General features: G+C 37.6%; 4 protein-coding genes across 9 annotated transcripts; 2 read left to right on the forward strand and 2 right to left on the reverse strand.

Moving 5' to 3' along the window:
- The first annotated feature begins 28,061 nt into the window (after nucleotides 1-28,061).
- On the forward strand, nucleotides 28,062-28,919 carry LOC121973805 (protein HEADING DATE 3A-like). The gene is made up of 4 exons (XM_042525157.1): nucleotides 28,062-28,308; nucleotides 28,415-28,476; nucleotides 28,558-28,598; nucleotides 28,687-28,919. The coding sequence occupies exons 1-4, from the start codon at nucleotides 28,111-28,113 to the stop codon at nucleotides 28,917-28,919; spliced, it is 534 nt and encodes a 177-aa protein (XP_042381091.1). The 5' UTR covers nucleotides 28,062-28,110.
- Nucleotides 28,920-31,619: 2,700 nt separating this feature from the next.
- Nucleotides 31,620-45,392, reverse strand: LOC121971730 (probable protein phosphatase 2C 55). Of its 6 annotated transcripts, XM_042523141.1 has the most exons (6): nucleotides 45,245-45,392; nucleotides 44,642-44,808; nucleotides 44,150-44,525; nucleotides 43,115-43,436; nucleotides 34,038-34,187; nucleotides 31,620-32,145 (listed from the first exon to the last, which is right to left on the reverse strand). In XM_042523141.1, coding segments are annotated over exons 1-6 (1,311 nt in total). In that variant the 5' UTR covers nucleotides 45,247-45,392; the 3' UTR covers nucleotides 31,620-31,851. The 6 variants fall into 6 exon arrangements, with proteins under 6 accessions (XP_042379075.1, XP_042379071.1, XP_042379072.1 ...); XM_042523137.1 differs by having other exon boundaries at nucleotides 44,150-44,808; nucleotides 45,263-45,392; XM_042523138.1 differs by having other exon boundaries at nucleotides 44,150-44,808.
- A 119-nt stretch (nucleotides 45,393-45,511) lies between these two features.
- On the forward strand, nucleotides 45,512-53,986 carry LOC121971729 (serine--tRNA ligase-like). The gene is made up of 10 exons (XM_042523136.1): nucleotides 45,512-45,719; nucleotides 45,804-45,874; nucleotides 45,976-46,137; nucleotides 46,208-46,313; nucleotides 47,278-47,471; nucleotides 52,570-52,673; nucleotides 52,766-52,949; nucleotides 53,028-53,207; nucleotides 53,334-53,537; nucleotides 53,629-53,986. Exons 1-10 carry the CDS (start codon nucleotides 45,587-45,589, stop codon nucleotides 53,656-53,658), a joined length of 1,368 nt encoding a protein of 455 aa, XP_042379070.1. The 5' UTR covers nucleotides 45,512-45,586; the 3' UTR covers nucleotides 53,659-53,986.
- Nucleotides 53,987-54,404: 418 nt separating this feature from the next.
- Nucleotides 54,405-55,445, reverse strand: LOC121973806 (homeobox-leucine zipper protein HOX14-like). The gene is made up of 2 exons (XM_042525158.1): nucleotides 54,927-55,445; nucleotides 54,405-54,846 (listed from the first exon to the last, which is right to left on the reverse strand). The coding sequence occupies exons 1-2, from the start codon at nucleotides 55,308-55,310 to the stop codon at nucleotides 54,607-54,609; spliced, it is 624 nt and encodes a 207-aa protein (XP_042381092.1). The 5' UTR covers nucleotides 55,311-55,445; the 3' UTR covers nucleotides 54,405-54,606.
- Between the last annotated feature and the right edge of the window lie 16,644 nt (nucleotides 55,446-72,089).

The raw sequence follows: 72,089 nt of genomic DNA on the forward strand, positions 1-72,089 counted from the left end.
CCGTGAATTTTGCATGCCACGTTAGTGTGGACGTATACAAATTCAACATTTGTAAAAGGAGGGTTTTAACCCATTAATTTTATTATCTTGTCAACCTAACTTTTTGACAAATAAAATTAATAGTTGGTATCATTTGGTCACACAAATAATAGCAGTGACTCCGATGGGGAGGATACTATTAGATGTGTCTAAGTGTATACCATTACTTGACACTAAGTCCATTAATAAGATTATGCTCCTTCCGTTGGGGAAGATCACATGCTCTTAATTAACTTCCTATAGTCATCCAAAAATAGAAGTCTGTTCTAGTGATCCACAAACAAGCTCATCCGTTATGGAGGAAGGCACTCAGAGCCAACGCGCAAGCTTGTCTGCATCACTTACAAACCAGTAATGGAGACCATGGGATTTACTTAAAAATCCCTCTCCCACTTAGTTATTTATAAATGAGGAATTTTAACTATGCTAGCCTACTAAATATGTAAACTAACATGCACACACAACACAATATAAAAGTAATAAATAGAAAATCTAATTTTCAACTATTATGGTTTTTATCTCTTGTTGTCCTCCGTGTGTTGTCATCCCAAGCTGCTGCCATATTTGGCCACTGCCAGTTGTCATCCATCTTGCTCCATATTGCGCCTCTGGTCCTTAGAAGGTTCCACGCTTTGCAAGATTCGATCCGCGACATAAATAGAATTTTACATTTTGATCCTATATTCCTCGAAGGAATGTACATGTAAACTAGATCGAACATAAAATAAAATTTACATTCATCGATCCTATATTCCATAAAAGGAATGTACATGTAACTAGATCAAAAATAAAATCCTAATAAAACTAAATACAGCTCCTGCTGTATTTTATAATATAATCATGCACACACAATAAATGCCCTTGACATGTCCAAGGGTCCAATCACACACATAATTACTATAAGCCATAATAGTTGGATCCTGCATCCACAAAGTTAGCACATCCTACTATTAACCTGCCTAAATTATGTATGACATGTGCATAATTAAACTAATACCAAATACACAGAGGCAAAACCTAGCTCTGATACCAATTGTTGGTTGCTACTCGGAAAACCTAGAGGTTCCATTGTACAAAAATTTTGTACAAAGGTCTGAACCTTTTCCTAGCTACCATGTGTTCTTTTAAATTAAATTTTGGATCGCCTGCGGAACTTAACACGTTTGATCCAAAACTTAATCTATTTGTTCTTTTAGGTTTTGACTTGGATCTCCTGCGGAACTTAACACGTTTGATCCAAATCACCTAAGTTATTAATTCCATTAAATATTAATTTCCAAAATTGGTTCCCAGTACTGACGTGGCGAGGCACATGTCCTTCTTGGATATGGGAGCAACCACCACCGACTAGACAAAACCTTTAAAGGAAAGCTAATATTTAATTTCCTAAAATAACTTTAGGTCAACGAAAAAAACAATCAAATCACAAGGAAAAGAAAATAAAAGAACACTATATCGAAAACAAATTCGAAACACTAGAATCGTATGCCTCTTGTATTTAGTATTATTTCCAAAAATAACTAGTATGATGCGGAAAAAAAAATTACTAGTTATACCTTTTAGAAAGACCTCTTGATCTTCTACCGTATTCCTCTTCTAACCTCGGAAGTTGTGTGGGCAACGATCTTCCGAGATGAGAATCACCTAGCACCTTCTTCTTCCTTACAAGTTTCGTCCATCAAAACTTCTCCTAGGATGAAGAGGTTCGGCCACCACCACCATGCTCCAAGGGATGCTAGAAAAGAGGCTTCTTTTCTCTCCTTCTTCTCCTTCTTAGTTCTGGCCACCAAAGCTATCTCCACCATGAGAAAATTTCGGCCACACAAAGGAGAGGAGAGGAAAGAAAGGGCCGGCCACACCAAAAAGAGGGAGGAAAAATAATAGAGTTGTTCACCCATGAAGGCACCTCTACCCCCTATTTTATAATCCTTGGTCTTGGCAAATAAGGAAATTTAAATAAAAACTTCCTTAATTCTTTTGCCATGAAAAGGAAAATTTATTTAATTAAAAATAATTTTTCTCTTCTCAATTTACAATGGCCGACCATTATACAAATCTCCAAGCAAATAAAATTTTAAACACAAATTAAAACTTCCTTATTTGCTTCCGGAAATTTATAAAATTTTTTCAATAATTTTATCCCTTCATGATTGGTTAATAAAAAGAAATTTTATAAATTAAAATATTTCTTTTAAACATGTGGATAAAAGAAAGTTATCTCTAAAAATTAAAATCTCTTTCAATCTACAAATAAGGAAAGATATCAAATCTTTTCTTAATCTTTTGTAGAAAATTATAAAAGAGATTATTTAATTTTTAAACTCTCTTTTAAATAATGAATATGTTTAAAAAGTAAAGTTTTCTTAAAATTTAAAATCCACCTTTTAATCAATAAATAAGGAAAGATTTTAAATTTTTAAACTCTCTTTTAAACATGTGGATGATTTACAAATAAGAAAAGTTTTTAATTAAAACCATCCTTTTAATCTACAAATAAGGAAAGAGATTAATCTCTTCTCTTAATCTTTTGTAGAAAGCTATAAAAGGAAATTTTAATTTTTAAACTCTCTTTTAAATCATGATATCCATATAAGAAATAATTTTAATAAAAAAAAACCCTTTTAATATTCTAGTGGTCGGCCACCTAAGCTTGGGACCCAAGCTTTGGCCGGCCACCTACATGGCTCATCCACTTGGTCTTAGCCGACCCTAGCTTGGGTTTCAAGCTAGCTTGGCCGGCCCCATTGGATGGGTAAGAAGGTGGGTATGCAGTGGGTATAAATTTCTATATACTAGAGGCTACGATAGGGGCCGAGAGGAGGAATTGGTTTTGGTCTCCTGATAAAATTAAGCATTCCGTGTTCGCCCCGAACACACAACTTAATTTTATCAATAATAATTCATTCCACTAAAGAACTATTATTGAACTACCGCACCAATCCCAAATTACATTTTTGGCTCCTTCTTATTATGAGTGTGTTAGTCTCCCTGTGTTTAAGATAACAAATGTCCACTAATTAAGTAAGTTACTGACAACTCACTTAATTAATATCTAGCTCCAAGAGTAGTACCACTCAACTTCATCGTCATGTCGGACTAAGTCCACCTGCAGGGTTTAACATGACAATCCTTATGAGCTCCTCTTGGGGGCATTCTCAACCTAGATTACTAGGACATAGTTTCCTTCTATAATCAACAACACACACTATAAGTGATATCATTTCCCAACTTATCGGGCTTATTGATTCATCGAACTAAATCTCACCCATTGATAAATTAAAGAAATAAATATCAAATATATGTGCTTGTTATTATATTAGGATTAAGAGCACATACTTCCATAATAACTGAGGTCTTTGTTCCTTTATAAATCAGTATAAAAGAAATGACCTCTAATGATCCTACTCAATACACTCTTAGTGTACTAATGTAATTATATAGTTAAGATAAACTAACACCTAATTACACTTTGACCTTCCAATGGTTTGTTCCTTTCCATCATGGTCGTGAGCTACTGTTTATAATTTATAAGGTACTGATAACATGATCTTCTGTGTGTGACACCACACACCATGTTATCTACAATATAAATTAATTGAGCAACTACATTTATCATAAATGTAGACATTTGACCAATGTGATTCTTATTTCTAGATAAATGTTTATACCAAAAGCTAGGCTTTTAGTATACACTCTAACAGCGTTCTCCGGGCTCACATTAATGGCAAGTCATCAAGACGACGACTGTGAGTCAAGCTCTTCCGAAATGAGCATCGAGAGCATCAATGAAGGGGGAGCCACGTCAGAAGATAGCAGCAACTCAGGGGGAGACACAGACAACGAGATCGACAAGGTAAGTCAGGTACGATCTCTTCCTCCCGATAAACTCTTTAAATTCGTTAAATTATTAACAAAAGATTACTGCAAATTAGAAAAATAAAATAAAAATTTAAAAGTAATACTAACTAAATCTTGTCCTCTAGAAGATTAGACAAATCAAAATTAGAAAATGAAAAATTGAAATAAGAAAATAATAATTTGAAAATGCAAATGATAGTCTAAAAAATCATGCAAGTTCAAATAAAACATATTTTAGAAAATACAACAATTTAAATTGGTATTTTCGATATCATAAGGGACAGATTAGAAATATTTCTAAGAAAAATATCCTTAAGAAATTCCTAGTCAATCCAGTATGCTGGAACCTATATTGGATTCCAAAGTCCTGTCTGACTTGAACTAATTAGATTTAGAGTTTTCAGCGAGAATATTAGACATTAAAATTGTTGGTGCAGTAAGCATCCGACGATCGAACCTCAGTTTTGATAATGGCAAAGGGATTCAAAGTTAAGGTTCCTTGTTATCTAACGTGGTTAAATAAGGTTTCAGGAAAGTCCTAACTGCGGTTAGGCAAGGGAAAATCCTAACGGGGGGTAACCTTAGGTCCTAGGGGGTGGTAACCCTAGGTGAAGGAAAATCCTAAGGGGAGGGGGGGGGTAACCTTAGGTCCTAGGGGGCGGTAACCCTAGGTGAAGGAAAATCCTAAGGGGGGGCAACCTTAGGTCCTAGGGGGTGGTAACCCTAGGTGGAGGAAAACCCTAAGGGGCGGCAACCTTAGGTCCTAGGGGGCGGTAACCCTAGGTGGAGGAAAACCCTAAGGGGCAGCAACCTTAGGTCTTAGGGGATGGTAACCCTAGGTGGAGAAAAACCCTAGGGGGCGGTAACCCTAGGTCTTAGGGGGTGGTAACCCTAGGCAGAAAGTCTCGTCGGTCTGGAGGACCGGACTGGCATCAGGTAATCTCTCCTGAGGGGAGTAGGTGAGGGCGCGTTCCCCATAGAAGGAACAGTAGGCGTCGGGTCGACCTAAGGTTTCCGGTTGGAAATCCGAAGTCAGACCCGGACAGTCCGGAGACTGTCATAAACATTCTTTTATTATTCATACTGTTATTTTGTGCTAATTTTGTGTTGCAGGATATTGTTTGGGACTAACAAGTCTTGCAGGTACAAAATAAGGTAGTTTTCCCTCGGATGAACAGTGTCCGAGGCGCCTCCATGGAGCTTGGAGGCGCCTCGGGTGCAAAGGATGAGCTGGCTGCGAAGCACCAAGGCGCCTTGGAAGGCGCCTTGAGTGAGGTTTAAGGCGCCTTGAATGGATGAAGTTCGACCAGATCAGATTTGATCCACGCGGAAGACCAGGCAGCATGGAGGCGCCTTGAACAGCCTTCAAGGCGTCTTGAACATCCTTTATAAGGGGGTTTCGACCAGCACTTTAAAACCACGAATATCAAGTGATCTCTCATCAACGTGCTGCTCCAAAAGACACTCTGAAGTGCTGCTACAAGTGCCCGACGACCCGAAGCTTCAGATTTAGCATTTCTTGTTGTCGGTATAATACTTATAGCTTTTAATTGTACTCATAATTGTAATCTTTTAACGAGCTTATAGTTGTTGCCCACCGGAAGCGATCAAGGATCGCGGGCCTTCGAGTAGGAGTCGTCACAGGCTCCGAACGAAGTAAATCTCTGTGTCCTTCTGTTTGTGTTTGTTTGTTTTTAATTCCGCTGCTTTAATTACTCTAACGCTATTTTCGATTCCGATACGTACAAAATAGCCACGAGCGCTATTCACCCCCCTCTGGCGCGGTCTCGATCCAACAATTGGTATCAGAGCGGGGTCGCTTTGAACTGGTGCAACCACCATTCAAGCATTTTTCGTGGCTTTGTCGTTTGTATAGGTTAAAAATAAAACCTTACGCCTTTCGTTTTTTCCCTCCAAAACTGTTTTTGAAAAATTAATTTTCATTTTTTCACCATTGGTTGGAATTAGCGAAACATTGTGTTTTCAAAAATTTGTGGTAATATTATTTTAATAATATTTTATTATTTTTTTCTCGAAATTCCTGAATTACTATCTTTATTTCTCTCCCGCACTACTAATGCAAGACTAAGTCTTGGAACAAGCTTTATTGTGTTTATTTTGCGAGATTGTGTTTCTAAATTGGCCCATCAAGAAGGCTACAACACTGCTCGCCCACCGCTCTTCTCCAGAGATGATTTCGGAGACCGGAAGGGTCGGATGGAGGCGTATCTCCAGACTCACTTTGAAGTCTGGATGATCGTCAAAACCGGGCTTCACCTGCCAACTGACGGTGTCGGCAAGCCACTACCGTACAAGAACTGGGACGCAAACCTTATCAAAAAGGTAGAAGCAAACGCAAAAGCAACGTATACACTTCAGTGCGGCTTAACGAATAAGGAGCTGAATCGTGCCGGCCCATTCTCAAGCGCCAAGGAGCTGTGGGAGAATCTGATTGAGCTTCACGAAGGTATGTCAAACACAAGTAAGCATGATTTAAATGATTTATTTGAATTGGATGAGCAGAATGATATTACTTCGGCCGAGGAAGGTATTACGATGGTTGTAGGTACAAGTAAGACACAGAAACATATGTTGAAAGCAACCTGGTCTGAGTCATCAGATGAATCCGGATCCGTTGAAGAGCAACCGAGCCTTCTCGCTCTACCAGTACTAGCGAACATTATCGACACCGAGTCCGAGTTCGAGTCCGATTCAGAGACCGAGAGCGAATCATACACCGAGTCCGAGCGAAGCCACGGATCCGCATCCGTTTCCGAAGGACCAAAACCCACAGTAAGTGCTTTAATGTCTAGTATTAACTTAGATGACTCGCAAAATTTAATTCCATACTTGCTTAAAAAATTGGCTAAATCCAACGTCCGGGTTAAGTCGCTCCAAAAGGAGGTAACAACCCTTAAGGAAGCGACTGACTCGAGTTCTTTAACTGAGTCAGTTCAAATTGGAAGTTCAACTCAAGTCCAACAACTTGAGGAAGAAAATTCCAATCTGAAAGCTCAAATTAAAGAACTCAAGAACACATTGGAACGGTTCACCTTGGGTTCCAAGAATCTGGATCTGATTCTTGGAAAACAGCGAGCCGTTTACAACAAAGCCGGACTTGGATTTAAGACCAAAATGAAATACAAATCGTATTTATCATTAGTTAATAGAAATAATATAAAGGTAGTCCAATCATGGGTACCTAAGTCCAACTTGGTCAATCAAGTTGGACTTGGTCAATATTGGGTCCTGAAGGATCAAATACACTACCTCGATAGACCATATCGAGGCTATGATCCAGGGGAGAAAAAAAAAACAATCTTAAAAATTTTAAAAATTAATTAAAAATTTGAAATTAAATTCAAAATTCAAAATTTGAAATTCAAAATTAAATTTAAAATTCGAAATTAAATTTAAAATTCAAAATTTGAAATTCAAAATCAAATTAAAAATTTGAAATTAAATTATAAATTCAAAATTCAAAAATCAAAATCAAATTAAAAATTTGAAATTAAATCATAGATGGAGGATCCAGAATAGCTGGCACCCCCACTGAACTATCCGACAGGGTAACTGAACTTAATCTACCCGAAATGGGTAAAACAAGAGTAGATTACCCGGCAGGGTAATTAAGGCTAGTTTAAAAAGCGAGCTAAGTTTAACTTGAACCACAGTACCGGTGAAATTTTTGGATGATAGTACGTTAGGGAAACTTGGGCATCGCATGTCTAGGAAGATATGTCTTCGACCTGGTGCATTTGGCCAAGTGGAACTGACCGAAGCTACCCTTAAATGGATCCTAACTAGTTAGACCAAGGTTTAGTATTAAGCTCAATGGGTAGGACTATTTGGGAAACCTCGAAGGCATGGTTACTTTAATGAGTACCTTGTGACTCACCATAGCCCAGAAGTTTATCCAAGAATGCTTATTTGTTGAACCCAAAGCTAAACCTGAATCTAACACAAAGTTAAACCAAACCCTTAAATTGAACCTCAATTCATCTCACAAAAATTATAGGATTCCCTGATTGAAAATTTAGATCGGGTGAGATGACTAGGAAATTAAATTATTAAAATTGACTTAACTTAAATCAAGTTAATTAACAATTAAATTATTTTAACTTGAATTATTTTCAAATCTAAATTATTTTAAAACTCAGTTTCTAAATCATTCTAAATTGGCTAAAATTATTTTTCAAAGATTAATTAACTTTAAAATTATTTTTTTTTGATTAATTAACTTTAAAATTATCTTTCAAAAATTATCTTGCAAATTTAATTAACTTTAAAATTATTTTCAAAATTACTTCAAAAATCTTTAAAAATCTTTTCAAAATCAATTTCAAAATTATTTGAAAAATCTTTTCAAAATCATTTCAAAATCCTTTAAAATTCTTTTAAAATTTATTTGAAAAATCTTTTCAAAATCATTTTAAAATTTAAAAATTATTTTAAAAATCTTTTCAAAATCATTTCAAAATCCTTTAAAATTCTTTTAAAATTTATTTGAAAAATCTTTTCAAAATCATTTTAAATTTTAAAAATTCTTTTAAAAATTATTTAAAAAATCTTTCAAGATTTTAAAACTTCATTTTAAAAATTATTTGAAAAATCTTTTCAAAATCATTTCAAAATCCTTTAAAATTCTTTTAAAATTTATTTGAAAAATCTTTTCAAAATCATTTCAAAATCCTTTAAAATTCTTTTAAAATTTATTTGAAAAATCTTTTCTGAATCATTTCAAAATCTTTAAACTTAATTTCAAAACTTAATCATTTCAAAATTATTTTAAAACTTAATTTGAAAAATGATCATTTCAAAATCTTTTGAAAAATCCCTTGAAAAATTAATTTCAAAACTACTTAAAAATTATTTAAAATATCCTCTTAAAAATTAATTTCAAAACCCCTTTCAGAAGTTATTAAATTCTTTGAAATTCTAAACTCAATTAATTTTTAAATCTTCAAAATAATGGTCACTTATTTGGAAATCTAACTGATATTTTCAATGTTGTAAATTAAAGTAAACTTCATCTTAGTGAGATGGAAAATTAGGAAAATAATTTTTTAACCTCTTATGCTTGAACTCCTGAACTCAAAAATTTATTAAGGCATTAATTAAAGGGGAGTGATTTTGAGTCGGTTTTAAAATTAGTTTTTCTTTAAAAAATTTTGACTTGACCTTAAAATAAAAAACTATTTTTGGCATATCTTCGAAAATTCAAGCTATTTTTAACTTAACTTTAAAATTAAAATTATTTATGACCTGACTTTTAAATTATAACTCCTCTATAAGCTAAATGTTTTCAAAGCTAAGTACTTAATTAAGTTTTCTCTAACTAAACTTAGTTAAATTATTTTCTAAACTTAGCTACTTGGCAAGATATTTTCTCAACGCAATCAATTTTAAGCTAAAAACATAGCTAAGTATGTTCAAATTTAGCTAAATATTTTTTTTTTACTAAGTTACTGTGTAAACGCAATCACAAAAATATATTTCTCAATGCAATCACAAAAATTTGCTAAGTTATTGTTTAAAGACAAAATACTTTATCTCAGCTAAAAGTATCTCTCAAACTAAAGGAAGAATTTTACTTTCAAAATTATGATTTCACCTAGCTAAAAGTCTTACAAGAAAAACTAAGTGTTTATCAAAAGTATGCTTAACCCTCTATTTTTCTCTTTGAAAGATACGATTGAAAATTATCTTTGAAAGTTAAGCTAAGGCCTAGATTTTCTTCACTCTCTTGGGTATTTTTGATATATGGCAAAGGGGGAGAGTAGGAAGAAATTCAAAGAAAATTAAAACGAAAGAAAATTAAAACGAAAATTTTATTGTGAATGTGCCTATGCTTTATTTATGCATGTGTTTATTTATGCGTATCTTTTTTGCATTTTTACTTAACTTTGAATTTTAGTTGCCATAATCAAAAAGGGGGAGATTGTTGGTGCAGTAAGCATCCGACGATCGAACCTCAGTTTTGATAATGGCAAAGGGATTCAAAGTTAAGGTTCCTTGTTATCTAACGTGGTTAAATAAGGTTTCAGGAAAGTCCTAACTGCGGTTAAGCAAGGGAAAATGCTAAGGGGGGGGGGGGGGGGGGTAACCTTAGGTCCTAGGAGGTGGTAACCTTAGGTGAAGGAAAATCCTAAGGGGGGGGGGGGGTAACTTTAGGTCCTAGGGGGCGGTAACCCTAGGTGAAGGAAAATCCTAAGGGGGGCAACCTTAGGTCTAACCCTAGGTGGAGGAAAATCCTAAGGGGCGGCAACCTTAGGTCCTAGGGGGCGGTAACCTTAGGTAGAGGAAAACCCTAAGGGGCGGCAACCTTAGGTCCTAGGGGGTGGTAACCCTAGGTGGAGAAAAACCCTAGGGGGCGGTAACCCTAGGTCTTAGGGGGTGGTAACCCTAGGTGGAGAAAAACCCTAGGGGGCGGTAACCCTAGGTCTTAGGGGGTGGTAACCCTAGACAGAAAGTCCAGTCGGTCTGGAGGAACGGACTAGCATCAGGTAATCTCTCCTGAGGGAAGTAGGTGAGGACGCGTTCCCCATAGAGGGAACAGTAGGCGTCGGGTCGACCTAGGGTTTCCGGTTGGAAATCCGAAGTCAGACCCGGACAGTCCGGAGACTGTCATAAACATTCTTTTATTATTCATACTATTATTTTGTGCTAATTTTGTGTTGCAGGATATTGTTTGGGACAACAAGTCTTTCAGGTACAAAATAAAGTAGTTTTCCCTCGGATGAACAGTGTCCGAGGCGCCTCCATGGAGCTTGGAGGCGCCTCGGGTGCAAAGGATGAGCTGGTTGCGAAGCACCATTGAAGGCACCTTGAAGAAGCCAGAAGGCGCCTTGAGTGAGGTTTAAGGCGCCTTGAATGGATGAAGTTCGACCAGATCAGATTTGATCCACGCGGAAGACCAGGTAGCATGGAGGCGCCTTGAACACCCTTTATAAAGGGGTTTCGACCAACACTTTAAAACAACGAATATCAAGTGATCTCTCATCAAAGTGCTGCTCCAAAAGACACTCCGAAGTGCTGCTACAAGTGCCCGACGACCCGAAGCTTCAGATTTAGCATTTCTTGTTGTCGGTATAATACTTATAGCTTTTAATTGTACTCATAATTGTAATCTTTTAACGAGCTTATAGTTGTTGCCCACCGAAAGCGATCAAGGATCGCCGGCCTTCGAGTAGGAGTCGTCACAGGCTCCGAACGAAGTAAATCTCTGTGTCCTTCTGTTTGTGTTTGTTTGTTTTTAATTCCGCTGCTTTAATTACTCTAACGCTGTTTTCGATTCCGATACGTACAAAATAACCACGAGCGCTATTCACCCCCCTCTAGTGCGGTCTCGATCCAACAAAAATTTCTTTATGAGGTTTTGTCTAAGGAAGTGGTTGTTGCTCCAATAACCAAGAAGGCCTAGTGCCTCACCACGACCTGGAAGCCAAAATATTGAAATAAAAATGTTTAATTAACTTTCTGATAAAAGCATTAAGGTGGAAATTTAATAATACTTTAAAAAGTTTTTAAATATTTTTTTTTAAATTTTACAAATTGTTTTTCTTAGAAACTTATTTTTACGTAAAAATTTTACTTAAAAGTTAAAAGTTTTTCTGAAATTAGAAATTTCTGCTTAAAATATTTATTTATAAAAAATTTTCAAAAATTTTTTGCAAAAATTTCTTAAGTAAGATTTTTTTTTTTTAAATTCTCTTACTTAAAGCTTTACTTAAAAATTTTCCTTAGAAAATTTTCTTACCTAAAAAGTTTTACTTAGAAATTGTTTAACTTAGAATATTTTTTACTGAAAATTATTGCAAATTCTCTAACTTAGAATTTATTGAACTTAATTTTTTTTAAGAAAGTTAGAATTTTTTTTAACCCTTAGATTTTTTTCGGAATCCCAATTTTTTATGTGATCAAAGGGGGAGAAGGAAAAGTATAAGTCTAGGGGGAGGTAGACAAATTTTGTTTTATCTTTTTGCACTTAATTGCAAAATTAGGTAGTTATTATGAAAAGTATAAGTCTAGGGGGTGGTAGACAAATTTTTTTTTTATCTTTTTGCACTTAATTGCAAAATTAGTTAATTATTATGTTTATTTTTACCCTAGCATAACTTGGGTTGCTCACATCAAAAAGGGTGAGATTGTTGGAACTCCAATGTTATTTTGTTGTGATTAACAAGTTAAGTTAAGTCCTGTGTGTTGGAACCCCAAGGTGTTTTGATGTGATCAAACAAGTTAAGTTAGGTCCTGCTTTGTCTAACCCTTGTGTCTAAGTGTGCAGGAGCTTAGAAACACAAGAAGTCGAGCGGAAGACGTGGCTAGCGAGAAAGACGGCACGAGAGAGAGCCGACGGGCTCGGTATGTCCGAGGGACGAGGTGACTGCAGAAGAGTACACCGGTGGACGAGAAGAACGCGCACGGCGTTCGAGGGACGAGAAACCGAGAAGGAAGGCTGCTCGAGGAGAAGGCTGGAACTTAGGTTCGGGTGAGCCCTATTCCGGATGATCGAGATCGCCCAAGCTAGTGGAGCTGGAGCGAAAGACCCAGACCGAGACGAGCTGAACCGGAGCAGAGGTCCCGGACCGAGAAAAGTCAACTTTGTTGACTTTCCTGGTCCGGGCGCCCGGAACCATTTCGGGCGCCCGGCCCCGGATTTTGACCAGGATTGCATCAAACGCTATCTGATCATTGGGGAATAAAATTTTATCCCCCCCAGGGTGCCCGGAACCCCTTTGGGGCGCCTCGACCAGTGCTATAAATATAGCACTGATCTGCACAGTTAAATGATCTCACTTGTAATTAGTTTTCTCTGTGCTTTCATTTCTGTTCTTCTTACTTGTGCTGTCAACACTGTAAAGAGGCTACTCTGCCCGAAGGAGATCATCAGATAGTGCGCTTACTTTCCTTGGATTAGCAATCCCTTGATTGCAAACCAAGTAAACTTCTGTGTCTGATTTGCATTTTATTAGTCTCTCTATTTTGATTACAAGTTCTTTTAAATTAGTTGAATATCCGAGAAAGGTTTGTGATTTTTTTTATAAGGAAATTCATCCCTCCCCTCTTGCCGGCCTTCAAAGGGACCAACAAGTGGTATCAGAGCAAGGCGCTTCAGGAGGACTAACCGTCGATCGAAGCAACGAGATGGTCGGACCAAGCATCGTTCCACCAAAATTCGAGGGGGACTTCGCAGATTGGAAGCGACGTATGGAGGTATTTCTAAAAACTGATTTCGAAATTCGATTTATTATGAAGTATGGTTTGTAGCTCCGATGAATCAAGATGGAGAAGAAAAAGAAGAGAGCCATTGGACAAAGAAGGAGAAGAATGAGTCTGTAGCGAACAGCCGTGCGAAATATCACCTGTTGAGCGTGTTGTCGCCTCAAGAGGTCAACCGCATCGGAAGCTATTCATCTGTCAAAGAACTCTGGGAGAAGTTCCTTGAACTCCACGAAGGCACGTCCGAAGCGAAGCTCGCTAGAAGAGACATCCTCCGGAACAAGCTGATGAACATCCGTCTGGAAAAAGGTGAGAAGGTAGCTAGTTTACACGCGAAGGTAAAAGAACTGATTACTGGTCTCGAGAACCTCGGAGAAACGGTAACAAATCAGGACACAATACGCTACGCACTCAACGCGTTTCCCAGATCTTTAGAATGGACATCAATTGTCAACGCCTACTATATTCGAAAGACCTGGAGGTAAGTACTTTAGAAGAACTATTCTCCACTCTTGAATTGCATGAAACCAGGTGTGTCGGGACAACAAAGGAAGCAAGCCAGATGATTGCACTAAACGCAACCAAGAAGGATGAACCCGAGTCAGATTCAGAAGACGATCAGGAAGCATACATGGTAAGAAACTTTAAAAAGTTTTTTAGATCTAATAAATTCAAAGAAATGCAGAATAAAAAGAATCCAAGAAATAGAAGAAGGATGCGTTGCTACCAGTGTCAAAAGGAAGGACACCTAAAAGAGGATTGCCCAGAACTAAAAAAGGACAAAGGCAAAATTCCCAAGAAGCACAAGAACCGAAAAACTACTTGGGACGACACTTTATCATCTGAGTCCGAGATTCAAGAATATGTCGGGCTAGCACTGATGGCAAGCTACGAGGGGCAAAGCACATCAGAACCTAGTATCGATGAAGGGGGAGCGACCTCAGATGAAAACAGCGAAGCAGGGGGAGATTCAGGCTTCAAGTCTGATATGGTAAGTGAGGTATGCCTCTTACCCCCTGATCAACTTTACTTTGGTATTAAGGCAATGGCTAAATCTATGTATAAATTAGAAAATAAAAATACCAAATTAGAAAATGAAATTTTAGAAACAAAAAGAATTTTGGCAAAATCATGTCTTATAGAGGATTTAGATAAATTGAAAATTGAAAATAAAAAAACTAAAAGAAGAAATAGAAAGATTGAAAAAGTCTAATGGTTCAAATATTTTTATTTTTAGAAATTATAGAGGACTAAACTGGTATTATAGATTTCACCAAAATCAAATTAGAAAAATATCAAAGGCCTATGTACCTAGAAAATATTTAATTAACCCTGTAGGAAGGAACCTCTATTAGGTTCCAAAAACCTGTTTAATTTAAAATTAAAATTAGACTTAGCATTTTCAGCAAGGAAATTAAACAACTAATTTCTTTATGAGGCTTTGTTTAAGGAAGTGGTTGTTGCTCCAATAACCAAGAAGGCTTAGCTAGTGCCTCGCCACGACCTGGAAGCCAAGTATCGAAATGAAAAGTTTAATTGACTAACTGAAAAAACATTAATTTAATTTACTTAATGCTTTAAAAGAGTTATTCAATTTGTGTTAGAAAATATTTAAAATTGATCTAGAAATTTTTACCTTAGAAATTTTTTATTATGAAAATTGACTTAGAAATTTTTTATTACCTTAGGATTTTTTTTATATATAAAAATTGCCTTAAAATTTTTTAAAAACTTGACTAAGAATTTTTTTTTTATGATAACTACCTTCGAAATTTTTTATGAAAATTAGAAATTTTTTTTAAGATTTGCCATAGAAATTTTTTTCCTTAGACTTGTTTAAGAACCCCTATTTTTTATGTGATCAAAGGGGGAGAAGGATGTTAAGTCTAGGGGAGGTAATATATTTTTTTAATTGAAATATCTTTAGACTTATTTTCAAATTAATTGCTAATTAACTGTTTTTATTGCATCTTTTTTACCCTAACTTAACTTGGGTTACTCACATCAAAAAGGGGGAGATTGTTGGAATCCCAAGGTATTTTGATGTGATCAAACAAGTTAAGTTAGGTCCTACTTTGTCTAACCCTTGTGTCTAAGTGTGCAGGAGCTTAGGAACACAGGAAGTCGAGTGGAAGACGCGGCTAGCGAGAAGGACGACATGGGAGAGAGCCGACGGGCTTGGTGCGTCCGAGGGACGAGGTGACCGCGGAAGAGTACACCGATGGACGAGAAAAACATGCACGGCGTTCGAGGGACGAGAAACCGGGAAGGAAGGCTGCTCGAGGAGAAGACCGGAACTTGGGTTCGAGTGAGCCTTATTCCGGATGACCGAGATCACCCAAGCTAGCGGAGTTGGAGCTAAAGACCCGGACCGAGACGAGCTGAACCGGAGCAGAGGTCTCGGACCGAGAAAAGTCAACTTTGTTGACTTTCCTGGTCCGGGCGCCCGGACCCGAATTTTGACCAGGATCGCGTCAAACGCGATCTGAACGTTGGGGGATAAAATTTTATCCTCCCCAAGGCGCCCGGAACCCCTTCGGGGTGCCCCGACCAGTGCTATAAATATAGCACTGATCTGCACAGTTAAATGATCTCACTTGTAATCAGTTTTCTCTGTGCTTCATTTCTGTTCTTCTTACTTGTGCTGTCAACGCTGTAAAGAGGCTACTCCGCCCGAAGGAGATCATCAGATAGTGCGCTTACTTTCCTAGGATTAGCAATCCCCTGATTACAAATCAAGCAAACATCTGTGTTTGATTTGCATTTTATTAGTCTCTCTATTTTGATTACAAGTTCTTTTAAATTAGTTAAATATCCGAGAAAGGTTTGTGGTTTTTTTTTGTAGGGCAATTCACCCCTCCCCTCTTGCCGGCCTTCAAAGGGACCAACAGTGTGTATTTTTAACTATGTGTCTAAGTGTGCAGGAGCTTAGGAGCACAGGTAGTCGAGCGGAAGACGCAACTAGCGAGAAGGACGACATGCAGTGAGTCCGAGGGACGAGGCGCTGCGAAAGAGTACGTCGGTGGATGAGAAGGAAGCGTGCGGTGGTTTCAAGGGATGAGAAGCCGGAGCGGAAGACTGCTCGAGGAGCAAGAGACGCAGCTAGCGAGAAGGTCGGTACGGGGTGCGACCGAGGGACGAAGACTGCAGATGAGTACGTTGGTGGACAAGAAGGAAGCACGTGGTGATTCCGAGGGACGAGAAGTCGGAACGAAAGCCTGCTCGAGAAGACCGGAAGTTGAGTTCAGATGAGCCCTATTCCGGATGGCAGAGATCACCCAAGTGAACAGAAGACTCGATCTGAGGCGAACTGAGCCAAAGCAGAAGACCCGGGCTGGAAAAAGTCAATGAGGTTGACTTTTCCAGCCGGGGCGCCCGGAACAGTCCGAGGCGCTCGGAACCCTTCCAGGCGCCCGAAGTTGACTTTTTGACTAGATCACGTCAATCGCGATCTGAACGTTGGGGGATAAAGTTTTATCCCCCCCCCAGGGCGCCTCGACCAAGGCTATAAATATAGCCTTGGTCCAGAAACTTTTAAACAACTCAAGCAATTCATTCTTTTTACACTTGTACACTTTCTCTGTAGTTAAGCTTCTGTTTTCTGTGCTTCATAGTTGTAAGAGGCTTCTCCGCCTAAAGGAGTTTTTAGTCTGATCATCTTTCTTGGATTAACAACCTCCCCGGTTGTAACCAAGTCAAATCCGGTGCCTCGTCCTTTATGTTTTATTTAGCTACTTTTTATATACAAGTGTTAGTCTAAGAAAGTTCGAGAAAGGTTTTGGTTTTTATTTTTTCAGGCTATTCAACCCCCTTCTAGCCGACCGTCGTGATCCAACAGAAACAACTCGTTTATTTTTATTATCTACCAATGTTCATAGTACCTTTTGGGAGGAAGCAATCCTTACCGCTTCTCACGTGATTAATAGAATTCCAACCTCATATAATTTAGGCTTGTCACCTTTTGTAAAATTATATGGGCATGCTCTTCTCTATTTCTCTTTACGTATTTTTGGTTGTACTTGCTTTGTCCTTCGTCCACATGTTGAGAGTAATAAATTAACCTCTCAGTCTGCTCTTTGTGTCTTTTTAGGTTATGATATTACTCAAAAAGGATATCGTTACTTTGATCCTGTTAGTAAAAAATTGTATGTCTCTCGTCATGTTGTGTTTCTTGAGTATATTTCATTCTTTTCTATTCCAGCTAGTTCACATAATATGGCAAAGTCAGATCTACTTTGTATTGATTCTTTCAATACCAACACTGAAGATGTTTCACCCACAGCTCCTACTGGTAGCTCAACTGAATCTGGTACTTCGGTTCCTGAGATATCCGGTCTACATGCTTCTCCTTCTACCACTACCCAGTCATCTCCTAAGGTTGCGGATGATGCTGTTGGTGCAACATCCCTCAGGTCAAGGTTGACCTGGGTGACCAAGCTGAGTCTTGGTTTGAGTTTAGATGTTTGACAATAAGAAATTGATTGAAGAAGAGTCAAGTAGGTCAAGGCTGACCGGATACTTGACAGGGAAGTCCTAGTGAGTGAAGCTAGGTGAAAGTCCTGGTGAGTGAAGTCAGGCAGAAGGAAAACCCTAGTGAGTGAAGCTAGGTGAAAGTCCTGGTGAGTGAAGCCAGGTGAAAGCCCTAGTGAGTGAAGCTAGGCAGATGGAAAACCCTAGTGAGTGAAGCTAGGTGAAAGTCCTGGTGAGTGAAGCCAGGCAAGGGAAAATCCAGATGGATCAAGGATGATCGGACATCTGGTGTTGGGAAGTCCAAGTAGGTCAAGGGAGTGACCAGATACTTGGCATGGATAGAAAAGTCTAAGTGGGTCAAAGGGATTGACCAGACACTTGGTGGGAAGTCCTAGCAGGTCAAAGGAGTGACCAGATGCTAGGCATGATGTACCAACAGGTCAAGGTTGACCGGATGTTGGTTTGAGAGGCTTGGAACTTGGTTTTGGGCAAAAACCAAGTGTTGGATCGATCAGTGGATCGATCCAGGAGCTGGATCGATCAGTGGATCGATCCAGGCTTCTCCTAAGCGAACAGAGAGCCTCTGGATCGATCCGTGGATCGATCCAGATGTTCCAATCGATCGGTGGATCGATTGGGACGCGGCTGCTTCGCGCGATAATCCAGGCATTTTTCCAGAGCACGAGGCTCTCTGGATCGAGCCGTGGATCGATCCAAAGCCTCCCGTTCGATTGGGAACATTCGAATCGATCGGGATCCGACCGTTGGCGTCGATAAAGGCCGCAGGCGTTCATTTCCTTCAGCATCTCTTCTCCGATTCACTCCAGATTTCTCGCCAGCTCCTCCACAGCACTCACAAAGCTCAGATCGCCAGTTCTTGAAGGATCTTGGAAGTTTTCCAAGTCAAGAGGCGGATCAAAGCCAAGAAGAGAAGCTAGGGTTAGGGTTTATACTCATTGTAAGCTTGTAAGCTTGTATTTCTTGTATCCTTTCCCTCTCTTCTTGTATTGAGTCTTGTAGGGCTTCTCCGCCCTTGGTAGTTACCATAAAGGAGAGTTTTATTTAGTGGAGGGTGTGTATGTTGGTGTGGATCCTTGGATTAGTCACCTCTTGTGAGGTGGATACCAAGTAAACCAACCGTGTTAGCGTGGTTGTATTTGTTTCTGTATTTTCCGCTGCATATTCTTGAAGAAACAAGCAACGCCAAGCACCGAGCGCACGTGATGAGCTATTCACCCCCCCTCCCCTCTAGCTACTTTTGGTCCTAACAAGTGGTATCAGAGCAAGGCCGCTCTTCACCGGAATCATCGCCGGAAGGGTCAAGCATAACAAGAAAAGCTAGAGGGGTGAAGAAGTTGGAGCAAATTCTTCAAGTTCAAGATTTTATCAAGCTCAACTTCAAGATGCAATTCCAAGATGGACTTGGATTTGACACAAGGGTGGCTCCACCATATTCATCTACAAGCTTCGATTCTTGGAAATCAAGAATCGAAAATTTTCTTATAATGGAGATAGAGCAATGGTTTGCTCTCATGGAAGGTTTTGAAGCTCCCACAAATTCCAAGGGCAAAGTACTCAAAAGGAGCAAGTGGAGCAAAGACCAAATCCAAAGATGTGAGGCCAATGACAAAGTGACCAAGCTTTTGGTCAATTTATTGCCAAGCAACATCTTGGAACAAATTGGAGAGTTTGAAGATGCCAAGGAGCTTTGGAGCAAATTGGCAAGAATTCATGAGATCCCCTCCACTGTACCAGATCAAGGAGAATCCAAAGAGGGCGACTCATTGGATCAAGACCAAGAGGAGGACTCCGAGGTTGAGAGATGCTCAACCTCCGAAGAAGAAGTTCAAGAAGAAGCTTCATCTTCAAGGGAATGCAACGAAGGGAACAAGGAGGGAGCATACTCCTTGTTTCATATTCAAGATGATGAAGCCTCCACCTCTAGGATTGAGGGGGAGCAATCCTTGGTGACACCGGATCAAGAAGAAGGAGAAGCTTCTACATCCGGGTCAAGAGATGAAGAGATTGAAGAAGCTTCTACCTCCACGAGTCAAGAAAAATCAAATGGAGGAGAATCAAGATCGGATCAAGAGGAAGCTTCTACCTCCGGATCCAAAGGGAAAGATGCCACCCCTACAAGCAAAGGTATAAATATTTCAATTAAAAATAAAAATCATATTATATGCTTTGAGTGTAGGGAACATGGGCACTACAAGAGCAAGTGCCCTAAATTGGCCAAGAAGAAGGGCCAAGTGGCACAAAAGGGCAAGGCGAAGCCCAAGGAGATCATTCCCAACACAAAGAAGAGCAAGGAGCATATTATATGCTTCTCTTGCAATCAAAAGGGGCATTACCGAAGTCAATGCCCCAAGGGGAAGAAGGTGGTCAAGGCTCAAGGAGGCACTAGTCAAGGGGGAGCCTCCAAGGTAAAGAAGAAGGTAACATTTATTGAGCCTACCCCTTTACATTATGGTAAAAAGCATGATAGTTCTAACTTTTATCATTTTAATGCAATTTACCATAAGAATAGAAAGCATGAGGGCTTTAAGGAAAAACATGTGGCCCTACATGCCAAAACTACCCAACCTAAGGTTAGGAAGGTAGATAGACACTTGGGCAATAACTCTAAAGATTTTAGATACAAGCCCAAGAACAAATATGCTCATGAATCAAATGAAAAATCTAAAACTAAGGACTTAGTGTTAGAAAATCAAGTCTTGAGATCAAGGCTTGATAAAATGGAAAAGACCCTAAAAAGGATGGAAAATATCCTATTAGGGCAAAATGAGCAATACCTAGGGCTAGGCGCACAAAGGTCATCCAATGGCTATAGAGGTTTGGGATACAAACCCAAAGCTAAAAAGGATGTGCCTAGTTATCATAGGGTTCCATATAGCTATGGAACAAACCCTAAGTCTAGAGGTCAAGTCAAAGATACAAGGGAAGATATCCCTAGAAGTATCTTTGCAACCAAAGTGACTAAGACTTCTAAGAAGTCTAAGAAAGTCACTAACAAGGTCACAAGGGAGGCTATCCCTAGAGTTGACCTAGAAAGTGTGACCAAGGCTTCTAAGAAGCCCAACAAGGTCACTAGGAAGGTATCTAGGGAAGTTATCCCTAGTAAGTACCTAGAGCATCCAAGGAGCATCAATAGGTGTTGGGTTCCTAGGAGCATCTTCTCTACCCCATAGATGGGTTAGAGAGTGTCAACTCTGATTAGAAGGGTAGTTAACCCAACTTTGAGGAAATTGACACTCAAGGAGCATTTTCAAGGTTTTAGTTAACCTTTGAAAATGAAATGGAATTATTGATTACTCCTTGAAAGAGTAAAATGTGCCTAATGGTGAAAAATTGTTTTTATCTTAAAATGACACAAATTGGGAAAACCTTGAGAAATACCAAGTTGGGATTTTGGTATGTTCTTAGGCAATTTAAGGTAATCCGGGCCTTAATTTAAAAGTGCTACTCTTGAGGAAAAATGGAATATGCCAACATTTGAGGACATGTTTATTTTCAATTGGCATACATTAAATCAAGGAAATTAGAAATGCCAATTTAGGCTTTGGCATTCTCTTGTAGCACTTTAGGACAATCTAGGTTTAAGGTGTAAGTTTAGCTAAGACTTTAAGGATACTTAGATAGGTAATCTAAGTATATTTTATTTATGCTAAACCTTGCCATGATTATTTGCCCATCATATGTCATGACATCATGTCTATTTTTACATTCATACCTTACTATGAAAATACAAAAATACCATGTCATGACATTCATACATCATATAGTAATAGGATATTTTCTTTTGAAAATTATTTTCTTTTGATGTATGCCATAACATAATCATGCATTAAGTTTAATTCCTTGTAATTAAGGACGAATGACATTTAACGACACTTATTGACAAGTGACATCCTAGGTGGATGTCTAATATCTCTAGAATGCCTAGATAGATATGCATGATCCCTAGATTAGGGCAAAAACCAAAATCTACATCTCACAAAGACTATAAGGTGACTTGTATGTGATTAGTGCACATTAGATACAAGTGAGATGTTAGGATGATGAACAAAGCTCAAGATGTTGATTTAGTGCATTCTTTTGAGTTTTTAGGTTCATCAAAACACATAGTTATGTGTTTTCCCATCATTGGGAAAGCTAATGTACAAGTCATGTGCATTATGCCCAAGGAACATGATGGGATATTGGTTTTGAAAATGTTTTTAAAATGTTTTTGGAAAACCTTGGTGAAGGCTATCTTTTGATAGTAATCACCATTGAATAGTTAGACACAAACTTGAAGAAAAATACTAAAGTTTTGCAAGTTTTCAAGTTTGTGTCAATCTTTGAAAATATGATGTATTTTCATAGAAAGCTATTTTTCCATGATTAAGTATGCCCTAAATAATGTCTACACGAAATTTCATGATTTTTAGATTTTTGTAGAATTTTCTAGGGGTTTCTGAAGTTGACTGAAATGGAATTTCAGCAACTATCAGAGCTCCGATCGATCCATGGATCGATTGGAGTGCCCGAATCGATCCGTGGATCGATTCAGAAGGCAACTCCCGCGAGCAGAAGCTCGCTGGATCGATCCAGGTAGTCTGAATCGATCAGTGGATCGATTCAGAAAGGTTCAATCGATTGGAACCCAACTCCAATCGATCCAAGTTGCTGATTTTGGCTGGGAAGGCTTGATTTCAGCATCTTTGAACCTCTTTGAGTCTAGGTAACCATTCCAAACCCCTGAAATACATTTGTATACATACAAAGGGTGTTTTCATGTTGAAAACAAGGATGGATTGGTTAACGAAGGCTTCATTGAAGTTTAGGTTGAGGTTTGTTTCAAATTTTGAGTATTTGAACCTCAAAACTTCTAAATTTGGGTTTCCTAAAGGTTTAGGGATTCCAAGTCATTGTTGGTGCAATGACAGAAGTCACCACCATATCTTTAGGGGGAGGGACTCTTTAAAGACATGAAAAATTACTTTTCATGAACCTTGGAAGGTGGTTAACCTTCTTTAAAGAAAATGCTCATGTATGAGCTTTTGAACTTGAAATGGGGAGTGGATATCCTCATTATTTCAAGTGGGAACTCAAGTGGTTAGATAATGCTCAAGGTTGGGTATTTGTCTACATTGAGGGAGAAGTTAAGGATAAATGAAGGGTATGGGACCTTCATTATCGTGTTGATCACAACGAGTGATGTTGTGAACAATGATGAGTAACTCTTCAGGGGGAGAGTTGTCAACAAATGGATTTGTTGATGTGTACCCAAAATTGGGGCATGGGTTGATGTGTGCCCAAAGATGGGTTGATGTGTGCCCAAAGATGGGTTGATGTGTGCCAATAGGGGGAGAATGAAAGGACCTATGAATGGGTGTAAGTTAGGCTTTAATTACCTAGAGGGAGTGTGCCCTCGTAGGGGGAGAATGAAGAGCTTAATTTATATGTTCATTACCTAGTGGCATGAAGATTGAGGCTATAGGATTAGCCTAACTTACATGTGGTATTGTAAGTGTTATTGTGGTATTGTCAAACATCAAAAAGGGGGAGATTGTTGGTGCAACATCCCTCAGGTCAAGGTTGACCTGGGTGACCAAGCTGAGTCTTGGTTTGAGTTTAGATGTTTGACAATAAGAAATTGATTGAAGAAGAGTCAAGTAGGTCAAGGCTGACCGGATACTTGACAGGGAAGTCCTAGTGAGTGAAGCTAGGTGAAAGTCCTGGTGAGTGAAGCTAGGCAGAAGAAAAACCCTAGTGAGTGAAGGTAGGTGAAAGTCCTGGTGAGTGAAGCCAGGCAGAAGGAAAACCCTAGTGAGTGAAGCTAGGTGAGTGAAGCCAGGCAAATGGAAAGTCCTAGTGAGTGAAGCTAGGCAGAAGGGAAGATCTCGTGAGTGAAGCCAGGCACGTGGAAATCCAGGTGGATCAAGGTTGACCGAACACCTGGTATTGAGAAGTCCAAGTAGGTCAAAGGATTGACCGGATACTTGGCACGAGGAGAAAAGTTCAAGTGGGTCAAAGGGATTGACTGGACATTTGGTGAGGAAGTCCTAGTAAGTCGAGGGTGACTGGATGCTAGACATGATGTCCCAACAGGTCATGGTTGACCGGATGTTGGTTTTAGGGACTTTGGACGTGATTTGGAAAGTCACAAGTGAGTCTAATCGATCGATTGACTCATGTCAAATCAATCGGTTGATCGATTGGGTGAGTCCCACGACAATTACTTCCTCCCGATCGATTGGGATGGAATCAACGTCGCACAGAACGCCTCCCAATCGATCACCGGATCGATCGGGATCTCCGATCGATTCAGAGCACAGAGGCGCTCTGGATCGATCCGTGGATCGATCCAAAGCCTCCCGATCGATTGGGAACATTCGAATCGATCGGGATCCGACCGTTGGCGTCGATAAAGGTCGCAGGCATTGCATCTCTTCTCCGATTCACTCCAGATTTCTCGCCAGCTCCTCCACAGCACTCACAAAGCTCAGATCGCCAGTTCTTGAAGGATCTTGGAAGTTTTCCAAGTCTAGAGGCGGATCAAAGCCAAGAAGAGAAGCTAGGGTTAGGGTTTATACTCATTGTAAGCTTGTAAGCTTGTATTTCTTATATCCTTTCCCTCTCTTCTTGTATTGAGTCTTGTAGGGCTTCTCCGCCCTTGGTAGTTACCATAAAGGAGAGTTTTATTTAGTGGAGGGTGTGTGTGTTGGTGTGGATCCTTGGATTAGTCACCTCTTGTGAGGTGGATACCAAGTAAACCAACCGTGTTAGCGTGGTTGTATTTGTTTCTGTATTTTCCGCTGCATATTCTTGAAGAAACAAGCAACGCCAAGCACCGAGCGCACGCGACGAGCTATTCACCCCCCTCTAGCTACTTTTGGTCCTAACAGATGCTTCTCTCCACCGTCGTCAATCCACTCGTGTTTGTAAGTCTACTAAACTGCCAGATTTTAATTACTCTTGTTATTCTCATTCTTTTGCTTCATTTGTTGCATCTATTCATTGTCTTTCTGAGCTTATATCCTATAGAGAAGTTGTTTGTAACCTACTTTGGCAGAGTGTTATGACTGAGGAACTAACTGCTTTGCATCAGACTCATACATGAGATTTGGTTCCATTGCCAACAGGAAAACACACTATTGGTTCTCGTTGGGTATATAAGATCAAAACTAAATCTGATGGATCTATCAATTGATCCAAAGCTCGTCTTGTTGCTAAAGGTTATTCTCAGGAGTATGACATGGATTATGAGGAAACATTTGCTGTTGTTGTAAAAATGACGACTGTTCGTACTCTGATTGTTGTTGCTTCTGTTCGTCGATGGAGAATATCTCAGATGGATATGAAGAATGAATTTCTAAATGGTGATCTTCATGAAGAAGTTTATATGACACCTCCTCCTGGTATTTCACACCAACCTGTTGAAGTTTGTAGGCTTCGTAAAGCGCTTTATGGTCTCAAACAAACACCTCGTGCTTGGTTTGAGAAATTCTCTACAGTGATTACTTCGCTTGGTTTTCATCATAGTAATCATGATTCAGCAGTGTTTGTTAGATGTACAAGTGCAGGTCATATTCTTTTATCATTATATGTTGATGACATGACTATTACTGGTGATGATTCTGATGGAATTACTTTCCTGAAGTATCAGTTGGCTCATTATTTTTCTATGAAAGACTTGGGTATACTATGCTACTTTCTAGGCATTGAGATTGCTTATTCCCCGAAAGGTTATCTTTTATTCCAGTCAAATCATATATCTGATATGTTTGAGCGTGCTCGTCTTACTTATAATAGAGTCGTTGATACTCCTATTGAGACTAATGCTCGATATTCTTTATCTGATGGCTCACCTTTGTCGGATCCTAGTTTGTACAGAACTATTGTTGGAAGCTTGGTTTATCTCACTGTGGCTCGTCCAGATATTACGTATGCTGTTTATGTGGCTAGTCAATTTGTCGCTGCACCAACTATAATTCATTGGGCTGCTGTTTTTCATATTTTCAGATATCTTAATTTTAAAGCCTTTTATTTCCTTCTAATTCATCTTTTGAACTGCATGCATACTCTGATGTGGATTGGGCTAGTGATCCTACGGATAGTAAATCTACCACTGACTTCTGTGTTTTTCTTGGTGATTCCCTCATTTCTTGGAAGAGTAAGAAACAAGATGTTATATCTAGATCTTCCACAGAAGCTGAGTATCATGTCATGGCGTCAACTACTTGTGAGATAGTTTGGTTATATTGGTTGCTTGTGGATATATGTATTTCTCTTCATCAACCTACTTCATTATATTGTGATAATCAAAGTGTTATTCAAATTACACGTAATTCAATTTTTTATGAGCAGACGAAATATATTGAAATTGATTGTCACGTTACTTGTCACCATCTTCAGATTGACACCATCACATTGTCTTTTGTTCTTTCAAAGCTACAGATTGCTTATATGTTTTCCAAGTCATATTCTGCTTCACGCTTTCATTTCTTATCTGACAAATTCTCAATGTTTCTAGCTGTAGCATCTTGAGTTTGAGAGGGGATGTTAGATTATATATATTTATTTGTTTATAGCTTTTAGGGTAATTTGATCTTTTTCCCTTTTATATTTAGAATTTAAGGTTTCTTAACTAAACTATATAAAAACCTTATACTCTGTATTTCTGATCATTAATTTTGGATTCAATAATATGGTTAATTTTTTTTTTCTTAATTTCTACATGTGATTCACTAGACCTTACTACTTTTACTTCTTCTTCTTCAACTCGTTTTTTCTCTAGATCTGATTTGAGCGTTAGAAGGGTCAAGCTCGTTATTGGCTCCCTTCTAATTGACCTTTCTTTTTTAATCCCTATAGTAGTTGACATTGACAATCTTAGCCAAAAAACAACCCATTAGAAGTCGAACCGACAGACAACCTGCCATACATCAACTCGCCAGAGGCTGATCCACAAGAAACCAATCCGGCAGACGTCGAATTGGCAGGAGATGATTAGCCAAAAACCAAATTGACAAAAGCTGAACCAGCAAGAGGTAACCTGACCTGTCATAGGCCACCCCACCATAGGGTGACCCATGAGAAATTGACTCACTAGGGGATGACCAACTTGTGCTCAACCTGACAAGAGACGAGTTGACATGAGTCAATTCATCCTTTGATCTTGGACCGGTTTAGAGATGTTTTCAAAGTAAGTACATTGTTACGAGGTGTTCCCAATTAGCGATATTCCCAAAATAAATAATCAGCTATGGGAATATTTCTGATCGAGGATGTTATTAAAGTGAAACTCTATTACGAAGATGTTCTCGATCAAGGATATTCTCAAAATGTATAACTTGCTACGAAGATATTTCCTATAAAGAATATTTGCAAAAAGTGCTTAGCAGGTTAATCCAATTAGTGTGAGCTAATTATACAAAACTACATATACCTCAGCTAGCGAGTCTCCCCGAATATATCAACTTTTCAAAGCTTTCCACTATTCCCAATATTGATCAACAGCAGCTTTGGAGGATTCCTATCCTCTTTCAGGAAAGGATATCTATTCATCTCTTTTGGTCTGCTTCATGACAACCTACATTCTTTTTTTCTCCCTCTCTCTTAGCCCCAAAAAAATGAATATACTTTTAATTTTAAATTGCATAAAAAATATATTCGTGGGTGATGTTGCTCTCAATCTTCCTATACCACTCGTTCAAAGTTGGTGTATATACCGAAAGGAACTTCACATCAGAATCAGAGTTTAAACTCATACGAAAGAAAGAAAAACAAAATCAAATCAACCTAAAGACAAACATTCAAGCTGTTTAAACGATGCCTTAATAAATCGTTAATTAATTATTTGTGTTTTTTTTTTAAGTTGACCAAGGTCAAACTAAAGCAAACCCGGGAAGCGATAAAAAGATGAATAAGAGAGAAGAGGGAAAGTGAAATAGACAGACAGACATGCGATAACTTAACAAGATAAACTGCACGTGGCATTATCTTATTAATAATAATAATAATAATAATTTTGATCAAAATTAATACGAGATAAAAAAATATATATCTTTTGATCAAAAGGATGGATCATTTGGGATTTTATGAATCCCACCTATTATACAGATAGGATTTATAAAATTTCATCTATTAATAACCTTTGGTCCAGAAATAAATCAAGATTTACAATCCAGAGGATCAAACCGCTAGTCCCGGGGAAAACAAATCTATTACACATCACAGCTAGTGCTAGTGCTTAAAAATTGCTGCATTAATGAAGGGCAGCTGCCCTCGTTTGTTGGACTCCCTTGGAGGGCTACACAAGGAGTTGGGAATAGAACCTTCACTTTGTGTCCTCATTTTTCTTCAAAAACTTTACAAAAAGTAAATGGATTCATTCGCGGATAGCACGCCACAGGGCGCTATATATAGTGCTCGATCATCGCCTAGCTCCTCCACAGAAGTGTACGCAAACAAAGGGTTTGCGAATTGCTCTTCGCTAGCTAGCCGCGAGCAAACTCGCATTAATTGCAAGCCATGAGCAGAGCGCGAGACTCGCTGGTGGTGGGCCGGGTGATCGGCGACGTCCTCGAGCCCTTCGTCAAGAGAGTCTCTCTCCGAATCAACTACGCCGGGAAGGAGATCACCAACGGCCGCGAGTTCAAGCCATCTGAGGTGGTCAACCAACCTCGCGTCGAGGTCGGTGGCAATGACCTCAGGACCTTTTACACGCTCGTACGTGAGCCTGGCCTACTTAATTCTTCTTTAAACCTCAAATATTCTTAAACCCTAAACACTATTAATCAATCAACTACCTCGCACGACGCACGCATGCATGCAGGTGATGGTGGACCCCGATGCTCCCAGCCCTAGTAACCCTCACCTGAGAGAGTACCTCCAGTGGTAAACCTAAACTCTCTGTTTAATTTCTTCAAATATTGACTGACTAGCTCGTTAATTATGCGTACGTTACTGCTAATGCAGGCTGGTGGTCGACATCCCTGGCACTACGGACGCGACCTTCGGTGAGTGTATCGATCATTCATCGATCGAAAGGCATGCATGATTAATTGCATGCATTGATTTAAGATATATACTGAATTTCATTTCCAGGAAGAGAGCTGATGTGCTACGAGCCCCCACGGCCCACAATGGGGATCCACCGCATGGTGCTCGTGTTGTTCCAGCAGCTGGGTCGTGAGACGGTGTATCCACCCGGGTGGCGCCAGAACTTCAACACCAAGGACTTTGCCGAGATTTACAACCTCGGGCAGCCGGTGGCCGCCGTCTACTTCAACTGCCAGAGGGAGTCCGGCTCTGGTGGCCGGAGGATGTACCCCATATAGAATTCTCTAGCTGCCACTGCTACTTAAATAAATAAATAAATAAATATATATATATATATATATATATATATATATATATATATATATATATATACACACACACAAACACTTATAAGTTGATGCAGCTATATATCTATATATATGAATTCAGATGGTGATAATAACGTATTAGTATGATGCAAGAGTGAGAGTGCATGAAATACAACTGTATACGGTCTGCTGATATAATCTATGGCTGGGAACCTTAATGTCATTCTAATTCTCGTGATAAATAAAAGAGGTATTTGAAGGTAATTTAGGAGAAATCTAGGTAAGGCAATGGATATATATGATGCCGCCGTCACTTTCAGAGGGCACCTGTCGAGATTTATGCCTGACAAAAGGACGCCACAAGATCAAATGTGCATGGAAAAAGGATTATTCTTTATACAAGGAATGGATGTCAAAAATTAATGGATCTTGGAAAATGAATGGATGGATTAATTAATTATCATGGTGGTAAAAAGATAAATACACTCATCCTCCTCAGTACCTCTTGTCAATTCGTCCCTGTAAGGTCAATATGAAAGAGGTAAATCACGGACGGCTATTAGTTTTTGGAATAATGACTAGCACATAAGGGAGACATTATCTCGACTTTATCGAGATTCGAATTTCAAATCTCATGACGATAACATCTCATGTGCTAATCACTAAGTTATCCCGAGAGGATTAATTAATTACCATTGTGACAAAAGACGAATACGTTCGTCCCCAATGCCTCCGTCAACCCGTCCCAAGACCAACACGGAGGAGGTAAATCACGAGCGGCTACTAGCCTTTGGAATAGTGACTAGCACATAAGGGAGATATTTACCTCGATTTTGCCGAAATTTGAACCTAAGATCTCATTATGATAATACCTTATATACTAATCATTAGATCCATCCGAGAAAAATAAAAAAAAATTGGCTGAGTACATAGCACCTTGTGGCGGTTGTGATTTGAAAACGAAAACTGACTGAAATTTCACGTGCATGTACAAGAGCAGGAACCAATTAGGGGGTTCTCATGTACTACTGAGTTGCAGAACTTTAACGTCTGTGAAACTACTACTCAAAAGTTGTGGTGGGAAATAGCAGAGACAGATTCTCATGTAAATCTTGTGGAACAATATTGGAAGTCAAAGCAGTGATACTAACCTCCTTAGATTCGTGTTACTATAATTAGAGAAATCATAAACTATAAGAATCTAGACAAACCGTCTTATATGTGATAAATTAGACTATTTGATGGCTACTTGGGCCGTGATTTCCTTAAGGAGAAAGAGAAAAAAAAATAAAAGAAAAAAATAATAGGAGGTTATCCGGGTGACTCCACACTCATGGCCCACAGCCCGAATAGATCATCCGGGTTGGCTCACCAATATCTCCTATCCCGTCAAGGCGGAGGTAACTTACCTAGGTATGAAAGAAGCCCGTAAATTTAAGAATTTTTTCATAATTACAAATCTCCCAATCAAATTCTGCGATCAACTCGGAGTTCGTTTCTTTTTATATACAACTTCCCTGAGTCTTGATAAAGTATAATTAATTATAATTTCTGACTCCGCTACTGTATCCTGTATAGGCTCCACTTCTCTCTCTCGCAACTTCTAATGAGCTGGACCCTCGGTCTTCTTTTCCCTCATATCCCCAACGAGAGTCTCTTCTTTTGAAAATTAATTTTTGCAACCAATAAGTTGAACGAGAGTGTTTAGAATATTCAATACTTGCATAGCATAGAGCATAGAGGGGTAAATAACTAACCATACACCTTTCACAAGGTTTCTTTTTCATTATCTTTTCACTCTTTCGTAGAAATCTTCAATAATCTCTCTTTTACAACCATAATAATAATCAAAATTTATTTTATTTTATTTTATATAACTAAGTATTTTTTTTTTGTTATTGTTTTCTTTGTATTTATTATAATTTCACATCTTTTTAAGACACCTCTTTAAAAAAATTTAAAATTTAAAATTTAAAATTCTAAAAATATAAATAGATTTTAAAGATAACACACATTTATTATAATTCAAATTAAATTTATTTTTTTTTAAAAAAAATGCATATAATAATAGTAATAATAAAAAAAATATTGTGGGAGAGGGAAGAATCGTGTGAATCCCTTTCAAGGAATAAACTTTTCATACACTTGTAACTTTTTGCTAGCTTTGCGGCATCCGTAAGCTGAGCATATATCTTCAAAAACTTTTAATCAGATTCGAGCTGTCTCTCATGTACGTCCTCCTCACCTTTCATTTCCTCTCATGAATAAGTTTAACATTAACACATGCAAAGTAGCAAGTCAACTTCTACATGCATCAATTACTCACTGCCTGCCTTACCTTACCTTGTGGCTGCCATGGACTAAGGTTCAATTCCACATACATTTAGCAGACCCATCAACAAAGGAATCTCACTCACAAAGTAACATCCATGGAGATGGTCACAATCCAGCTGCTCTTCTAAGAAAAGCTAGCAGTATGTAAAATGCGGTCGAGGCTAGAGATAGATTGACATTGGAGTCCCCTCCTAGATGAACATTTCTAAGGGGATAATCTTGCCTAATGGGATCGAGGTCGCGAGTTGTTGTGGAGAAGGAAGTAGATGAAGCGAAGGCAGAGCAAGTAACAAAGTAGGGAGGGTATTAGAATTAAAAATGAAGAGAAAGAAAATAGAATACTAACAAGTTTTATACTTGACGCCAGGCATCTTCAAGTGGTTGAGTTTTACACAACAACTAAAGCTCAGGAAATGAAATCACAGAAAGACAGGTAACCAGAATCCACTAGTTCAGGAATATGACTAGCTAAGAATAATCGAAATGGTTCGCTCATCATCATATAAACACGTGAAACAAAAAAAAATCTGGAAAGTTAATAAGTAGCAAGGCAATAGGGGGTACGATTTTAAGCGCCGAAGGCAGTAATGAAGGATACAAGAACAGTAATGTCATCTAGCTTGCCTCCGTAGTATCGGTATCCAGCGTGTTGAGCTGCAGTCGAGAATGGTGTTTGCCTGTTCTTATCCTGAGCTCGTTGGCGAGCCAATGCGGCAATCTTCTGGGCCATCACTTGAGGTTCCAAACCAGCTCGAATCCCATGAACCACCACGGCAGTGATCTCGTTGTTGTACAGGTTATCGAAGAGACCATCTGTCCCTGTGACAATCACGTCGCCTGATTCGACTGGGACAGTGAACACCTGCTCACAAGTTTTGAGAGGACCAATGGTTATCCATTTCATCAAACCAAAAAGAATATCAGCAGAGATTGGGTTATTAAGTGCAGCCAGACGCCAGCATGAGCTAGCTAAGAAACAGGGTTGGGTCAGCTCAACTCTAAGCAATAACAGTCATGAATAAATCAGGCTGGGGATTGAAGTCCGGAGCATATTTTGTTCGAGTTTTCAGAGGTTATCTAGGCGAAGGTACAAGCACAAAAACGTAATTGATAAATAATTTAGTGATCAACTGATGAGAAAGGAACCCAATAGGTGAATTTAAATTATTGAGGTAAACTTGTTGGAAACGCTTTTGAGGTGATGAACTGCATCCAAACAATCAAAAATGATCATGAACAAGTTGGTAATTTAACTCGAAAAGAACCATTTACGTTTATTTGGAAAAGTAGGTGACCAAGTTTAAGCATTCTCTTCAAACTCAATATATGAACAATTCAAAGATTAATATTATTAATCTCAATTAATATGATCCATCCAGCCGACTCCAAATAGGTGGGACACATCAACATAATGTGATGAAATGATCATGAATCAAGCTCATGAACGTTATTAACAAAACCCACAAACTATTCGTAAACAACATCCAAAAGTATTTATTGTAAGGTATAATGTATACTTAAAGTTCTTCAAGTAAATTGAAAATGAATTTTTTGATAGTATTAACATGTAAATTAAATATTTACTAATATTCAATTGACGATATGTTTTCTTTTAATAAATGGAATCATCATCATCAGGTCTCTTAGTTCCAAGTATTTTAGATTGACACCACACGGATCATATCTCTCTATTATACTCCATTTAAGGCTATATTGCATGTAGATCTCTTAACTTGTTATATCTCCAAATCCTAACACCTTCAACTCTAGCCCAATTAATTTGTATAACAATAGATTGAGTGAATTTGAGCATGTCGATAGCATCTTAATTTATTTTCCCATTTTATCATCCTTAGAACTACTATCAACATAGCAATATTTTTAATTTTCCCCCATAATCTCACAGAACGATCTTATTAATTCATCTCAACTCAATCAACGTTAGTTACATAATGTTTCCCAATTGTTCAAGAGTCTAACCATAAAGCATAGCATCACACACATACAAATATACCTTGTAGCTTAAAGGGCACACAATGATCATTGATCATACAAAAATCCAAATACTCCTATCCATTTTAACCACCATTAGTGATATTTTCAACAATCTTTCTTTCGCCACTTGAGGTGGTGGTAAGTGGAATCTTCAACCCCCACGGGCATAGCTGAGGTGGTAAGTGGATGGAGGTTTGCGACTTGAGGTTGAGGGGTCGAATCTCAAGGTTAGCAGGGCGTAAATCCCTACACCCTGTGTAACTCACCCCCTCATACACTTGCCTTCTCATTCACCGTGATTTACCTCCTCCTTGTTGGTCCTGGCGGAGGCGCTGGAGGTAAGCGTTTCGTCCTTTTGCCACTTCAACAATCTTTCTTTCGCGAGTAATAGATGTAAGATATTAAAAACTCTTATAGAAAATATATCTTCGTCCACATTAACTATTTTCTTGTTTTATTATTCCAAAACAAAAAAAAAGTTTAGCAGCTTTCTAAATGACTACCTAATAATTAATTGAGCTCCATAAAAACTAGAGCTTCATTAAAACTCGATAAGCTTTTTAATAAACAAATTTAATCGCAAATAAATGAGCATGGTTAAAAATTGAGCAAACTTGAGCTTGTTTAATTTTTGTTAAACAAGCTTGGAACATTCAACCTCAACTTGTTAGAACTCTAGTGCATTACAATTGATTAGAGAAAGTGTAACAACTAATTACAAGCTAAGAGTAATATAGTGCAGGAGGAGTAACAACTAACCTGGGCAGAACTAGGAAGATCACTCGCATTGCTACTCTCCAGTTGATAAGTAAAGTTGAAATCATGTTGCTGCACTGGTGATTTGAATACAGTGCAACCATCTCTAACTATTATGAAACCACTGTCACCAAGGTTGACTGCATGAATCCCCTAGAAAACAAAATAGAACAAGAGGGCATGTTACTGATGATATTACAAGAAACTGTTGTCATGAGCCGAGGGGCTCTATTCCTATACAAGAGACAACTTACTAGTAACAATGTTTATCATTGCATCATAACCACAAAATAGATATACCAAAAGAATAGTCAAAGCTGAATCAATAATAAATGCTGAAATTTAGCATTCCAAATTATGTTGATGCAAATGCCTGAACTCATGCTGACAACAGAAGTAGAGGTTTTTTGATACTCATTTTTAATTTCATTGTCTAGTAATTTGTCAAACTGTTTTATAATTTAGGTAGTCATATTTTTCTCTTTTGGTGAATGTGTGAGGATCGCCCGCATATTCATCTCCTGTGCTATCAGTTTTGCAAAATGAATTGAAATATATTGTATATCATTTAATTTAACTTTATTACTATTTTTAGTTTTAAATCATTAATTTTTTGATTTCAAAATCACGATCTAATATAATTGATATTGAAATTCTAGAGTAGTGGCAATTTTAATAAAAGAAATTGTTTCCACAAAATTTGTACTATGCTCATGGAAAAGAAGTTGCAAAACCAAGGAAAAGAAAAATACTACTTAAGTACTCACACTATTAGAGCATCCATATCAGCTTCCCTAAATACAGAATTTACTTCAAATTTTATATATTATGTAAAAAAAAATTCTTATATGAATAATACTTCTCTAAATTTAGGGAATGACATGCATTCTCTAAACATTAAAATATCATTTAATTTGGGAGAGAGAAAAAAAAGGGAGCTGATTGGGTAATGAAAAATAAATATTACATAGGAGAGAGAAAAATAATTAAAAAAATGGAAGAGAGAGAAGAAAACAATAAAAAATAAAGATAATGAAAATTTTGGGTTACTGATGTAGTGTGTAGTGAAAAATGATCGTCTAAATTTAATAAAGTGGATGATTTACATCAAATTTTAGGGATATTATAAAAAAACTGATGTGGATACTCGTAACTACATAAACTAGCAATTTTGTAAAATATGAGAAGATTAGAAGGCAAATGTTTTATCGGAATTGGAACCAAGAGAACAATGAAACAGACTCCCGTTAAAGTTCACTAAAAAAAACATTGATTTAGGGACGAATTTTAGCAATGAAATTAATTCGTCGCAAATCAACAACAAATATAACAACAATGAAATTAACAAAAAAAAAGTTTTCGCCACAAAATTAACAAAACAATTTGTCACAAAATTCGTCGCAAATATTAAATTCAACACTAATTTGAGACGAATTTAATATTCGTCGTAAATTAAAGACGAATTTTGCGACAAACTATGGATTCAATTAGAAATTTAGCCACGAATTGTATATTCATTGCTAAATTTGCGACTAAGTGCTAAATTTTGTGACAAATATACAATTCATTGCTACATTTAGACTAAATTGCGGATCGGAATATTAGATTTAGCGACGAATCCTGGATTCGTCGCTGAATTTAGGAATCTAAATCCCTCCTAACCCTAAATTTTCTAACTTGAATCGGTTCTCTCCAACTTGTGAAGCACGCCGAGCATAACTAGTAATCTTCGATCCTTTCTCCCCTCCCCTGCACACCACTCGCAACCGGCCACGAACGCAGCCGACCACATGACCTCACGACTAAGGGCAAGCGGTCTTTGCTTTCCCCTCATTGAAAAGTAGCCACAACGTTCGGTCTTCTACAGATCTGGACAATGGCATCTTCATCTTCTTTGAACTCCAATCGGCCATCATCCGCAAGCTTGGTTGATTTCCTTGATGTGTGATTTGATCATTTGATTTCTTGTATGAATTTACCGTTGATTGAATATATTAGACTCCTCTTCCATGAATGTCCCCAAACACTATGAATTGATTAGATCCGGGTTGGTTTATTTGTGTGATATGTTGATTGTCTGCTTGATGTGTTGATTGTTTGCATAGATTCTTGTTGAATGCTTGTAATAGATTCAATGTTCGATATAGAATGATATGCATTTGGTTTTGATTGAATGTTGCTGGTTACGTGTCCGATTAAATGTTTCTTACATGTTTGTTACTTAGTTAATGCAATTCTTAGTGTGTGTTCTCTTGCCATGCTATTCTGTTTAGTGCTTTATGTTTGAATCATTCATTTGGATGCAATACAATTGAATTAGATTTAGATTCCCCAAAAATCTAAATGATGTAGTATTTTGTATGAAATTTAAAGACTATAAAAGTTGTTTGTGACCCTTATATTAGATTGTTGACTTCGTAATGTTGCACAAATATTGTTCATGCAGGTCTCTATTTGGCATGGACTTAAAGTAGTTGGAGACAATACTTATTTATTGATAGTTATATCTACAACAATAGTCATTTATTGATAGTCGATGTTATTTATCTAGGTTACTTTAATATTAATTATTGTTATACCAATTTAACAGTAATTAATTATTGGGTTGGAAAAAATTTTTGATTTTGCTTCCAAAGTTTATGGATGTGAATAAGTTAAGGTGTTCGTGCAAAAAGTGTCCTAATGAAAAATTTTTACAGATCAAGTTTGAGAACATCTTTATAGATTTGGTTTTACCCCAAATTACTATAATTGGACATATGATGGTGAATCGTTCACATCTGATGAGGATTATGGACGAAACATACAAGTGTTAGTTAGTGGAGATCAGAATTATTATGATCAATTAAATCCATAGAGGGTGGTAATTGATGCAGCCGGTCATCATTTTATTCCAAAACTGAGTGCTACAAGTTCTAGTTTTCCTTCAACATTTGCACAAATGTTTACTAATTATGCATCACCGTTGGAGAAAATAACGTCGTCAGTTGTTGACGAAAATGAGAATAATGAGCCATATCTCTAATTTCAAGAAGTGTTGAGTGCTGCAGATGAAGCTATGTGGGCTGGTTGTGATAGTTATACTAAATTATACTGTTGAATGTCAATGTGTTTGAAGATTGTTTTAATGATTTTGTTCAAAGATGTATTGTCATGTGATCACATAATGCCAAATGATGTAAAAAACTTGTGAAAGAATTAGATCATCTGGTGGAAATAATTGATGTTTGCAGAGATAGGATGTATTCTATATTCAATAGATTATGCAAATGTAGATGTCTGCAAATTCTATAATCAATGCATATACAAGAGTATCAGGAGGTCGGGTCGTAATTCGTGATGTAAATCATTCAATCAATTGCTTTATTTACCCTAACTCTTAGGTACAAAAGCTTTATGCATCAAAGATCACTGATGAATACATGACTTAACATGCAAATCATCAAACAGAAGAGGGACTAATGTGTTATCCATAAGATGCAGAGGCGCAGAAAATTTATGATAAAGCATATCTTGAATTTGTGAAGGAGACTCAAAACATTAGGTTAGGTCATGTGCTGATGATTTTGCCCCATTTGACAAATCAGGAAGAAATTATTCTGACCAGTTATCTTAACTTCATATAATCTTCCACTTAGAATGCGCATAAAAACACCATATAACATTAGTCGTGCATGACCCGCAAAATCTGAAGAAGTTAATATGTGTTTACATGCAACCACTGATTGCGGAGCTGAAACAACTATAAGATGTTTGTAATAAAGGTTGTTATTCTTTAGACCTTAAATGACTTTCCGGCTTATGGTATTTTATTGGAATGGAGCATCGCTGGGATCTTAGAATGTCCAATATGTATGGAGAGATCAAAGTCAAAACATAGGAAGAAGACGAGTTATTTTGATTGTCCAATTTTTACCACCAAACAATAAATTCAGACCAAATAAAGAAGAATTTATTAAGAATAAACTTGAAAGAACACCTCGGTCATTGAGATTAATAGGTGAATAAATTTGATATAGATGCCTAACTTTCTATCTGTTATTGAAAAGTCACATGATACAACATATAAATATGGAAACACATATAAATGAACTAAAAGGAGTATATTTTGGGATTTATTGTATTGGAAAAGTCATTTGATTCATCAAAATCTCGATGTAATGCATATTGAGAAGAATGTTTTTGATAGTCTAATAAATACAATTATGGATATCATTGGAAAAACGAAAGGCAATCTGAATACAAGAAAAGATACATGACTCCTTTATAAACGACCTACTCTTAATGTCAATAGAAGTAATAAAGGACCAAAGCAAAAGGCAATTTATACATTGAATAAAGATTAGAGACAGATTGCTTGTGAATGATTGAAATCAAATTGTTTGATTAGAGATGTGTCAACATAAAGGAATGCAAATTGATTGATTTCATGATTGTCATATATTCATGGAAAGGTTAGTTCCTATTGCTTTTAAAGAACTTTTATCAAATTTTATATGGGGTGTCATTCCGGAAGTAGACATTTGCTTTCATTATATTTGCTCAACAGTGCCGAGACATTCACGCATGGAGACGTTAGAGAGAGACATTCTAATCATTTTGTGTAATTTAAAAAGGATATTTCCATCATCATTTTTTGATTTAATGGAACATCTTTTGATTCACTTGCCATATGAGACCAAAATTAGAGATTCTATCTAATTTTGATGGATGTATCCATTTGAAAGGTAAAATTTCCACCTTCTATACTTCATTATCAATGCAGATAAAATGACTCAATTGATTATTTTCTAATTCATTTTGTGTTATTAGAATTAGCTAGATATCATTTGAAAAAAAAAATGAAAAATAAGGCACAGGTTAAATCTTCTATTGTTAATGCATACATTATCGAAGAAGTAACAAATTTTGCAAAAGGCGGAGAATGAGAAGAAATGATGAAGGTTTAGGATTTTCATCCCAATTTGAAGTTATTCTCAATTTTTTCACCAACCATATACGTGTAGATACTTAACGGGCCAAGAATGGCGGATAGCCCACACATATATTTTACTAAATTGTCCAGAAGTAACGACATATTTCGAATAAGTACAAATTTGATATTTTATGTATTTCTTATATCATAAATTATTTGTGTTATAATTTGTTTTTTTCTATGATAGGATTTTTCCAAAATTTATATTCCGATCTTTCAATACATGAGTTTGATCGCTTCAGCGATAAAGAATTTACACCATGGTTCAAAATTATGTAAGTAAACTATAAATTATTTGTACACATATCTTGACTTAATCATGATATATTTGTTTGACTTTAGGTTCATGATAATCAAGCTCACGTTGAGCAAAAATTGCTAATCCATCTGTTATGGGGTCTAAAATCAATGGTACAAATTTGGCCAGCATATTTCATAAACCGATATAATTTTCATACTCAAGATTATGGAATGGGAAAAACTAGTATTCAAACATCAAATGATGGAAGTGTAAGAAAAGTTTTTATGAGTTGTTGGATGCAATTATAGAGGTAAAGAACCCTGAACCAGAAGTGTGAGTTGTTTTATTTATGTGTCGCTGACTTGACCCTGTTAGAGGGATAAAGGTGCATCCACAGTTTAATTTGGTTGAAATAAATCATAAGAAATTTTATAAAAAATATGAACCACTTATGTTGAGACAACAAGCGATTTAAGTATTTTATACTTCATATCCTAGTTTGAAACGTGACAAAATTGATTAATGAGTTTATAAAACGAAAGCACGGAAGAAAATTGAGGAGCGTTGGGAAGACATAACATATCAACAAGAGGAAGTTGCAAACACAATTCAAACCGAGAAATATAATAATCCAATATTAAGAGATCCGGCGTAATGATAGATGTGGATGTAAGTGAAATTCATGAGGATGACAATGATGAATCTAATTTTGGGACTGATAATGATGACGACAACGAGAATGAGGACTTTGATTTTCAATGATATGACAATGTAAATTTAGTTTTAATTTATGGTATTGTTTATTTTATGTGAATAAATTTAGTTTTAATTTGCAATTTTATAAATCTCGTAACTCAATTAGTTGTATATTTAGTGTCTCATTCTTAAATCTATATATTTATTTGTTAATGAACTTTTTTTCTATAGGTTGTTAGATATTAGAGGTGGCATATTGGTGTCTTGTTTCACGCATTTAAATATGGTAAGTTTTTTCGTGTTTTCAGTGTTTTTCATTATGCATTTGATGAATATCTAATTTTTTATACTTTATCCTAACAATTATGGTTGATGGCATCGACGTGGCGGCCATCGACGAAATACCGTCTACTTTAGCACCATCACAATCTCAATCCCTTGCTAGCAATGTACCTCCGCCCCCTCCCCCCTTTCAGTTGTAGGACCTTCCCATTCTCAACAAATCCTTTTGGGAGACGATTGCGAGTTCATGAATATCTAATTTTTATACTTTATCCAATTATGGTTGATAGCATCGACGTGGCAGCCATCGACGAAATACCGTCTACTTTAGCACCGTCACAATCTCAATCCCTTGCTAGCAATGTACCTCCGCCCCCTCCCCCCTTTTAGTTGTAGGACCTTCCCATTCTCAACAAATCCTTTCGGGAGACGGCCGCGATTTGATAGCCCCTTGCGGAGATTCATAAGTACTAAAGATTAAATTTTTACATGTATTTTATTTATTTATTTTCCATGTTTTATTTTTTCAACTAGCTAAATTTATTTAACGTTGCTTGTTTGTAACTTTACGATAGATTTACAAATTTTGTCCATGTTATTCATGAGCATAGTGAATAACCATTGGCGAAAAGATTCAATGACTTATACAAGCACTCCAACTCCAACAAAAGAGTTATGGTGGAACGAGTTTAAGGTAAGCTATATGCCCCAATCAGTTTATATATGAAATTTAAGTTTCTAATACATGCTTTTTTTCCATTGCAACGAGCATTCACTGAATAAGATTGAAGAGTTGGAAATAAGGAGGATTTTTTTTTAAAAAAAAATGTGATGATCACATCCGCCGTACACTAAATCCTGCAAAGACTAAGGGAAAAAAGCTTCCTTGCATCACCGAGGATAATTGGGACAAGATTGTGCATTTTTGGGAATCGGAGGAGAGTAAACAAAGAAGTCAACAGAATAGAATAAATCAAGTTTATAATTCTGGAGAATCGTATGCAACATATGCGGGAGGTTCGAGCAATATCGGTGAACATAGTCAAAGAATGGTAATTTTTTAGAACACTAATTATTTAATTTAATTTTGACTATTTCATTATTTCTAACACAGTATTTTTAGCTAAAGAAATGGGGACCAAGCCATTATTTATTGACACTTTCACGTGCACCTTTCAAAAAAAAAAAAAAGACAAGACATGGAGCAGAAAGAGGGATAGAGCAATTAAGGTTTGTAATTTTAAAACTTATAATTATTTAATGGATATTATCAATGTTGATTTGAATATATTATATTAAATATACCATGACAATGTAGTAAGATTAATTTATTAGGTTAGTCTCTCCAAAATTTATTTTTATTGCTAACTAGTTTATTTGATTTCTAATGAATCACTTGATAGAGATTAGCTTATTTTTTTTCATTAATTTCAACTTTTTCAATGTTAATATGAATGTTCAAAATTTAGATCCTATATAGTCTGATCCTATATATGTAATTAAGATTATATGCGTTTCTCTATTATATTGCTATTTTAATTGTTCTCATTACAATACATAATAAAGATGATGAGCTAGCATAGAGAAACTTAGGTGCAAGTGATGATAATGATGGTTAAAAAGAGTTTATGGCTCGAGGCGAGTGGTGAACTGGAAGGGAAAAGAATATTTTGATTGGGTTCTTTGAGCAGAAATTGTAGAGTCACTGCTTCTTCCACCCCACCAACAGAAATAAATCAATTGACCGAAGAGGTTAGCAATTCAAAGGAGCAATTAGTGCAAAGGCATCATGAAATGAGGTAAAGGGATCGAGAAATTAGCGATTTGTGCCAACAACATAACTTCATCATGCAGCATCTTCATTTAGCTTCCGCTCAAGTTAGATTCCTCCCTTAGACGGTGATGATGATGACGATGATGATGGTTGTGACTGAAATTGCTGTGTATGAATGTTATTTGTCACATATTTAGTGTTTTTGAACATTTGTTACTTGATTAAGTTTGTGAATTTTTGATTGGTGTTAATTTGTTTCAAACAAAGTCATCAAGGAAGGCGGTGACAAAATGGAAATCCATGTTGGAAGAAGTGAGCATTTACATTAGTTTTATGTTAGTTTGTGTACATTCATACTCTCTGTATTTTCATCTTAACTATCTTACTTTTTGTTTGTTTGTTTGTTTCTGATGCAAGAAAAGAAGAAGAATATCAAGAAAAAAAAGAAGAGGAAGTACGTGATGTTATGGGATCTTTTGTTACATTGTCTAGTTTGACTCGAACAATGTTGGAACAATGTATGTGATGATTAGATTAACTTTGTTTTGGAATTTGTACGTGTACAATGTATCAAATTTTGTATTGGATCTTTGATTTGTCATTTTGTTATATGGGATGTTTGATTTTGTTACGTGGGATCTTTGTTGTTTATGTTGATTGTAACAAATTTAGGTTTCGTTGGAAAAATTAGGATGTTGCGACAACAAAATTCATCACAAAATCTACCAAATCAGCGACGAAAATGTTTTCGTCGCAAATTAGTGACGAAATCGTTCGGCGCTGATTTGCGATTTGCAACGAATTTCTATTTTTTGTCACAAAATTTGATGACGACCTATTTGCAACAAAAAAAAAAATGTCCTGAAGAACTTTTGCGATGAGTTTTTTAAATTCGTCACAAATCAGGGTTTTTTTTAGTGGTTTAAAGTCCATGCTCAGGACTAAGAATTAATAAAGATGGCTTAAGTAGAATTCCTATTATCAACATGATACCATTTTCTTTTAGAATTTTAATGTTAGTTAACCAAGTTCACTTCATAATTGCAGTAGAAACTGTAGTGCAACGTAGTTGCATAAAGTAATGCAAAGAGTAAAGAAAGATGAATAGGTACCTGATCTGTAAGTGCGATAATGCAAGCTGTTGATGATCCTTTCTCTTTAGTTCTTGCATAGGCTTTCTCTAACACCTTTAATGGATTAATGGACCCTTTCGGCTCTTCTTCAATTGCATCTACTGAATGTAACATAAGTGATCTAGAATATTGTCCTGAATCAACCCCTTGATCCGCCCAGCCACCAACACCATCTGCTACACCTATCGCTTGCTCATCCCATATGAAATGAGCATCCTCACCACCAGTTTCCTCCTTATCTGGGTGTGGCAGATAACATGATCCAGACAGTAGTTTCAACACTCTATTACTTGGCTTTTTCCTGTGTATACAAAAGAAAATTCTGTAAGCTGACCAATCACAACTTATATGGAACCATTGAAGATATTCCAAGTGAAAACTACTATGAACAAAACTTATCTATTCCAGCAAACTCATAGTTCCAAACCCAAGAAGAGTTTGCATCTGGCGCACAGCCTAATTATGATGCTGAAACAAACATCTATTTTCAGTAAAAGTACTACTATATTCCCTCATGAAATACAATCATCAAACTATTCTTACCAAATCATCATCATCAAGTTGTATTTGCCCCAAACATTTGAGATCCACTACATAGTTATTATCCCTCTATTGTTTTAACAATATTCCCATGCAATGTTATCCCAAAACTTACTATATAGTAGTAATTTTTAAGTCAGTCACATCATTTTTTAATACACTAACCCCATGAAGTAATAATTTGGCTTAACCAACAAATAACCATTTTTTAAAGTGACAAATGGTGCAAGAGACCCATAAATGTGTCAAAACAGAATATATTATTTTCTAATACTGCCAAATGGCTGTTTTCAGCGTTATGCAACTAAATGATTTGAATGATAAACTATTGTTATAAAATCTATCACATATCATAAATCTGTGCTTATTCCTAAACTCATGGGAGTACAACAGATGCAGTAAGAATAAGATGTCAATTTGTTGTAAGTTAAAAGTAATAATAATAAAAACAAAAAGAGATGTGAAGAGTCATACTGGTCTGCCTCAGATGAACTTGAAGGACTATCAAGTAGTTCTTCCCGTGGAGAACCATCAAGGGGTATGTCAGTAGCTACTCCATTAGGGCAGGATGAGAAGAGTAATGAAGCTAACCGACTAATCCCATTTACCGAAGGAGGTTTACAACTCAAAACATTCAGTGAATCTCTGAACCAGAAAGGTTTACGATCCACTGTAGAACCCCAACCACTCTGATTATTGGCGATCAATTCAGGTTCATGAGACAAAGCATTTCCTACTGATGTCGTACTCCTCTGGGATATATGAGAGGAAGAACTATGAGCAGACACGGAGACAAGGTAAGCAGTGCTAAGATAAGCAGTGCTATCTATGCATGACCGATAAGATTGACCTGTCAAAGAAGGAACAAAAATAATACGTGATAGTGCCCTGACGACAGACTGGGTAGTGAATCGATCAATATTTTGAAATGCTCGAAGGCTGCCAGCAAGAGCAGAGTAGGAATACGATTGAAATAAGCTCGACTGGCTGCATCTGAGTAGAAATTTTGCAGATGATCGAAGTGCTTTGTTGCTTGGAAAATATGCTGCTGGCATCTTACAGTTAAGAACAAACTATAGATATGGAATAGATAGGCGACGGTGTCAACTTCTTCCCTAATAGCGGTGGAAAACCTGAAAAAGCACACATTTAAGCAGGTTCATTTTAAAGCAAGGGAAAAAAAAAAGAAGGAACCTTAACCTAAATAAAATATATATCCAGAACGAAAACCCTAACCAGTTGATCAAGATTCCATACTCCAAGAAAAAAAAACGACCGGAGATCTTCGCATAAAAAGAACGGAGACAGTGGAAAACTTTTTCATTTGCAATTACAAAAATAGAAACAGCGACGATATGCAATTTCTCTATAGGGAAAGAAAGCACAAAGAAAGGAATCAAAATTTTAACTTTGAAAGACACAGAAAAACAAAGAAACCTTCATAGAAATCTAGGGTATCACACAGAAAGCAAAAGACGAACAGGAATCATAAGGAAACCTCCGCTAGGATTGGAAGAGACGACCAAAAAGACAAGAATGATCCACAATTGTTGGAAGAAACGAACGAACATTCAGAGAGTCGAAGACCTAGCGTCGGCTTCGGCAACGAGCTGAAACTAACTTGCAGGCTCATCCATGAGCCTGGGTTCAGAAGCGCGTCGATTGGGCATGGGATGGAAGAACGCTGCCTGCCGAAGGATTGATTCCAGACCTGGAAGGAGCAGAATAAGTGGGCCGATTTCTTGGCCCGCAGTTTAGTTAAAAAGGGCTGCACCGACTGTCCGTTTAGGCCCAATTTCTTTCACCTATAAAAGGCCCGCGGTGTAAGACCTAGGGCTCGGTACTGCGCTGCTACTTCGGCGGCAAACGAATTTTGTCCGGTTGAGTTCTGCTCGGAGTCTCTCGGTCGTCATGTTGGACGTCAATCTTTTCCGATCGGAGAAAGGATTCGATCCTGAGATCATACGCGAGTCCCAGCGCCGCCGGTTTGCGAGCGTGGAAGTCGTGGACGAGGTCATCAACCTCGACAAGGAATGGCGCCAACGTACTTAGCTCGAGTCCCTTTATGCTTCTTCATTTGTTTTCTCTGTCCATGGTTGAAGTTGCAATTTTGATTTGCTGCATATAGGTCAATTTGAGCTTGATGCCCTAAGAAGAGACGCCAATCGGCTTACGAAGGAGATCAAAAATCTCAAAATAGTGAGTTCCCTCGAGACATTGTGTTTTGAAGTACTATCTGCGGTTTTGGATCAATCGGAATAGTGAAGATAATTATTTTTCATGAATCGTGTCTGGCGTAGGCAGGAAAAGATGCAACGGAGGTGATTAGCAGCACCGAGGAGACAAAGAAGTTGATAGCGGCGAAGGAATTGGAAGTCCAGGAGGCAAAGTCTACATTGGACTTGAAACTTGAGAGTATCGGCAACCTCATCCATGACTCTGTTCCAGTTAGCAATGATGAGGTCGAACTACAGCACAGTGGTGTTTCTGTATTCCTCTTTTTTTTATCGAAGTATAAAATCTCGTTTGCAGGCAAATAATGCTGTGATTCGAACTTGGGGAGATAGGCGGGTGGAAACCAATTTGAGAAATCATGTAGAACTTGTTAAGCGCCTTGACATTGCGGACTTGGAGAAGGGTATTCTCATCTGACTCTAATGTTTAAGTCCTTGTGATTCTAGGTTACTGCAATGAAGCTTTAGACATGAATGCTAAATGCATTGTGTAGGTAACCTCTAGATGTATTTTACTAGGCTTGGCTAGTGGAAATCACTTCTATTACTTGAGCCATTTATGAAACACGTGTGTGTGTTGGAAGTATTGGCTATGGGTATGAAATAGCTCGCAAATCATAATGTGTGCTGAAAATATGCACGCAAGTGTCTTGTAGGCAAATAATCAGTTATGTTATGTCTCAGAATAATGTATTTGATCCATTAACACAATGACTTGACTCAACCTAAAACACAATTAATAGAGAAAATCTGGAAGTGACATGCCATGGTTCAAATCCATGAATCATTGACATGAATTGATCTATTTACTTAGTAAATTAATTTTTATAAGCTTTAATAAGCTGTTATGTCATATATGTTATTTTTTTTAGCGAGCTTTATTAATTCTAGGCATTAATTTTATATTGGCACAAACAACAATATCTGTGTATGATATAATTAGCAGGGTGTCACATGAATTGACACATCGACTTCATGTTCACCAGACATGTTTACTAAACATGTGAAACAAATTGATTTTTTTATCAATTAAATTATTTTTTAAAAAAATACTCTAAACATTTTTAGATAGTTTAATTAATTATTGACCATTTGATTTTTTATTTTTGAAAAAATATTTAGTTAGTTTTATATTATTTCATATAGTTTTATTTTGGGATGAGTAACACAATCCATTTATAATACAATTAGCACATACTTGACACAAACTGGCACCCCTACTTGTTAACCAGAGTATTGCAATCCCAGCTCCTGAAGGAAATAACAATGGCATACTGCTATGACTACAGTCTACTAAAAAAATTTTCAAAACAAAAATGAACTGGCTAGATACATTATTTACACTTGTCATGCTTCTGATGCATCTAGGTGCTGATGTTGCTGGTGGAAGAGGTTTCTATCTAAAAGGGGATGGTGTCCTGTTGAACTTGGCGTTGATTAACTATGGCCTGGCATTTCTAACAAAAAGAATGTACCAACCAATGCAGACTCCATTTTTTATGAGAAAAGATGTAATGGCAAAATGTGCTCAGTTGGCTCAATTTGATGAAGAGTTGTACAAGGCAAGTGGTCAATCACTAATCTTTTTCTTTATATTCTTAAATTTTTCTTCTTCTATTCTTCAATTGCCAATTTTTCTAGGGTAAAAATAACAAAAATAAAAAGGTGCCCCTTTTATTGGAATCGTCAAAGAGGTGCCCTTTTTGATTTATTATTAAAAGGGCACCATATCCCATGCCAATACATTTTTATTTTCAAAACTTCTTTATTTTTGGCATTGTTTTAGCGGCTATGGGTTCCTAGCTGTTACAACATAAACACTTTAACTCTAATCAACACAAATAAATTGTGTTGTAATATAGTTCATAGCTGCTACAATATAGATACTTCAACTCTGGTCAACATTGGACAACATAGGTCAACATTATGTTATAGTAGCTACTGATAGTCAACATTATGTTGTAGCAGCTATAAGACCATAGCTGTTGTAACTGCGTAGTTGTAGTATCTATAGAATCATAGTTGTTACAATTGTGTAGCAACTGCAAATCATACCTGCTATAATTGCGTAGTAGCTATGATCCTTTAGCTGCTACAATAGCATTCAAATATAAGGACAATTTTGGAAAATAATATGTGCAGAGGTGGGATGGGATGTCCTTTTGATAATAGATGAAAAAAGGGTGCCCTTTTGACGATTCTAATAAAAAGGATCATCCTTTTGAGTTTTGCCCACTTTCCTAATTAATCTATGCCTTAAGAATTTGCAACTTCCTAGTGTTGATATTTCCATTGATCATTCAGGAATGCTGATTTACCGTTTTCCATAAACCTAATATAGTGAGATAGCCTTGATTAAATTACTTAATGTCTGATTGTCTGACATGGTCAATGTGTAGTCATGATAGCTTCTTCAGCATTGTTTCTGTCGGTTGTTGGTCCATGTGGCTAGGCCATTATAAAACACATGCAACATGATAGAAGCTATAGCTAGTTACTAGCATAGAGCACATAAACGCAAGAAATGAGTGGAGGAATATAATTGAATAGCTAGAAGAAAATGTTCAAAAGTACATATTAAAAATTTAAAAACAAATTAACAGTATACTAAAATAAAATTGTAACTAACAGAAAATAAAAATGAAACAAACTACCAATTCTCAACTAAAAGATCCTAATGACATGAATTGACACCCTCAATTCTCAACTCAAGAGAATTTAGAGAAAAGGACCAAAGGGATGCCAGGTGGGAGGCAAGCTTGTAGGAATTCAATAATATGATATGTGTGACAGCAAAAGGTAATGCTATATGGAAATATGGAACAAGTAAAATACATAGACAATAGCAAATCATGCAGGGAAAAACTTTTGTGATGCTAAAGCTAGTATATCACCTTGTTATGTTATTTTGATTTGTTATATGTCTCTGTGCTCTAAGCAAGATTGAGATTGGACCTGCGAGTTTCCCTATATACTTCAACACAATGGAGAAGCACTTCCTACTTGCTCAAGTACAACTGTGCCACTTATGCATAGTGGTCTGCACACTCATTGATAACTGGTTTCGTTATACTAAGAAAAGAATGCTCATTGTTGTGCCATCGAGTTGGCTAGAGGTCCATAATAATCAATAATTCTAACATTATGTTGAATTCAGGTCATAGTCATATCTAATAATATTTGTTCTATTTTTATACATAGCATGTTGCACAATATATGTTTCAGAACATGTATCAATGGTAAAGTATTAATATTAAAGCAATTAAGTCTAAGTGTATGGCATGTTTACAAAAGCAAGTAACAAGCTTAAGCATATATGCTTTAGTGATATATCAGTGCACAGGAACATCACACAGTGCTAAGCCAAGAAATAAGGAAGCAAGTCATGCAATCCATTGAAATCCTTTAGCTTATGGGTATTCTCATACCCACAATGTCTATGAACTTGCATGCCAAGGGATATATTGGCTTAGCATAACATTTTGGTATGCATAAGTATTGGAGCGATTTAACCTCTCTTTTTTCAAGGAAAGAACCTTGTAAAATTCAACCACAGTACAAATTTTAATATCAATGGATAGAAGGTTTTGTTTCTTACCTCTTAAGACTCTAGAACCAAAGAAACAACCACTTGGACCCTGATGCCCCCTTTTGGTGCAGTAACTAAGGGCCTTGATTAAGCCATGATAACTACCTTATTTCAACTCAATTTGTCACACCAGAGCATAGGAACATCTCCTAATTTGGCCTTTCTTTGGAGCTCTATTCAACTCTGATTCTCACAATTTAAGGCTATATTTTTTTAGGGATGCATGAAGCAGAACACTTTGAAGCAATCCAACTCTAGAATCACCATGACATCTCAATTCGATGGAGAATAGCCCAAAGTTGGTGTAAGAATCTCACCCCTTTGAAAAATTAGCAACCATCGACAGCTCTCAGGGAATCATAGTTTGCCTCTTTGAAAAGTTAGCAACCATCAAAAGCTCTCCTGGGATCATAGTTCACAAGTTGAAACCCCTGAATGAGTCTCCATTTTCTTCTGTGTCTCAAACCAAGAATAATAAGAGATTTGAGGCAAAATTTAAAATAAAAGGAAGGTACCACTCAAGGTCTTATTGCTTCTACACAACATATGACTCACCCAATAATCTACGCAATCTTCTAGTTGCAACTACTGTTCAAGATCCAGATGTAAAAGCATTGAAGGATGAACTTGAAATAAGGGGAGAAGAGGAATAACAAATGACCTCACTGTTCCTCACCTTGCTGGAATCACGTGGTAGTAGTAGCAGCAGTGTTGCAATTGCTCTCACACACATGGAAGGGGCACACACCATCTGTTTGCTGCAATGAAGCCACACTTGAATTGCATGGGGAGGAAGGATTCATTGACGAGGCAGTAGGCAGTAGATGAGGCACTAGAATGAAAGGATCAGCTGCCTATATGTGCCTCTCTGCGTGCCCTTGATTGATTGAAGAAATAGAAGAGTGAGCAAGGTTGCTACGGCTTGGCGCTTGTGCAATCTGCCACTAGGTCATGGGGGTTGGGTTCGTCAGAAAGACGTAGTTGCATGGTGGGTTCTGGTCCATGATTTGCTCATTCCTCCCCACTTGTTAACACCCTGACTAGCCTTACTCCCCATCATTAAGATTTTGGGTTAGCATTGGTTTGTTACAAGAACTTGATACTGGTGGGATCAAATGGATAACCAAAGAAAATTTGGAGGAGACTTAAAAATAAAAGAAAGAAGAAAATTATAGAAAAATTTGCAGAAGCACAAAATAAATGTCATATTATAAATTTTTGTTATTGTTCAACAGCATGAATTCTTGACGAGCATTCTCAACCCTGACCGATTGTTCAACTGAATCATTTGAATTTCAAATTCTTAGTTTCTCATTCCGCACATTGATGTTTTATGTTCCTTGAGTTCTCTGGTTCATTCAGTTTTCAATTCGATCAGCCAATTTATTCAGTGCTGAGAACACAGGTTTATAATATATTACATTTTGCATAGTTGAATATCAACCTGATTATTTTCATTAGCCTAATCTTTAATTTTTTGATGTTTTAAGTTATACCTGTCTCTCAATAGGTTTGTTTGACTGATAGATTATAGAGTGTGTTGTTTTTTAAAAAAAAATTGTTGATCATAATTCAGTGTTGCTTAAGGGTAGTAATCAAAAGAAATTTGAGAATTTTAGGATACATTGCATTTTTTGTCCTATGATTCACTTTTTTCAATCTGAACCGTATGGCTTTTGGTTTCCTTTTATTTCACAATTGTTGCAGTCCGCTCTAATATAGAAAGTGTATTGGGTAGAAGAGGACTTAGAAAATTTTATATAAACTAGTAAACAATATTTTAAGTCTATTTAAATACTATCAGTTTATCACTAACCCTTGTATAGTGCTCAATGGATGATGGCAATCAGTCTGTCCTTGAACAATTTAGTAACAGATAGTGGTCATCTTTCATACAAATGGCTCATATACACTGCACATGAGATAATCTCGAGTGTAAAGTTAATAATACAATCAATAGACAGCTACATGTTTTTTCAACTGTATTGATGCTTGAGAAAAAAGGTAATGCCTAACAACACACTTTTGAGGTGTTAATCATACTTTTGGATTTTTTTATGATGATTTGTTGATTTATTTAATTTAATGTCTTATACTTCATGTTACTATCAATGGGTGATTCACTCCCATTTTGAAAATCTACTATTATTATGCAATTCTGATGGTTGGCACATGAAAATGATAATAAAGGCAAATGTTTCAACCATCATTTTGCAAAATTTTCTTGGGCTTTAGAAATCAATATACATTGTTGAAAGGAAAGTGATCTCAGAGTAACCGCCTAACCGGTACAAGTGCACATGTATACTTTTTGTAATGTTACTTCTTTATAGTCTGGAAGGGGTCAAATTTTCAGGGTATAGCTCCACATGGTCCTTTTTAAATTATTCAGGATACAAGGTCATACTTCCGTTTTTTAATAAATTGTGACAAATAAAAACTGACTCAACAGAACTGTTGGAATTAGTAGACCATGGATTTAATAATTTAAAGAGTCTGAGGTAGATAAAGATTTTGAAACACTAATGTAGTACAGAGCGGCATCAGTAATGGTGGTGTACAACATTGGTGGAGATGGTGTGGTGAAGGTAGAGGTGGATGGTTTTTTTACTGGGATTTTCATGGTCACGTGCAGAAGAGATTCTCTTTGCTTCCTAAGTGGTGGGTCTCCAGTGAGATGGTGGGTTGAACTATTGGCTGGTGATGTTGGTATTAAGCTGTGTGCTATGGCTGACAGTAGTTAATACTAGATTTATCTACCTAATTTGAGAATGATGACATATCTGAATGTCAGCTTTCTTTATGTATAACAGACAACATCACTCTATTAAAGAATGCAAATTGATTACTTGGTTTCCCATGAGACTAGTAAATGATGGTGAAATTGCAACTTAATCATTTAGTAAATAATGGTATTGAGATGTTTGTTTCCCATGAGACTAGTAAATAATGGTTGATTTAAGATTTCTTTTTTTTTAGATCAGTGTATTTCATGTTTTCCCTTGCTGCTTGCATTTGCTAACATGATCTGATATCATCATAATGTACGTTGCATTGTGAACTTTTACCAGGTGACAGGTGAAGGGGATGATAAATATCTAATTGCTACTGCTGAACAGCCACTGTGTGCTTATCATCTAAATGATAGACTTTATCCACAAGATCTTCCTATTCGGTATGAACTATGAAGAGTTTTTGCCCAGCAGATTAGTGAAATTTACAACTAAATTCTTCAATTGGTTAATAATTATCCTTTCATGTCACTAGATATGCTGGATACTCAACATGCTTCAGAAAGGAAGCTGGTTCACATGGTCGAGACACATTGGGAATTTTCAGGGTGCACCAGTTTGAAAAAATAGAACAGTTTTGCATCACCTCTCCAAATGATAATGACTCTTGGGAAATGCATGAAGAAATGTTAAAGAATTCAGAGGATTTCTACAAGGAGGTATACTTCTTTCAACTTCCTGATCATTATATGTTTTCCTGTCAGGCATATTGAAGTTCTTTTCAAACTTTGTTACAGCTGAAAATCCCCTATCAAGTTGTGGCCATAGTTTCTGGTGCATTGAATGATGCGGCAGCCAAGAAGTATGATCTGGAAGGATGGTTTCCTGCATCAAGCACTTACAGAGAGTTAGTTTCTTGTTCAAATTGCACTGATTATCAATCAAGAAGATTAGGAATCGGTTATGGGCAAAAGAAGGCAAGAAAATTTCTATTTCTATTATTTTTCTCTGTTGTATCATATCCTTGTCAAAATATTGTCATTCTGTTATATACCAGTCATTTGGGAAAAATTGTAACTAATTTTTGTTGCTGTTCTTGGCAGAACGACGAACAAGCAAAGCAGTATGTTCATATGCTGAATTCTACTTTAACAGCAACAGAAAGGACAGTATGTTGTATTCTTGAAAACTATCAGACTGAAGATGGAGTTATAGTTCCTGAAGTTTTACGACCGTTTATGGGCGGCAAAGAATTCCTCCATTTCAAGCCAGAACCTGAAGCCAAATCAAAGAAGTCTAAAGCTAAGGTGTAAATTTGCAACAGAGAGCGATGAGTTCTAGCCAAATTTGCTAGTTCTATTTTTGAAATTAAATTTTCATCTATTTTATGTTTAACAGGAAGGCTCTGGAGCTCAAGCAAGCAGATGAGAGTCTACAATGCTGACAAAGTAACATCATGAATTATGTTTCTTTGCAGAAAGTGTTGCAACCTTCAACTTCAGAAATACATTGTTTAATATTTATTGCATGAAATTATAACATAGTGGCGTGGTTATCTTTAATGCAAATGGCTTCATCAGCAAATATGTATTTTTGACATTAATATATTGTTGATTGGACGATTAGAACATGATTGTTAATCCCCTTTTTTTCAATTAAGCCTGAAATTTATTTTTGCTTAGTCAAGTTCAGGCTTAAATTGTATATTAAATACTTGTTTGCTTGAACACAAAAATCGAATTGCAGTCTTTATGAATGCGTGAGTTGGTAGACTTGTATTCAGTCCTGTCTCATATTTTTCTTGATGTCTGAGCGTTGATTGCTGAATGCGGTGTAATGCACTGTTGATCGAATAATTGCTGAATGCGGTTTAATGCACTGTTGGTCGAATTTTAAGGACCCCGCCGCCCGCCCGCTCCCAAATCGAACCAACTACAGTTTGTTCATTCTAATTCAGATGTTGTCCTTTCAAGGAAAGTGTACCCCACCAAAGCGCAGTTGTTTCTTTCAGTTGTGAATGAATGCACAATGACTTCTCCAAGCACAACAAATCTGAAAGGAATAAACTATTGCCAGCAGCCTGAATGAATCCCAGGTATGAATTTATATTCCCATATAGTGCTGCTGACTAAGTAATGAACATATGCATCATCTGAGCGCAAGTTTCAACGCAAACAGAACTTCCAGTGCAATGAAGGATTACATTTACAGCTTCTAATTTTACACCTTTGAACAGCTAGTGAACAGCAAGCGAATTAAGTACACTCCCCAAAACTTGATACGATAGTCATTGTTAGTCGGAGAATAGGATTTGCTGGAAGGGACTTGAGTAATTTACAATGTTTGATCACATGGAAGAGAATATAGCAGCAATCTTCACATACCATAGAAATTGTATTCCCATTCCATCAGGCAATCATACTCGTATAGGTACCTCAGTTCGGCTTCTTCCTCTATGCCTCCAAACTCTGATACTGCGGGCTGGCAAGTCGAAGTCGATGAGTTTGGACTTCCGACTGGGTCGCCGCCACCATTTCCACCGCCGGTGGTGGCGCTGAGGGAGAATCTCTTAAGTTCTTCTTCAGCTGCAAGAAGCTTGTCATTCAACTTCAGCACCTGTTGATTTCAGAGCAATTGAAGTTAGTGAGTTTCGGCCTCCTTAAAAAAAAGCATCATCAGTTATTCCAGTAGTGCACCTCGTTCTCGAGGTGGGACTTTTCGAGGAGCGTGGCGTCGTGGATGGCCTTGAGCTCGAGGTAGGCCTCCTCCACCTGCTTGTTCTTGTGCCGCGCCCGGCGGTTCTGGAACCAGACGGCGACCTGCTTGGGGTCGAGCCCGAGCTCGGCGGCGAGGTGCAGCTTCCGGCCGAACTCCAGCTTCGTCTCCTCCCCGAAACGCGTCTCCAACAACTTCACCTGCTCGTCGCTCAGCCGCCGCTTCTTCGCGTCGACGGCGGCGCGCGGCCTCTTCCTCCTCCGTCGCGGCGCCTCGCCGGCGACGCCTCCCGCTGCGACCACCGCAGCTCGAGAGACGTGACCGTCGACAGAGGAGAAGAGCAAAGCGTCTAGCCGGTGGCTCATGGCGGCCTTGGCGACGAGTGAATTGAATAGTGGCAGTCGACGGCGATGCTCGCGTTAAAATATATAGCGCCTCCTGCGAGACCGACGACCGGGGGGCGGGGCGGGGCCGGGCTCGGCTCAGTGCTCGATACAATAAGAAAGATTTGTGTCTTTCCATGTAAAGCGTATATTGAATTTGAAGCAAGGTGTCGCCATGGTTCACCTCCCAAGGACACCTCACAGCAGGAGACCTCATACGTGCCCTTAAATTTAAAGATGGATAAGGTACTTCCTGTCACATGAGCTGAGTCGGACTCTAAGAAGGTCACTCGGAGCACATGGGCAGCACATTATACATCTCCAACCAAACACCCTCCGCCACTTGTCGCTATGCCATTTGCTGGGCCCCTTCCACCTGTCGCCCTCTCATTGATTCTTGCAGGGCGATCATCAGCGTAGCCAGAGATCTGGTAACGGGTTCGTGCAGCTCAGTATCATGCAGGCAGGCATAACGCAGTCCATGCAGCATTATCTCTGAAACTTGCACCCGATCGCCCTTCACAGTTGATCTCGTGTTTAAGGTGGCCTAGAACTTATTAATTCTTACGATGGAATTTGGGTGTTGCCCAAAGTCATGTAGTGTGGATGCTGATCTTAACCGGACATGACTCCTTTGCTTAAGTGAGATTTTGAAAGATAAAATATAGAAAAATAATGAAATATATTAGAAGATGACCTTATGAAATTAGCCTATCTCATCCTTTCATTATCACCCTTCTTTTATAGTTCTTAATTATTATTGAAAGACTATTGATGTAATCGTGTATTAATTTAACTAAGCTTGAGTAGATTCGAGTTTAAATTTTAATGTTTAGACAATATATTTAGAAAATATTTGAAAAAAGGTCAAGTCGTAGGTCAAGATTGACCGGATACTTGGGGATATATGAGAAAAGTTAAGTAGGTCATGGACTGACAAAATCCTAACTCGAGGGTTAAGTAAGGTAAAGTCCTAATTGGAAGTTATATAAAGTCCTAAGATCGGAGATTAGGCAAGACAAAATCCTAACTCGAGGATTAGACAAAGGAAAGTCTAAGTGGATCAAGAAGGATCACACGTTGACAAAAGAAGTCCTAACTATGATTAGGCAAAGGAAAGTCCAAATGAATTAAGGAGGATCGAACGTTGGCAAGGGAAGTCTTAACTACAGTTAGGCTTCTGTCTAAGTGGATCAAGGAAGACTGCACATTTGCAAAGGGAAGTTCTTACTACAATTAGGTAAAGGAAAGTTCAAGTGGGTCAAGAAGGACCGCACGTTGGCAAAGGGAAGTCCTAACTGCAGTTAGACAAAGAGAAGTCCAAGTGAGTCAAGGAGGATCGCATGTTGGCAAGAAAAAAGTCCCAATTACGGTTATGTAAGAGAAATATCCAAGTGGATCAAGGAGGATTGCACTTGGTGATTGGAAGTTCAACAAAAAGTTAATACGAGATAGAATGTCCAAGTGAGTCAAAAATTGACTAGACATTTGATAAAGAAGTCTCAACAGATCATAGTTGACCAGATGTTTGGCAAAGGAACCTTAGATTCGGAATAAGTGAGTTAGGATTGAGTAATCGATTGGACCAAAATCAATCAATCAGGTGATCGATTGGGGGTTATTATCACGAGAACAGAGAAGCGCTGAATCGATTGGCTAATCGATTATGCCCTCTTTAATCGATTCGGTAATCGATTGAAGTGAGGCTTTTTAAGAAGCATAGTGTTTTACTATACTGAATCAATTAGGAAAGTGTCCAATCGATTGGGAGAAGCTCACGACAAACTATGGCTTTTGAATTGATCAAGTGATTGATTGAGCCACATGAAGTGATCAATTGGAAGAAGTTCGCGAGCAAACAATGAGCTTCTAAATTGATTGAGTGATCAATTAAGAAATTTTATAATCGATTGGTTAATTGATTGAGAGAAAAGGATAAAAGTCATTGTGAGATTTGGACGGTTGGATTTGTTTAGATTTGACGTGGCAATCAATTAGGGGTAAGGTCAGTCAATTGAGAACCTAATCCCCGGGATAAATGCGTTCGAAGATTCAAATCACAATCTCTTCTTCTCCACACTTCTTCACCAGTTCTTGGAGCTTTTGGAAGAGAAGTATTGTTGTACTTTCCAAGTTTCAAGAGACATTTACAAGCAATAAAAGATCAAACAAGTAAGGTTTTATTTGTATTATGTATTTACTTCTTGCCTTCATTGTATTCTTATTATGAGATTGTACGAGGCTTCTCTGCCCCTGGATTGTTTCCAAGAAGGAGTAGATTTCATAGTGAATGAGATCATAAGGAGAGTGAACCCTTATATTAGTCATCTCAAGGAGGTGGATACCAAGTAAAATCAAGGGTGTTAGTATTGCTTTGAGTTTTCCCCCTACAAATCATCATCAACAAAGCAATTGAAGATAATCACCCTCCTCTAGCTCCCAAAGTGTACTAACAAGTAATATCAGAGTGAGGTAGCTCTTTTTGAACTAATCGCCGAATGAACAATGAGCTAGAGGAAAAAGTAGGAGTTAAAGTGAAGCCGTAATTTCAACGGTCAAAGACTTATCATCAAGGAGCTTAACTTCAAATGAATTTCTGAGATGAGTTTGGATATGACACTTGGGCACCTCCACCATTCGGATTGGAAAGCTTCGATCTTTGGAAATCAAGGGTCAAAACTACTTTATGATGGAGACAGAGAAATGGTTTGCTCTAATAGAGGGCTTTGAAACTCCAAGACACACAAAGAGAAAATGGACCAAAGAGCAAATCAAGAGATGTGAGGCAAACGACAAGGTAACCAAAATTTTGGTTAATTTATTGACGAGCTCTATTTTATGCAAAATTGGAGAATACAAAGATGCAAATGAGTAATGGAAGAAATTGACCAATTTTCATGAAGATCTCTCCACTTTACCAAACTAAGACAAATCCAAAGAGGGTGACTCATTGGATCAAGAGGAAGAGGATTCAGAAGTTGAAATATGTTCAACATCCAAAGAAGAAATTGAAGAAGCATCCACCTCAAGGATTGAGAGGGAGAGAAATTCATTGACACAAGAGCAAGAAGAAGCCTCTACTTCCGGATCAAATGAAAAAAGACTAAGCGTCACCCCTCAAGCAAAGGTATAAAAAATTTAATTTGTAAAAATAAATATCATATCATTTACTTGTAGTGTAGGAGAAAATAACACTATAAGAACAAATGTCCTAACTTGGGGAAGAAAAAGACCCAAGTGGCACCCAAGTGAAGGAGAAGCCAAAGGAGGCCTTGCCTGTGATACACAAATGCAAGGAGCACATTGTATGTTTCACATGCAACCAAAAGGAGCATTACCGAAATCAATGTCCAAAGGGAAGACTCAATAAAGGAGGAAGTTCGAATCAAGGGGGAGCTTCCGAGGGCAAGACTAAAGTACCACTAGTTAATGGTACTTATTTAAATTATGATAAAAAAACATGCTAGAAATAATTTTTATTATTTTAATATTATTTATCATGAAAATAGAAAACATGAAAAACCTATAGAAAATTATAAATTATTTCATGATAGGAGGGTAGAAAATATATTAGATAATAAATTTAAGGAAATTAGATATGTGCCTAAAAATAAGAATATCCAACACAATAAGGAAAAAATAAAATTTAAGGATTTAAGGATAGAAAATAAAGTTTTGAGATCAAGGCTTGATAAATTAGAAAAAAAAATTCTTAAAAGAATGGAAAATATTTTTAAGAGTTCAAATGAACAAAATCTAGGGATAGATAGGCAAGAGACATTCAATGACAAGAGAGGTTTGGAATATAAATCAAAAGCCAAGAAGAATATGTCCTGGTATCATAGAGTTCCATATGGTTATGAAACTAACCCTAAATCTAGGAGTCAAGTCAAGGTATTAAGGGAAGTCATCCCTAAAGGTAACCTTGAGAAGACTAGTATGACGAAGGCTTTTGTGAAGTTTAAGAAAGTTATTAAGAACGTTACAAGGAAAGTTATCCCAGTGAATACTTAGAACACCCAAAAAGTATCAATAGATTTTGGGTTCCTAAGAGTGTGTTCTCCATATCCTAAATGGACTTAGAGAGTGCTAACTCAAATTGGAAGGGTGGTTAACCCAATCTTGATAAAGTTGATACTTTAGGACATTTTCAAGGTATTGTGACACCTTAAAAGTGAAAGGTTTAATTTTTACTCTTAAAAGAGTTAAGTGTTAGTGCATTTGACACCAATAATTAAACCTGAGTTTTGATAAATGACAAATGGATTAAACTTAGATGTATTATTGATCTAACCTTATTACCAGTATGCAGGGTTGACTAACTTGACGGGTCAAGAGAACCTGCCACTGGGTAAGAAATCCAATCAGGATGTGTGATTCTCGATTGGCAAAGTCCAAATATGGGATTCTGGCAGGAGGTCGAGATGTTCGATTTCTGACGGGAGGAAGTTTGGATGTGCGATTCCGGTAGGAAGACCTGGTGGGTCAGATTAGACGTCGAGGAGGTAACTCGACACTTGGTAAGTGAAGATAAGTCACTGGAGGAGAGTGACTCAGTGAGGGCATGTCCCGGTTGAAGGGACAATAGGCGTCGATCCAATTTAAGTTCATTTTGAAAATCTAAATTGAGATCTTGACTAATATCCTGGTATGGAAGACATAGTCTAAGTCATAAATTAATTATATCATTATTGAGCTAATCTTGTTTGATAGGTTAAATATTTTTTTATTAAATTAAGATATTTTGCAGGGGAAAGAAGCACAAAAGGCTTCAGGCGAACAGTACTCCAGGCGAAAAGTTCATGGAAGTCCTCAACACAAAAGGCCTCAACACAAAAGGTCTTGAGTACAGTTCATGGAAGGTGTCTTCGAAGTCTTGGAAGGTGTCTTCCAATGGATAAAATTAGACTTTATCGACGATAAGAAGCGAGCTATCCGGAATCAGATTTTATATATTGGAGGCACCTTCAAGGCTATGGAAGGTGCCTTCCACACTTTATAAAAGATGATCTCGACCAAGGCTTCAACAATATCAATTCTACAAGCTTCTACATGTCCTTTTGGCATTCTGACTACCCGACCATCTAACACTGAACACGATCCGATCATCCTCATAAGTGTTAGGTAACAAAGTTCAATTCTGTACTTAATTCTTGCAAAAGGAAAAGTGTAGCATATTATACTTGTTCCTACTCTTTTTGTATTCGATCCTCTCTTCCGGCAGTTCCGGAAAAGGTTATTAATGGATTATCCATCGATAGGTCCACGAGACTTAAGTCTTGGAGTAGGAGTCGCTGAAGACTCCGAACTAAGTAAAACCAAATGTGTTTTTTTTTCTTATTTTCTCGTTATTCGACTGCATTTGTACTTAGTTTTAAAAAGAAAAAAAAGGAAAGTTTTTGAAAACCACGTGATTCACCCCCTCCTCTCACTTGCGTCTCGATCCAACATATAGTGTGAAAAAATTTAAAGATTTGAGCCTAACTAAAGTGGCGCAAATAGGATAGAAGTAAAAAAATGTCAAGTTGGGCTTTTAGCATTTTCTTGGGAGATAAGGGCAAATTTAGGCTTATTTTTAAATGTAGGGATTATTTAGTAATACTTAGATAAATAATCTTGGTATTTTTTATGATACAATTGTCATGATTGTGTGCCCTATAATATGCCATGACATCATTCCTCTTGCACTTATATATTTATGAAAAATTTCATATGTCATGTCATACATATATCATTTAAATATGATAGATTTGTTTTTTAGAAATATTCTTTTTGATGCGTACTATAATTATTTTCATGCATTATTTTAAATCCTTTAACTAAGGGCAATGACATAAATTAATATTCTAGGTGGGATGATCAAACTTTTAAAATGCCTAGTTAAAAATGTATGATCCCTTAGGTTAAGGAAAACCTTTGTTACATTTCATAGAAATCATAAGATTGACTTGTTTGTGTATTGAGACACATTAAATATAAGTGAGATGTTAGGAAGATAGACAAAACTCAATATGTTGATTTAATACATCTTTTTGGAGTTTTAGTATCATCAAAACATAAGATTATGTGAAGTCTAATCATTGAGAAAGTAAGTGTCCAAGTCATGTGTATTTTGCCCTAAAAACGTGATTGAAAATTTATTTTGAAAATCATTTTAAAATTATTTTTAAAAACTTTGGTGAAGTCTATCTTTTGATAGGAATCACCATTGATTAGTTGAATACAAAGTAAAGTGAAATATTGAAGTTTTTAAATGATTTCCAATTTTATATCAATCTTTAAGAATGAGAGTTATTTTCATAGACAACTATTTTTCTCTGATAGTATATTATATAAGTAATGTCTACGTAAAATTTAATGATTTTTCAATAATTGTAGAATAATTTATAAGTTTCTGAAATTAAATTCAGAAAATCAGAAACTCCAATTGATCAGGTGATTGATGCATTAAAGTCGAGATTAATTATTCTCCCCATTTGGAAGAAAATTTTTTATAAATTCATCATAATCGAAAATCAAATTACAGGTGTACCTAAGTAATAATTTAAATACCCTATCATTGTACCATAGTCCTAATCCTGGGAGTATAATCATGTATGATTATGTGGCAAAAGGCGATTCGCTCGCCCCAGCGCCCCCGCCAACCCGTTCCTAGGCCAACACGGACGAGGTAAATCATGATTCACGGGTGACTACTAGCCATTAGTGCAAATGGCCATGACAGGGAGGAGGTTATGCTTGGTCACGTCAAGTATCGACCCTAAGACCTCATGTGACAATATTCTATGTTTTAATCATCGTATCGTTCTAAGGGGACATAATTGTGTATGATTATGAAGTATATAAAGGTACTCTAATAACCCTAAACAGATGATGTCTGGGCTGACCTAAGCTAAGGATGAGTCGTAGATAATTGTGTGGGGATTAGTGAGGAGGAGATGCGTATATGCAGCTGGCACCTGTACTGCAACTGACAAAAACAAAAGGCTTTGAGAAGAGAAGAGAGAGAGGTTGGGCTGCCTGCACGCAGACGCAGGCAGGCGCGTGCTTTGTTGGATTCCTTCTTTCACATGCCCAACACTTAAACCGAGCTTAAATAATTAATAAGGCCCTTAATGCTTTGCTAATCCCAGACACACTCTTCCCTTGTTTCCCCATTTCCAGCTCCACCAACTTAATCACTTCATTGATTACTCTACTCTGATCCTTTCCTCTAGGCCATATCTTTGCCCGCATACACTGCTTCACTGATTATTTAATCTTAAACCAAAAGGTGCTCCTCTGAAAGTTTATCCAAAGTTATCATTTCTAATAATATATCTTCAGACTTCCACGTAACTTATTTAATAATGTAATCCAGCTGAACCGTAAATGAATTAGACAGTTAAAATAATCATTTATTGTTATTTTTTAAAGGCGCCATTAATTTTAACGGCAAACAATTAATTAGTTTAATCTAATCATCCTTATTATAGACTGTATTATCTCGGTCAATTATCTTCTCTCTGTAGTTAATTAATCTTAACCCAAAAGGTACTCCTCGGGAAATGTATCTGCCCCCTTTAAAGAATTTTTTATAAAGTTTTAATAATTCTTGGTCACCTCTTCTCTTCTCCTCTTTAGTTAATTTTAAACCAAAAGCTGCTCCTTGATCGAGAAGTCAATCCTAAGTATTGTATATTTAGATTTTAAGTATTAATCTCACAATTATTAGAGTCTTCCATGCTAATTAGTTTAGAAGTTTTCCCTTTAAAAGCAATCTATAAAATTATAAAAATCTTAAACCAAAAGGTGTCCTTATCAAATTATTAGAGTATTCCATGCTAATTAGTTTAGAAAACTTCCTTTTTAAAAAACAATCTCTAAAATTATAATAATCATATACCAAAAGGTATCCTTGTCAAACTAATCCCTAAGTAATCACACTTAATCTAGTATTTCATTAAAATTTTGAAATCATTAATTATCTTGGTCAATTTCTTATCTTAAACTAAAAGTCGCTCCTTGGGAAGTTCATCCTAAGTTATCTCACCTAGTTACTCAATCGGCATTGTCCTCTAGATGTAGATATTCCATGCATCTTTCTATAAAGATTTTCTTTAAAAATTTATGCAAAAATTGACTATGAAAAAAACTTTGGAGTCGTCCAAAACAAAAATACTTTATTGAAGCTAAATTGACTCCTAAAGTGCCATGATTTATGCCACCTTTAAAGTGTTTTTTTTTGCTCGGTGTCAAGCTCTCCATGCAAGCAAGGACAATCCCAAAGCTTTGCAAGCCTCAATTGTTTATTACCCTGAAGCAAGTGAAAACCCTAGCTTGACCTCCTTCATCACTAATTCAATTATGAAACCCCTAACTCCTCCTCCCCTGCCTTGGCATCGACCACAAGGCATGCAAAGCCTTAGTTTGGAAAGAAAAGCAAAAGAGATTCTTAACTGTGCACCACAAACTAGGTCATTAGGGGCTTAATTAACTCCTAATCCAGGGATTCCATTGTTAATCATGATTAGGGGGCATTAATTAAGTGGATCAGGCAGTGGGAGGTCGAAACGTGGCCTCCTCCTTTTCTCAACAAATCCGTACGCAGATTCCCAGAGGTCTAGCTGCTGTGGGGGGTGCGTGGAGGAATTATTTTAATGGTGGGACCCAGCAGATGCCCAATGGCCTTCCTCCATTAGACACGTCAGCTGAAAAATAAAACTGGCAAGGACAAGTTGGATTGAGGGTGACAACGGATGCAATCGGCCATCGAAATCTAAATTAAGTTAGGCAAAAATAAGAAATATGAATATAACTCTTATTTTTCTCTATCATTTTTTCTCTATTAATACATGTATTTATCATAATTTATCTTTCTAGTCTTTTTTAGCAAAACTATCAATTGAGATGGAAATTGAAAAGAAAAATAATATCAAGTTAGGCAAAAATTTAGAGGAAGCAAAGCTGTCAATTGGAACACTGAAATCTTTTAGCTTCCACCTTATGCTTGGTGGCCTTCTTCAAGGCCCAAAATGAAGTGGGCTGGCCCATGTGACGGCCTAAGTCCTAACTACTCTTCATTCATGCCATCAGAAAAACATTTTTTTATAATCGAATACAATGAACGACCGATTGACTCTTAAGCCACTAAAACTCCTTTTTAAAAAATGACACAAAAATAACATTAATGCAGTCGTCAGATGGCCCATGCATCTTCCTTGTTCCTTCTGCCATCTTCTCGACGACTTCAGCTAGCTCTCAGCCATACATGAACAATCAGAAATGTCTTCACTTTCATACAATGTCTCCATTGTTCACTTTCATGGTCCAGAATCTGATACTCTAATTAAGTTCACTATTTTCTCTGTTGCAGTGTCCATTTCTATACCCCTCTCTCTCTCTATACGGTCTCCCTCCCTCCCTCCCCCTAGGTCTTATGTGAGGTGAGACCGTCCTGGACTTGTAGCCGAGTTGATACTAGAATTGCATCACATGAGACAGTCCACCACTCAATCTTCCTATCAGTTAGGATTTTTTACTGTCTGACATAACGCTGGAGAAATTTCTTTTCTGTGAGCTGTTACAAGTTTTCAGTTTCCTTGTTGCGGTTGGGAAGAAAAGTCAACGTTTAAGTGAGACTTTGTGATTGACTGTGACGGAGTTAACCTCTATCTAATATAACACTCAAACGTGATTTGATCATCTCTTTATACTATAACTCTGCTAAATAATCTAATAGAACCATTCTACATATCGATAGTAAATGTTGGATAATTTTTGTCAAAGATTTTAGAAAATTAGTATAATTTAAATTACATCAAATTAAATTTAATTTATCTGTCGAGATGACCTGAGCTGATAATCTCATGCTACTAGCGGGTATTAATTTCTGCCAAGTACTAAGTGCAGAATGCACAGTGGTCGAGCGAGTAGATCAGCCGAGCGGGAAGAGTAGGGGTGAGAATTCGGTTAATTCGATTATTTTGGTATTAATTTTGTGTAAATTCTTTTTAATATTTTTTTTAAAACAAATTCGATTAATTCAATGTTAATCGAAATAACCTATTTTTAATTTGATTCGGTTAATTCAGTTTTAGTAAAATTTTGATTCAATTCGATTAGTCAATATTAAATCAATTTTCGGTTAGTTTGATTAATTTATGGACCAAATTAACTGAATGCTCACCCCTTAGGGAAGAGCGGCCAAGCGAGCAAATTGGCAAAGCGAACAAATCGACCGAGTGAGCAAATCGACCGAGTGAGCTGAGCAACAGATCAAGCAGAGCAGGCAGAGTAGCCGAGCAGCATATCAGAGTAGTTGATCAGGACGAGTGTCCGACCGAGTAGTGTGATCGAGTGGGTAGATCGAGCCGTAAGGCAATGTAGCCTAGTGGCATAGCGATCGAGCGGACATATCTACCAAGCGCTAGATCGACTGAGTCATAGAGTGGCTAACCATGCTGAGTAGCTGACCTGGCTTAGTAGCATATTAGTAGAAGGTAGGGCGGCCTAAAGGCAGAGTAGCCTAGTGGTAGAGTGGTCAAGCGGACAAATCGATCAAGCGACAGATCTTCACGGGGGCGATATCATGAGTATTCCTACCCCACTACCTTTCTGGGTGGATGATTCATCCATGTAAATTCTCCAACTTTCCTTAGGCTGCAGGTTTTGCACTTCTATCATGTAGTTAATTAAGGCTTGAGTCTTGATGGTCGTCCGAGATTAATATTATATGTCATATTCACTCAACTCTGTTGTCCACTTGATGAGCCTCCCCAAGGCCTCTAGATTGATAAACACTCGCTCGAGGGTACTATTAATTAATACAACAATGGGGTGTGAAAGAAAATAAGGACATAACTTCCGGGCAGCTAATGCCAGCCTAAATGCTAATTTTTTAAGAGCGGTATAGCGACATTCAGTATCCTTTAATAAATGACTTAAAAAATATACTGGTTGTTGCTCACCACATTCCTGCCTTACTAAAACTGACCCTACAGTCCCCTTAGTGGTAGACAAGTATACCCACAGTAGCTCACCATCTATGGGATTTGTGAGGATGGGTAGATTAGATTGGTAGTCCTTGAGGTCTTCCAGTGCTTTGTTACACTCTGCATTCCACTGAAACTTGGTGGCTCGGGGAGTATCTTAAAGAAGAGTAAGCTCCGATCGGACGATCTTGAGATAAATCGAGATAAAGCAGTAATCCATCCGGTTGGCCGCTATGCTTTTTTGAAATTTTGTCGAGGAGTCATGTTCTGAAGTGCTTGCACCTTACTCGGATTGACTTTGACCCCCTGCTCGGTCACCATATAGCCGAGAAAGCATCCATTCTTAGCTCCAAACAAACACTTGTTGGGGTTGAGCTTGAGTCCATATGCCCACAAGGTACTATAGGTTTCATTAATATCCGTAAATAAATCTACCACTCAGAGGGATTTGAACAAGATGTTGTCCACGTATACCTCCATGTTTCATTTGATCTTGTCTTTGAAGACTTTGCTCATAAGCCACTGATAGGTGACACCTACATTGTTCAATTCGATTGACATAACCTTATAACAGTGTCCCATCAGTAGTAATACAACTGACCCTTTCCTAGTCCTCTTCGAATATTGACATTTGATAATATCCTTGGTACGCATCCAACATGCATATTAATTTGCATCCTAAGGTTAAGTTTACCACCTGGTCAATGCATGGCAAATGATAATATTCCTTTGCACACACTTTGTTCAGGTCTCGGAAGTTGATACAGACATGTCATTTGTTTTCCAGCTTGGACACTAGCACCACATTATCCAACCACACTAGAAACTACACATCTCTAATGTAGCCAACTTCTAGCAATTTGTCGATCTCTGCTGGATGATTTTGTTTTGATCTGTACCAAAGTCCCTCTTCTTCTGCTTGATTGGCCGAGCATCAAGAAGGATATGGAGCCAGTGTTCCATGATAGTCGGGGACATGCCAGTGACCTCTTGGAGTATCCAACAGAATACATCATGGTCGCGTGTGAAACATGCGACCAACTCCTTTATGAACTTAGGAGGCAAGTCGGCGGCTACCCGGGTCGTGGCCTCCGGTCGACCTAGATAAATCTACACTTCTTCTAACTCCTAATGGGGCTTCATGTATCACATTTACCCCTAATGGTTGCACCCTGAGGGCCTTGTAGGCCTCTGTTTTGATGACGTCTACATAGCACTTACGCGTTACCAGTTGATCTCCCTTGACTTCACCACTAATTCATCAACTGGGAACTTGATTTTCTGATAGAATATTGAGACTATAGCTCAGAATTCATTTAAAGACAGCCAGCCCAGGATTGCGTTATAGGCTAAGGGCGTGTCTACCACTATAAAGGTAGATTGTCTAGTCCTTATTAGAGGCTCCTTTCTGAGAGAAATTGCTAGCTTGATCTGTCCGATTGACTGCAATTCATTCCCGGTGAATCCATATAGGAGAGTCACCATGGGCTGAAGTTCACTTCTCTCTATTTGCAATTGATCGAATGCCTTTTTGAAAATCACATACACAAAGCTTCCTATATCCATAAAAGTCCAATGCATGTTATAGTTAGCTATTATTACCTTGATGATTAGGGCGTCATCGTGGGATACTTCTATCCCCTCGAGGGTCCCCGTGCTTGCTCTCTATTGTAACTGACTGCGTGGATCTCCAATCAATGTATATGTGACTTCCTGACTCTGTCAGAATCTTCATCGGTCGGGTCGCCAACTATCATGCTCACATCTCCCCAAGAAGCATTGCCACAATTTTCTTATTGTCAAGTCTAAGGGTATCCTAGCTTGACTAGGGTGGGGGCTTGGTTATTTTGTTATTGGGGCTGATCGACATTCGCAGAGCCTCTCCTCGAAGGTTCGTTCGGTCGTTTGAAGCGCCTATTATCTTGAGGTGGAGATCGATGTTGAAACCCCTGATTAGCTGCTTGATACAACTCCGGCGAGGCTCAACAAATGAAGTACGGATGACTTTCATGTGTTGGACTGTATTGGGTCTCTAATCTTGATGATGGGGCCCCCATTTTGGGACCTTAGGCTGAGGGGGAGGAGGGGGAGGGGTCTTGAGCTCTATAGTAGGGACTTGCACGGGTGCCACCACTTCTCTCTTCTGAGCGGTCTATGTCTCTTCCACATTAATGTACTTGGTTGCCCTTCTTAGTAAATGATCGAAATCCTTAGGAGGGTTCTTTATTAAGGACTGGAAAAAGTCTCCATCCATAAGTCCTTGTGAGAAGACCGTCACTAAAATTTCTGAGGTGACTAAAGAAACATCCATACCCATTGAATTGAAACACTTGATATACGCCCTTAGAGCTTCTTTTGGTCCCTTCTTGAGGGAGAACAAGCTTAGAGTGGTTTTGTGGTATCTTGACTGCTAAAGAAATGGTGGAGAAGAGTCTTCCTGAAATCCTTGAAGTTGTTGATAGAATCCGCCAGGAGCATGTTGAACCATCTCTGCACAGAACCAGAGAGTGTAGTCAAGAACACCCTGCACTTTACTCCGTCTGTATAGTAGTGCAGTATAACTATGTTTTTAAATTTAAGTAAATAATCTTCTGGGTCCATTGTGCTTCCATATTCTCCTATGGCAAGGGGTCGGAAATGACGTGACAACCTATCTTCCAAAATCTCTATGGAGAAAGGCATGCTTAGTCGCTCAAGTGAGCCACTAGTAGCTAGTGCTTTTCCCTTTCTTAGATCCCATTCAAGGGCATCTCCTGAGGAGGACCCTTGAGGTATCTCAGCGTGACCATTATCCTCAAAGGGTGTGCAGAATAGTGCTATGTGATAACCGATTGGGGACGGTGGAGCGAAGGGAAAACCTGTCAGATGTAAGGGAACCTGAGAGAAATTGACCGACGGATGAGGAGCCGGAAGAAAATCCACCGGCCCTTCCTGTCTGGTCCTCCGCTCAGTGTGTGGCCCCATTACGGACATAGCCAAGGCATTTGACAGCGGATGCCTCTGAGCTTGTTGTTGTTGCTGCACTAACCTCTGAGCTTTCGCCGCCACGAGTAAGTCGAGGTCCTCTTGAGACAAGGTTACGGTTGTAACTTTCCAGCGTCTTCCATACTCAGGCTACAGAATCAGGTGAAGTTCGATAGACGACATCAAATTTGTTCCTGTCTACAATCGGTGAAGATGGACCACTGATGAGATGGCTTGTTTGTTGATTGCGAGAAGACATCAGAAAGGAGTTTGAAACTGCAAGCGAACCTGCCACGTCAAAGAGGACAAGGGAAGAGGAAAACATCAGTAGATAGGCCAGGGAGGGGTTCCTAGCACAATTACTCCAACACTCAAGTAAAATAGGGATGCTCGATAATGGTAATCCAAGAACAGTGATAAAAAATAGTGAGGACTGATGGGAGAACTTACCTGCATGGGAAGAAGGGACCCCAAATATATATAGTGTTATCTTTCTCTGCATGAATAACAAGGCATGTTACTAAAATAAGGTCAATCATACTGATAATCTGTCATCTTTCCCCAATGGTACCAGTCAGTTTTATGTTTGGGGAATGGAAACATCTATTGTATGGGTTGCATAGAGTCTTTTCCCGTGATTCCCCGAGTTACACATAGCTTTAAAAGAATTATTGGGCTGATGGGTTGTTGAATATTTTTCCATAATAATGGGTCTTTCGGAGCTTTCGAGCCTTAACAAGCCCCGGTGATGCCTTTACAACCGTCTTAATGATATTTGATTGGACCTCGATCCTGAGTGAGTCGATTGGATATACACGGGGGGCCGTTGAGTACTTGTGCGACGAAGTTAACCTTTGATGATTCAATCCATTTTCCTAAGTATGAAGTCTAGTCAGACCTTGAAGAAAGAGCCAAGTATATCGAACCCTCGAGATAATCAATGGAGCTAGTTCACTTGGAACCCTATGGGGGAAACACCCACTCAAGAGTCTCTTAGGGAATCAACCCGGACTTTCCATGTGATTTTTGCAAGTGTTCAACCAAGACTCCTCTAAGAGCTAGTCTAGGACCAAGTCGTTGAAGTTAACCACCTTGGGACTTCTACTGCCATGTTCCTCGGGAATCGATTATTACATCCTTCGAACTTTGACCGCCTTGTCCATCAAGACTTTAACTAACACGTTCCTCAAGACTTTGATACCTACATTAAGAGTCTCATCCTATTTGCCGAATCAATATACATTATATAACATCAAGGAATAATAAAGACTTATTGTTTCTCTGGTTCTTTGTTGCCCTCTTCTTATTCCTTCATCTTTTAGGGCCCGAGGAGGTGGCCGCTATTACTTGGGAGCTTTATAGGGATGTTCGTGTCGTTCGCAGGGATGGGGATTGGTTTGAAGGTGATGAACAGACACGACGATGGAGGGCACTAGCTCCAGTGGGCGGTGGCGCTTAGCATCGACTCCATGTTGGCCTACGTGACATTTTTCTCCATCGGTACAAGGCCCATTGTGTGGGTGTACAACTCGGAGATCTTCCCTCTACACCTGCGGGCATTAGGGGCTGCCATCGGGGTGGCCGTGAACTGGATCACCAGCGACATTATTGTCATGACCTTCCTCTCTCTCTCCAAGGCCATCACGTTGGGGGGCAGCTTCTTCTTGTACTCCGGAATGTTAGCGGTGGCATGGGTGTCCTTCTTCATGTTCTCGCCGGACACGCGAGGCAGGATGTTGGAGGAGATGCCGAAGCTCTTTGGGGAGAAAAAGAAGACGGCGGCGCCGGAGAAAGGGAAGGACGAAGAGTTGAAACAGCGGTCGACAGTAATTAGTACTTGAAAACACAAGGGCACAACTTATTAATCAACTATTATTCGCTGTGAACGATATTCTAGCAAATAGGAACCTTTGGGATTTGACACACAATTTCATGTTAAGTGCATCCACAATGCTAACTAATTATAACATCCACCACTTCATCAACAAGCATAAGGTCCATTGCCATGTACTCATTATAACAACATATCTCTTTCACTCACATTCCTTTTAACATTAACACTCATTACTTAGAGCATCTGCAACGGCGTTAATGCCCCATGCATTAACGCCAACGTGGCATCTTGTTTTTAACGTATAGAGATATTAATGCTGATGTGGCGGCTTTATTTTTTACTGTAGCATTAACGCGTTCAAACCTTTGAACGCGTTAATGCTGCAGAGGTAAAAAAAAATAAAATAAAATATAAGCATTAACGCTTCACGCGTTAAAAGCGTTGCGGATGGCCTTATGAGTCTCACAGTCCACTCAATCATCTTAAAATTAATACATATTAAATAAATATAATTTAAAATATTTAAATTATTATTATTTTTAATAATAATCTTATCTTTTTAAAAAATAATTTTACTATTTTAAAAAAATAATATTACATTTTTAAATATATTTTTACCATTTAAAAAAAAAAGAAAAATAAATAAAACAAAAAAAAAGAAGAGAGAGGGATGAACGTCATCCCTCTTAACACTTCCCTCTATCTCCTATGAGTGGACAGTAATAATGTCCACTCATAATGGATAGGGGTATTAAATGAGCATTATTATGTTCATTTAATACCCCATTAAAGATGCCCTAACATGGAGATCTTAGAATTGCCAACCTAGGCATAACTGAGTTGGTATCACATAACGATTTTTAGGATTTGAAAACAACAAAGTTAAAAGAAACTATTGTAAGACGATAAAAATAATAAATAATAATCGACTTACCATATTTAAGATAATAATCAGTAATTAATTCTAATTGCTAAATATATATTATATTT

Source organism: Zingiber officinale, chromosome 4A, assembly GCF_018446385.1.
Source record: "Zingiber officinale cultivar Zhangliang chromosome 4A, Zo_v1.1, whole genome shotgun sequence".
NCBI classification, from domain to species: domain Eukaryota; kingdom Viridiplantae; phylum Streptophyta; class Magnoliopsida; order Zingiberales; family Zingiberaceae; genus Zingiber; species Zingiber officinale.

Coding starts and splice junctions, on each gene's coding strand:
- LOC121973805 (XM_042525157.1), top strand. CDS start 28,111: ATGAGCAGAGCGCGAGACTCGCTGGTGGTGGGCCGGGTGATCGGCGAC. Junction 28,309..28,414: donor TCAGGACCTTTTACACGCTC/GTACGTGAGCCT, acceptor GCATGCATGCAG/GTGATGGTGGACCCCGATGC. Junction 28,599..28,686: donor CACTACGGACGCGACCTTCG/GTGAGTGTATCG, acceptor TTTCATTTCCAG/GAAGAGAGCTGATGTGCTAC.
- LOC121971730 (XM_042523137.1), bottom strand. CDS start 44,730: ATGCCAGCAGCATATTTTCCAAGCAACAAAGCACTTCGATCATCTGCA. Junction 43,437..44,149: donor AGTTCATCTGAGGCAGACCA/GTATGACTCTTC, acceptor TTGTATACACAG/GAAAAAGCCAAGTAATAGAG. Junction 32,146..34,037: donor ATCTTCCTAGTTCTGCCCAG/GTTAGTTGTTAC, acceptor ACTTGTGAGCAG/GTGTTCACTGTCCCAGTCGA.
- LOC121971729 (XM_042523136.1), top strand. CDS start 45,587: ATGTTGGACGTCAATCTTTTCCGATCGGAGAAAGGATTCGATCCTGAG. Junction 46,314..47,277: donor CATTGCGGACTTGGAGAAGG/GTATTCTCATCT, acceptor TGATGCATCTAG/GTGCTGATGTTGCTGGTGGA. Junction 52,674..52,765: donor CCACAAGATCTTCCTATTCG/GTATGAACTATG, acceptor TCATGTCACTAG/ATATGCTGGATACTCAACAT.
- LOC121973806 (XM_042525158.1), bottom strand. CDS start 55,310: ATGAGCCACCGGCTAGACGCTTTGCTCTTCTCCTCTGTCGACGGTCAC. Junction 54,847..54,926: donor AGTCCCACCTCGAGAACGAG/GTGCACTACTGG, acceptor TGAAATCAACAG/GTGCTGAAGTTGAATGACAA.